The 72,089-nt window shown below is 37.5% G+C and overlaps 1 non-coding gene across 1 annotated transcript; it reads left to right on the top strand.

The window, feature by feature from the left end:
* The first annotated feature begins 34,511 nt into the window (after positions 1–34,511).
* LOC128287537 (small nucleolar RNA R71) lies at positions 34,512–34,618 on the top strand. The gene has a single exon (XR_008278237.1). It is a non-coding gene; the product is annotated as a small nucleolar RNA R71 (small nucleolar RNA).
* The last annotated feature ends 37,471 nt before the right edge of the window (positions 34,619–72,089 follow it).

The raw sequence follows: 72,089 nt of genomic DNA, 5'->3' as shown, positions 1-72,089 counted from the left end.
CGGGCCAATTGGTACAGTTTATTAGTTAAAGTCACCCATGTTACAGAGATCAACTGCTCTGACCTTTGCGCGTTACAACTTGAATATCTCTCTGTACAGGGCTTTAATACTGGTGCCGTTTGTTTCTAATGAAACTAGACTCAAAATGGAATCTGTAAATATAAGGCATGACTCCTGATTCTTTCTGGATAATTTATAGTAAATTTTAAAGTTGCGACAGGGGACCCAGAAACCGTTCTGGCCCTGTCTCACAATAGCATTAATATCTCTTAACATGTAACTCCTATGACCGTTTCGTTTCTTCCATATGAAAGTAGACTCATCAAGGTTCATTTACATAACTTATTCACTATTTAATACCATTCCTACAAATTTTGGTGATTTTTCAAAACCACTCCACTGCTGCTGCCAGCATCTGTTTTCAAGGTAGGTCTTATCTATTTGTAGTCTCCATGATCCAACTAGTCTTGCCATACATAGGTTCACCTATGACCATTTTAGCCATTCCAATGGCTGATCATGTGACCAACACTCCCATTTCCAATCCATAATTACATCATGAAACCATATATATATTTATACAAATCACAAATGGTCTAAGTTCAGACTTGACTTCTACGAGCCATTTTCGCATGGCCGTACACATATACATCACAACACAATTGAACCGACAAGGGTAGTCCTATACATGCCATTTCAAAGTTCAACCAAAAATTATACCAAAATGGAGGCTTTGATAGTGTAGATGACTTCGACTTTAATGATCCCGAATCCGATTGCTATCGAGCAAAATCTATAAAACAGAGCCCAAGCAACGGGGTAAGCATTTTTATGCTTAGTAAGTCTCAAGGAATAAAATCAGCTTTAATTAAAGCAATACATTCACATAGCCAAATGCATCATTTCATTAATACACATTCACATAATCATTCTTACTTCACACTTCATCATTATATACTTTCACAAGGTATCAACCACTTCAATAGTTGATATTCGTTAGTCGATTGAGCGAATGTTGCTCAAACATGTTGACTTTTCCAATGCACATATAAACATACCTTATTCTTTGGGCTTTTCGAGCGTACTAATTGAATTTATTACAGCAACCAACACTCACCTCCAGCCCAAGCTTCTTCGGAATACAACCGGATATAACCACGTGCACGAATGCCTTCGGGTCTTAGCCCGGATAGAACGACTTGCACGAATGCCTTGGTCTTAGCCGGATGTAGCCGCTAGCACAATTGCCTTGGTCTTAACCGGATATAATTTCAGCATAAATGTCTTGGGACTTAGCCGGATATCATTCAATTGCTCATGCACACATACATCAATAATCATTAGACATTCATGTTTCATTTTCGTTACTAAGGCTCAAACACAAAGGTAATCACTAGCATAATCGCCTTGGGACTTAGCCCGGGTATCATTCAAATACTCATACACACATAAATCGATAATCATTACACATCCATATTTCATTTCACATAATTCAAGTAGGGTCACTTCTTGAGGACTTACCTCGGATGTTGTCGAGCGGCTTTTACGGCTATTCGATCACTTTTTCCTTCCCCTTGTCCAATTGTGGCCCTCTAAGCTCTTGAGCTAATTCAAACAAATTTAATTTATTAAAACCTCATTATGCTAGCTTATGGCGAATATGACAAGGAGTTTAAATGGTCATATGGCCACCCTTTAGCTTGAATACACAATGGTCATGCACATTTTATACTACATCAAGCAATTCAATACAATTCATTCAAGCATCAAGGAAAAGCTAAGGCCATCAATAGGCTACCTAAGGCCGAATATACATATCCAATTTGAGGCCAATTATCCACTTAATACCACACAAAAAAAAAACAGCATGCATTTTACTAGTTAATGTTTTACGTATTGTGGCTCAATACTTATAATATAGCATCAAGCACTCATATGGCCGATTATACTTGCAATTTCACAAACATCCTTCAACATTTTCTTCTTTAAACAAACATATTCATCACTTACTTCATAACCAAAACATCATGTGCAAACATATATATACCTATATGTGCATGGCCGAATTTCAAGGTGTCCATAGCCATCCAAAACACAAATTTTAACTATCATGCAAGAAGCATGAACCATGCTCATGAATGCATCATGGCGAATACATCACAATCATGCCCTTTCAACTTCAATCATGGTTAAACAAAAAGAAAACTCAAAGTCTTACTCAAGATGGCTACAAAGAAATTTCAAGAGTAGACAATCCATCTTTGCATGCATCATCATCAAGCTTCACACTTAGCATGCAATGGCTTTATCACCATATTCACTTGGGCCGAATTTCATTCCCATGACATAACAAAGATTTGAACCATGGGCTAACAAGAACATCAATCTAGCAACCAAAAACATGCATGAATCTCATGGCACAACCTCAAACATACCTTACTCTTGATGCAAGTATAGCCAACCTCTTCCTAATCCTTTTCCAAACCAAGTATGAAGCAAAACTCCTTCCTTATCCTTAGTATTTTTGGCCAAAAGGAGAGTGAAAATAGATGAACAAAAAAAATTTTTTTCTTTGTTTTTGTTTCTCTCATGTACGGCACAAGGGGGAAAGCATCCACACTCATTTTTTTTTTCATTTCTTTACCCATGCTCTTATTTTATTATTTCTAACATCCACCACTAGCAAAACATGTTTAAGACATGTTTTCTTTTGCCCATCTTCATCACCATGGCCGGCCACTTCCTTCTCTTTGGGTAAATTGACATGCAAAACCATTCTTTTGCATGCATATACTATTAGACCATTGAAGATTGGCCTATCACCTTTCAACAATGTTTCATATAAGTCCATCTTAATAAATTCACATAGAAATGATCAAATTAATGCATGCAACTTTCACACATGCATTTGCTAACATCATAAACATAGAATATAACTTTTAATTACTTATAAGACTCGGTTTAATGGTCCCGACACCACTTCCCGACTAGGGTCAAATTAGGGATGTCACAAGGATACTGATTCAAGACATGCTCTTATTCAGAGGAGGAATAGATCCTGTCTAAGAGTACTTTTGTCATAATTAAGCGGAGTTGATTGCGCGCTTAGAAATAGGGTGAGAATATTTTGCTGGATTAGGGTGAAACCTAAGAAGGGGATCTATAGATCGAGTTAATGCAACCCTAGAGTGGTAATTAGAGAAAAGTCTCGGTTATTCAATCTAGGGATTAGATGTTATTAGTCTTGAATAGGGATAATAACATAACTTAGGGATCTCTACGGAACAAGTTGAATGAATAAATCATCCGATTCGGAGCCAGAATAACAAGTAAAGTCTAGGTGGATTTTTCCTTAGGTATTTTCTCAAGTCAATCGATTTTCCCAAAAGCAATTCCCCAGTTCTTTTCTCTGTGTGTTCTTAGTTTAGATAATTAGTTAATTAAAACAAATAAAATTGCTTTTATTCTTAGGCTGGATAACAAAAAGACAATCATTACTAGTACTTTTAGTTCCTTTGGGTTCGACAATCCGGTCTTGCTAAAACTATAGTACTGTTCGATAGGTACACTTGCCTACATCGCGATAATTGTTAGTTCAAGAACGAGTAATTATAAATATTTGAAACCTATCACGAAATCCCGCGATCAAGTTTTTGGCACCGTTGCCAGGGAACTAAAATATTAGGAACACTCAATTTTTATTACTTTGGCCATTTATTTTTTTTCTTGCAATTTAATTATTACTAATTAATTTACTTTTTCTTTCTCTTGGCAGGTTTTCCTAGTTTATGACTAGAAGAAACCGTCAGGACCATTACTTTTTGACAAAGAAATCGATCGCACAGTTCGTAAAAACCAAAGAGTAATAAGGCGAAGCTTAAGATACACAGAGAATGAACAAGAAGACGATACTCAACCTCTAACTGAAGAGATGGTTGAAAACCAAGGCAATCAGCTACCTCCTGCAATTGCGGCTAATCAAAATCCTGCTCCACGCACTATGTATGACTATGCTAAACCTTCTTTAACAGGGACTGAATCTAGTATAGTTAGACCTGCTATTGCTGCAAATAATTTCAAACTGAAACCTAACACAATTCAGATGATACAACAGTTTGTTCAGTTCGATGGTTTGCAGGATGAGGATCCCAACACTCACTTGGCGAATTTTCTGGAGTTTTACGACACTTTCAAAATTAATGGCATTTCTAATGATGCTATTCGCCTTCGGTTGTTCCCCCTCTCACTGAGAAACAAAGCTAAACAGTGGTTGAACTCATTACCACGAGGGTCTATCACTACTTGGGAACAAATGACTGAAAAATTTCTACTAAAATATTTTCCGCCGGCTAAAACGGCTAAGTTACGTAATGATATTTCTTCTTCTGTGCAGATGGACTTAGAAACACTTTACGATAAATGGGAGAGATACAAGGATCTACTGCAAAGGTGCCCTCACCATGGGTTACCTCTATGGCTGCAAGTTCAAATGTTTTACAATGGTGTGAATCCCTCAACAAGACAGATGATTGACGCAGTTGCTGGAGGAACCATCAACTACAAAACACCTGAAGAGGCTTTTGAATTCATTGAAGAAATGTCACTGAATAATTATCAGTGGCAAGTTATGAGGACTAAGCCAACAAAAACAGCTGTCATTTATAATGTCGACTTAGTTACTATGCTGTCAAATCAGGTAGAACTTCTCAATAAAAATATTGATGGTTTTCTTAGTTCTACGCAGGTACATCCAGTAATGAGGTGTGACTCAAGTGGAGGAGGTGTGCATACAAAATATCAATCCTTCAATCCTACAACCAAAGAGGAACAAGTCAACTACATGGGTAACAATAACTTTAGATCTCAAAATAACCCATACAATAATACTTACAATGTAGGTTGGAGGAACCATCCCAATTTCTCCTGGGGTGGTCAAGGGAATCAAAAGCCACAAAATCCTCAGCAGCTACCTTATCAACAAGAGAAGAAACCAAACCTTGAGGAGATGCTCTCAAAATTCATATCAGTGTCAAAAACTCGTTTCCAAAATACTGAGACAGCACTTAAAAATCAACCAGCATCGATCCAAGGATCGAAACTCAGACAGGCCAGCTATCCAAACTAATCTCTGAATGACCACAAGATAGCTTACCAAGTAATACCAAACCTAACGCAAAAGAACACCTCAACGCAATTAGTACTCAAGATAAGGAAGGATTCATTGTGCCTGAGCCAGAATTGATGCAAGAAACTGTGGTGAGCAAAGGAAAAACTGAGGTAAGTCATAACAAAACAGTGAATGAAGAATATAAACCTCGTGTCCCATATCCTAACGCGACAAGGAAAGACCGCTCAGACGAGCAATTCGGTAAATTCCTTAAACTTTTGAAAAAATTACATATTAACTTACCGTTTATTGAAGCTCTATCATAGATGCCGAATGCAATGAAATTTTTAAAAGAGCTTTTAGTAAATAAGCGGAAGTTGGATGAAGCATTGCATGTGGAGCTAAACGCAGTCTACTCAGCTATTCTACAGAATAAGATACCCCACAAATTGAAAGATCCAGGGAGTTTTACAATTCCTTGCTTAATTGGTAGTTTAGATATAAATCATGCATTAGCTGATTTAGGGGCTAGTATTAACGTCATTCCTTACAAAATGTTTAAGCAACTAGGTCTTGGGAAACCTAAACAAACTAGGATGAGCATTCAATTGGCAGATAAAACTATAAGATTTACTAGGGGTATTATTGAAGATGTACTAGTGAAAGTAGACAAGTTCATATTTCCTGTTGATTTCGTTGTTCTAGACATAGAGGAGGATAATAACACCCCTTCGATTTTAGGGAGGCCCTTTTTAGCAACTGCTAAAACAATTATTGATGTTGGCACAGGTGAGCTAACACTTCATGTGGTAGACAAAATGATCACCCTTCAAGCTCGTAATTCTGGCATCACATCGAACATTGAAGGTAATGGTCCACACCAATCTACTAAAACTAACAATATGACTTTGCAGAAATTGAGCTTCAAAGAAGTTCAGGAGTCATGTTCCAAAACTGATAGAGGATACATTCATGAAGATCAAAGACTACAAATCGAGGAACTCAATGAATGGCGGACGTACAAACCAAGAACAATCGACAAACTGAAACTACGCCAAAATGAGCCTGATACCTCTCCAAATCAACTTAAGGTTGGTGATAAGGTCTTATTAGATGCCGCAGATCCCCATATTTTCACTACCACATCGAATAAGGAAATCCATCTTACGGTACTCAGTATTTTTCCATTCGGTACGGTGGAGGTGAGTCATCCCAAGTTCGACACTTTTAAGGTAAACAACACCCGATTAAAACCTCATTTTGTCAAGACTGATAACAGGAACGAGGAGTACAAACTCCTTGAACCACCATGACCATACAATGAAAAGGTAAGTCGAGCTTAGACTATAAATAAGTGCTTCTCGGGAGGCAACCCGAGCACTAACATTATTAATTTCTTTAAGTTTTGGTATTTAACTCCTAACCTACTAATAGAAATCTTAAATACAGGTGTTTCCACAGAGACACGGCCAATCACACGAGCATGCTTGAGGTCGTGTGAAAATAGGGCAAAAGATTTCCCCAACATGGGCTACGATAAAATGCCACGGCCGTGCGACATGGCCGTGGTCGAGCCTGCCAAAACAACACGGGTGTGCGACACACTCGTATGAAGGAACCATGGATGAACCTGTTAAAACAGCACGGGCATACGACATGCCCGTGCTTAACACCAATGGTCGAACCTGTCAAATTAACACGGGCATGGGGCTTGAACACACAGGCGTGAGAGAAGCGAACGAAGCTAGACACGGTCGTGCGACATGGTCATGTGAACCAACACGCTCGACACACACGAGCGTGTGTTGAATTTCAGACGCGAAAAAATAGGAAAAAGGTGAAACACACGGGCTGAAATTGGGGCACACGGGCGTGTCCCATGGCCGTGTGTCCCAAAATCTATAAATGGGCTGCACTATTCATTGTCTTCCCCACTCAAAAATCCTAACCCTAGCCGCTGCAAGTCCACACGGTATCCTTGCCACGCCCGTGCACCGCTTCTCACTCCATTTTTGACACCCAATCTCTCTCTCTTAGCGTTTGTTCCCTCTTTTCACCTCTATTCTACTTATTTTTAATGTTTATTCTTAAAATAATTGTTATTTTTATCATACTATGTTCATTTTGTTCATTATTTCCTGCATTATTAGATTATTTATCATGCATTTTATGTTAATGTAGGTTGTTAGGAAAGCTTCATTCTTTTGTCATTCACATGCCATTATTATGGCCATCCTCATGCCCTTACAATGTCACGAAGTTATGCTGTCAAAAAGAATTTTGTTGGTTGAGTTTGGTTCATATTTTGGCTGAAATTAGTAGTTTAAATTCATGGCTTTCCAAATTCATGTATTTACTATTATTCTTATTTACAAATTATAGGTATACAATGTCGTCTTCACGAGGAAAGAAATTCACTGTCCCCGCTTCAAAGAAAAGGAAGGGAGATTCATCTTTCTCGGGTCCTACCGCAGAAATTCGTAACCCTTTCCTCCAATTCCCCAACGGGCCCCAAGAAGAACTATTTCAAATACTATGGGCCTGACCTTTAGCAATGGGCCGCTGCATCGACTAGGCTACCGTAGATCAAGTCTAGATGGCTGACGCGATTCGGGCTCTCCTAACGACCGACCCTTAAGAGTTGTTCTTTGGGATTATCAAGTTGACATACCTCGAGCTCACGATGGAACTATGCTTAACATTCCATATCTAGACCATAATGACAAGGTATGATGATCTCGGCACGGTCCAGTTTCACCTAGGCGAATTAATCCGCTAGCTAAGCATCCCAGAGTTCAGTGGTGCTCTAGGCCTATATACGGAGGAGTTTCGAGAGGAGAGTGAACTACATGCTCTCAGTCGCCACATACATTGCTCTCCCTCAAAGTGCTGGCACACTTTGGCCCCTGGTACGGCCTCGTACAATCCTAGCCGCTCCAAGGCATCAATTCTCCCACCATCCCTGAGGTACTTACATGCTATTTTAGCTCACACGATTACAGGGAGGTGAGAGAGCACTGGCGTCGTCAGCACCCACGACGTCTACTTCCTATGGTATATGTCGCAAGGGTACGTCATCGACCTTGCCTATTTCATCGCCCTTGCGATTCAGCACCAGACAGAGCAGCATCGGAAGGGGGTCATCTCCATTGGCCCCTACATGACTAGGCTGGCATGACACTTCGGGCTCCTTAATACTGCAGCCCAAGAATCATCCCTCACCCTCATCGGCCAGATGTCTCCACAAGGCATCTTGAGCATGCTTAGCATGAGGATGATCGAAAGGCGCCGAAGAACCTACCCTCCCCAGTATCATCTTGCCCAATCTACCGGGGAGAAGGCCTACAAGGACATTCCTAATGATGTCCCCCCACAGCATGAGGGCCCACCGACTCAGCCACCACCACTCTCTCTCCAGTTCATGCAGTGGCTTCATATGTTGACATCTCTGAGTGCCTCACCCAAATTGAGTAGCAGTGTTTTCAATGATTTGACAACATTGATGCTACTCTACAGCAGATTTGTCAGCACTTCCACATCTCATCGCCAGTCCCACCTCGCGAACCATCCAGCGATGAAGATGTTTAGAAATATTTATTTCTTATTTTATGTTTTTAATTATTATTGAAACTACTTTTTATTTTTATCAGATTTAAAAAATTTTATTTTTAATTATTAAATTCAGTTATTTCTTTTTGAGTAATTATTCTTCCTAATATCCCCGAAAAAGTTCCTAATTTTATCACAGTTATATAGAGCTCTTAAGCTCATCGTCACATAGGAACTAAAACTCCACCGGGAAAGGTTCTCCACGACTGCCATGTCCTGATCGACCACAACCATAGCTACCACTAGATATAATATTCTTTTGGCATAGGACTTATGGCCTAATGAACCTCTACGACCGCCGGAGTATCCTCCTCCACTCTCGAATCGATTCCTCTCCAGAACTCCAGTTCGAGGATTTCATCATAAAGGAAGTTTCACTTCTCTCCCTATCTTATTTTTATACTCTAATATCTATCTTTGTACATTGAGGGCAATGTACATCTTAAGTGTGGGGAGGTATTTATTTCATTATCAGAAAATCCCTGAATGATCACCTTGTTATCTTGAGAAGTTTTCATATCATATTTAGGATAAATTTTAATTGATTTTTGATTTTGATTGATATATCTTGAATTAAAGCATAGGCATTTATGTATTGATTATTTAAACTTTAAGGCATTAGAGAATCAAGCATGATAAGTTGATTTTTAAGAAATTAAAATTATAGGTTGTTTCCCCAAGTCTAGGTATTACTTTGAATTAGAATTCACGAGTCTAAACATCAAAAAGCCATAATTTTTGTGAGATTTTTTAGCCTTTTGAGCATCTATTAATTCTTTCATGCTCACTTTCATTATTGCTTTGAGTGCGTCAGTATTGAACTGTTATTCTAGAACTTGCTTGATTATGCATGTCGAGACCACACCATTTGATTTGATATGTCAAAATGATTAATGCACTTAGGATTAACCCACTCATGCCATGAAAAGCCTACCTCCATGATTAACCCCTAGTAAACCCCTTGAGCCTAATAATCCATTTCTTGTATTACCCTTAATATTAACCTTTAACCCATTATTGTCGAAATCCCCTAAATTAATCTCTATTTTTTGTCGAGATTTGAGTTGAATGGACAGCCTAGCTATGTTTTGTTCTTAATAGTTAGTCTATATTAATTTAACTTGTTCTTAAAAAAAAAAAGAACTTTGTATACATATCTGTACTTTCATATTCTGAGAGAAGCTCTGTTGTACACAAGTGAAGATTAACTCTTTCTCTACTTAGGCAAAATTTTCAATTCAATCTCGATTGTAACCCTTTCTTTCAGCTTGTGACCACACCCCCTAACCAAGCCTCATTACAACCTTCTAAAGACCTTTTGATTGATGTATCATCTTAAATTACAGTGGTGGAGATTTGATTTTCATGCAAGCCTATGGTAATGACTTTCCATTATTGACTATTGAGTGCTTCCTTTATTGTCCTTAAAATACCTCGAGTGATTTGAGTGAATATTTAGTGAGGATGTAAAACTCTGTGATATTCTGAATTAAAGGTAATTACTTAGATGAGGGAAGACACCTATGTTTTCGGAATAAAATGCTCAACTTGGAATGATTGAAACTTTTATGTTCTTTTAGTTGAATTCTCAATGTATGATCACTTATGGATTAATGTGAGATATTATCGATCGAAATTATAAGTTGATAAGGATTTATTTTGATTATGAGTTGAGAATTTTGCTTGAGGACAAGCAAATACTTAAGTGTGGGGGTATTTGATAAACCGTAAATTATACATATTTTTACCCCATGTTTAATGCATTTTATGGATGATTTCTCATTAGAATTGGTGAATTTGATGCTCCTAATGCTTTAATTTCATGTTTTATACTTAGGAGAGCATAGAAGAGCGAAAGGAACAAAAAACGGGCCAAAAATGGAGAAAATGGGCCAAAGTACGAAATCAACACGGCCTGGACCTCCTCACACGGGCAGACCACACGATCATGTCAATCTGGCAGAATTGGAGCACGACTCACACGGGCATAGCACACGCCCGTGCCATTCTAGCAGGCTCAAACACGGGCTGAGGTAATCGCACACATGAGTGCCACACGGGCATGTCCCTGCCAAGCCCAAGTTAAGTCTAATTTGGAAAAGGCCACTTTTGAGGGCTTCTAGGCATTCCAAAGCCTATAAATACACCCTAGAAGAGGACAAAAATGGGAGACGGAGAAGGGGGGTAAGGAATTACCCCGAGGAAGCCGATTGATCCATCTCAAAAGTCAGATTCATCATCAAGACTGAAGATCTCTCCTTAATTTCCCTTCAGGAGTTTTGGGTTTTCTTTATGTTTTGTATTCTTTATTCTTCGGAGATGTTTTCTTATTTAGTTATGAACTAAATCCCCTAAATACCTAAGGTGAATGAAACCTAAGACGAATCTTGTTATTATTTTCTGAATCGTATGATAAATATTTAACTTGCTCTTAATTATGTGTTCTTAATTCTTGTTTTGATATCCCAAGATACTGATTCTAGACATGCTCTTATTCAGAAGAGGAATAGACCCTGTCTAAGAGTACTTTTGTCATATCTAAGCGGAGTTGATGCGCGCCTAGAAATAGGGTGACAAGATTTTTTCGGATTAGGGTGAAACCTAATAAGGGGATCTATAGGTCGAGTTAATGCAACCCTAGAGTGGTAATTAGGGAAAAGTCTTGGTTATTTAATCTAGGGATTAGACGTTATTAGTCTTGAATAGGGATAATAACATAACTTAGGGATCTCTATGTAACAAGTTGAATGAATAAATCGTCTGATTCGGAGCCAGAATAACAAGTAAAGTCTAGGTGGATTTTTCCTTAGGTATTGTCTCAAGTCAATCGATTTTCCCAAAAGCAATTCCCCAATTCTTTTCTCTGTGCATTCTTAGTTTAGATAATTAGTTAATTAAAACAAATAAAACCCCTTTTATTCTTAGGCTAGATAATAAAAAGACAGTCATTACTAGTACTTTTAGTTCCTTTGGGTTCGACAATCCAATCTTGCTAAAACTATAGTACTGTTCGATAGGTACACTTACCTACATCGCGATAATAGTTAGTTCAAGAACGGGTAATTATAAATATTTGAAACCTATCACGAAACCCCGTGATTATGTCCCCTTTAATCCTCCTCTAGTGTGTTGAAATAGGCTTTAGAATGCCTAAAAGCCCTCAAGAGTGGCCTTTTCTGAATAGGACTAGATTTGGGCTCGATAGGGACACGCTTGTGTGACACGCCCGTGTTCGATTGCTTCAAACCGTGTTCGAGTCTATTCAATGGACACGGGCATGTGAACTACCAGTGTGATGATGTCCAGGCCGTGTTTATTTCCCACATTGATCCAGTTTCTCTATTTTTGGCCCATTTCTCGCTTTTTTTACTCTCCTATTCTCACCTAAGTATAAAACATGAAAATAAAGGATTAAAAGTATCGAATTTGTAACGCCCCAAAAATCCCGAAACCTAAAAATCCTAAAATCCCGAACTTTCTTTGTTTTCAATTTTGATAAAAATTGGGTTTTATGTTCCTAGTCATGTGATAATTATAGTAGGTCTTAATTAAGGTTGGAGTTCGATCCTAGAGGTAAATGAAATTAGTTTAATTATTAAAAGGACCTTGTTGGCAAGTAGTTGGGCTTTTAAATAAAGATAGGGAAAAATGGCATCAAAAAGCCTTGTGAAAGAGTGGCTAAGTGACGCCACTTAGAGTGTAGGGAGGTGGCGTTAGTGGCTAGCAAGGAGATCCAAGGTTTGAATCCTAGTTTAGTATTTTTATAAGTTTAATTTTGTCCTTCTAGAAGGATGGAAGTGGCGTGAAGATGGACTCCAAGTGGAGTGATCAGAAGAGAAATTTGAGGAAAAGATCAAGGGGTTATCAGGGAGAAGAACGAGGAGATGAAAAGTGAGGAGCAAGTGGAGCCGAAATGGGAACTTGGGCTTAAAGAATTCGGCCATAAAGGTTATAAATAGGTGCCGAATGCAAGGGAATCAGGCTAATGCCAAAATATTTTTCACCTTGCTACCGGAAACCCTTTTCGCTTCAAGATCCAAAAAGTCGAAAACCCTTTTGTTTTTCTTTATTTCTGCCAATTTCTTCTTCTACTCTTCTTCTTTAATCTGTGCCAAATATACCTTATTCACCATACTAAGTTTGAAAGTCGAATCTTTCAAGGGCTGAATACTCTTTAACCGAATCTAGTGTAAGTGTTGCTTTTCTAATCAGTTTTTGCTAAGGTATTGATTATTGCTCCTCACTTCTTCTAATCGGTTTTTGGGTAGGAATAGGTATCAAATTTCAATTTTTGGATCTCTTCTGATTTGCTCCTCAGGTGAGAGACTTTTGTAAGTGCTCTTGATGTTGGTTGGCCGAATGGTCATAGTTAAGGTAAGGGGACTTGTGTTGGATACAAGTCACCTATTATTCTGGTTTTAAAAAGTAAGATTAATGCAGATCTAAGGAGTACGTGATCAAGGAAAAAGCTATTAGGAATTGGTGTTCAAGGTAAGGTTAAGGTGAGGTTTCAGTTTTTGGGTAAAATATGTATTAAGCATACGATTAATTGAAGGGTGATATCGTTTGTAGGTTGGTGACTAAGGGAATCACAGCAGGCTTGCTTACCAGGTGTGTACATACACTTCACACACACTATGAATCGGCAAAAGCTGAAATGCTGAAAAGCTGAAAGTTTAGCTACGGTAGTCTTGCGAATGCACGAACACTCATGAGGGGGAGACCAATAGGTTGCTTGAGACCCACGGGTGATTCCGTGGACTTGGGTTGTGATTTGGCCATACAGGCCAGAATGGGCTGTTGGGCCCATAATAGAAAAAAACCTGAATATTGATGCTATGTGATAGGGATTTGTATGTGAGCATGAATATGAATGTGACTGGGCCTAACGGGCCATATAAATGTGATTTGGGCCTAATGGGCCATATACAGATGGTTTGGGCCTAAAGGGCTATATGAATATGATTGGGCTTAATGGGCCAAATACAGGTATGTGAATTTGTTTGGGTGTTGTAAGGGGTTTTGGGCCTAGTATATGATAACTACATAAGACTTAATTAATATATTGCGACCGTGGACAAGTCAAAGGGTTAAGGTGTGGCAACGGGTATATGCATGTCTAGGATTGGATCTAGGGAGAGCTTGGTACTTAAGCGGTCTTAATGACCCACCTCCTCTTCTCTGGAATCCAACCTGATGCATAGTATTTATTCATCTTAGCTCGCGGGACTTGTTAACGGGTCTAGGTAAGTGAAAACCATAATTAAGGGAAAATTATTGAAATGCCCCTAAGGGCAAAAATGACCAAAATACCCCTAGGTGTTGAATGCAAGTTTTATGGATGTGACATGCATACATATGATGTTCTGCTTAGGTTGCATATGGGGTGGGAACTATGGAACAGAGGAAGTATATAAGGATCGCATGGTTGTCTAACAACCATGGATCCACCGACGGCTTTTAAAGCCCAATATGTAAATGAAGGTAGTTTCACAACCGGGCTACCATTAGTGTGTGGGCTGGGTGGGTCAATATCTATATCCCCACATGGTGTGACGGGGGACGGAGCTGGTGTGTAGCAGATGGATAATTTGGATGGATTGCATTGCATGTTTGATGATTTCTCTTTGAATTCTTATTTTTCATCGAGGGATGTACACACTGAGTTTTTGAAAACTAACTCCCTCTTTTATTTTATTTTCAGGTAATGCTTAGTAGAAGGTTCGATGTTTAGAAGGACTCTGGGTGGCAAGCTAGCAAGACAACTTGGACTGGTTTCTCTTTTAAAAGCATATAAGTTCTTTATTTTATTAAGTACTTTTCGGGTCGGAATGTAATAAGGCTTCCTTTTTGTTATTATGTGGATTATTATTTTTATACGTTGTAATTACAAGAAGTTGAACATGGATTTTTTTAAACTATAGCTTTTTCTTATACTACGTTTTCACAACTAAATTTTAAAATTACAGGTTTTCATAAAATCATATGTTATAAACATGTTTTTGTTATTGAAAAGAGAGTTTAATAAGTTGTATTAAGGGTTCGTATTTTTTTTCAAGGAAGGGTTTTCAATGAAAACAAGGTTTTTGCTAAAACACTTCAATATGACATGCCAGATTCGGCCATAACGTCTTGGCCAGGTTTAGGGTGTTACAGAATCCACCAAATCTAAGGATAATTCATCCAAAAATATGCTAAGCATGCGATAAAAATATGTATAAATTACGATTTATCAAAACCCCCACACTTAAGCGTTTGCTTGTCCTCAAGCAAAATCCTCAACACACAATCAAAATAAATTCTTCTCAACTTATAATTCTCATCAATAGTATCTCAAAATAATCAATAAGTAACCATACATTGAAAATTCTACTATAAGAACATCAAAGTTTCAAACATTCCAAGTTGAGCATTTTATCACGAAAACATAGGTGTCTCCCCTCATCTAAGTAATCACCTTTCATTCAAAACATCACAGAGTTTCACATCCTTACTAAAGATTCACTCAAATCACTTAAGGTGTTTAAGGACAAGAAATTTAGCACTCAACAGTAAATATGAAAAGTTATTACCACCACTATATATTGAGATGATACATCAATCAAAAGGTCTTTAGAGGGTTGTAACGTGGCTTTGGTTAGGGGGTGTGGTTACAAGCTGAAAAAGAAGGTTAGAATTGAGATTGAATTGAAAAATTACCTAACTAGAAAAATACTACAACTTGATAAATTACATTTCTAATTAGAAAATCCTAGAATTGAGCTTTTCTTCATAGGATAAGGAATTTAAATACTTAAGCTCAAAAACAAAGAATTACTACTAATATGTATGTATGTTTTTTTTTAAAGAAAAAGTCAAATAACATAGAACTTTGCTAATTATTACAACAACAATAAAACATAGCTAACCAATTAATTCAAATTAAATCTCGACAAAAATAGGGATCAAATTAGGGGATTTCAACAATAATGGGTTATGGGTTAATATTGAGGGTAAATTAATGAATGGCTTGTTAGGCTCAAAGGGGTTCACTAAGGTTAATTATGAGGCACTACAGGAAAATAGGGCTTTAGCGGCGTTTTATCAAAAAACGCCGCAAAAATTTTAAAATACAGAGCAATAGCGGCGTTTTAAGAAAAACGCCGCTAAAAACAGAGCAACAGCGGCGTTTTTTACTAAAACGCCTCTAAAAACGGATCATTAGCGGTGCTTCTGGTAAAACGCCGCTAAAAACCAGAGTATTAGCGGCGCTTTTGGTAAAACGCTGCTAAAAACCAGAGCATTAGCTGCGCTTTCGGTAAAACGCCGCTAAAAACCAGAGCATTAGCGGTGCTTTAGGTAAAACGCCGCTAAAAACCAGAGCATTAGCGGCGCTTTCAGTAAAACGCCGCTGAAAACCATAACATTAGCGGCACTTTCGGTAAAACGCCGCTAAAAGTCATAGAACCCCTAAACCCGAACAAAAATCATAAACACTAAGCTTATAACCCCTAAAACAATAATTTTTAAAATTTATGGTTATACAATATATTAAACATTCTCTTATATAATCGTAAAAAAGATATATAGTATTGAATTTAAAATATTAATTAAATTAATTATCATTATAGTTTAAGATATATGGTTTAGGGTTTAAGCAGGTTTACGAGTTAACTATATATGGTTTAAGATTTACGGTTTAAGAGTTAACTAGTAATTGAAGGTTTATGATGAATTATGGGTTTAGGGATTATGATTTAGGGTTTAAAGGTTAGGGTTGAAGTTTATAATGGGACAATTATTAACTTCTGAAGAGATAATTTTCTTTCCAGATTCTTATAACATGCATGGGATGCTATTAAGAAAGGGTGATTTTGAATGTGGAATTAGCATTTGTTGAACTATTAGCTAGAAATTAACTGAAGAACATTTAAGATTCATGCTATTTTGTATATACTCATATTATTTAATATAAGAATATAAACATATATATATATATGTGTGTGTGTGTGTGTTTTAATTTGTACTACACTAACATTGCCCATACAAATTCCCAATAATATGTATACGATTATGGTTTAAGGTTAGCAGTTTTTAAAGTACTTAATTTATAGTTTGGGCTTTATGGTCTAGGAGTTATGCTTGGGTTAAGGTTACCGATTGATTTTGGGGTTTAAAGTTTGGGGTTAGGGGTTTTGTGTTTGTGGTTTAAGGTTTAGGGGTTTAGAGTATCAAGTTTAGGGTTTTAAATTTAGAGTATAATTGTGTACATGAATTCTGTAATTTGATATAGATCTTGTAAAATATTTACGCGTTATTGATATAATAAATAGCATCATGTATTTTTAAATTAATTTATATGCATACATAATATGTAATTTAAAATGTGTATTAAATAAAAATTAAGTTTCAACTATAGTTAGGGTTTAGAGTGTAAGTTTATTATTTGAGGTTTAAAGTTTAAGGTATAATATTATTATTATTGAATATTTAATATTTAGAATTTTATGAGATTCTTGGGAATTTGTACTAAACCTAATATAAATATGTGAAATATAGATATTGTACTACACTAACATTCATCACAAGAACATTATTTAGATATAATTTAAAAGAAATTCTAAATATATAGTTTTAAATTTTGATCAATTTTTATAAAATATTAAGGTATTAGCGGCGTTTATACATAAACGCCGCTAAAGATCAAAAATAGCGGTGTTTTTCAAGAAAACGCCATAAAATTTCATTATACATTACAGTAAAACGACGTCGTTTCCTCTGAATAGTAATGGCTTTAGCGGCGTTTCTGTAATAAACGCCACAACTCGTATTAGAACGGCGTCGTTTTGTATTGTAGATAAAAGAGGCATTAGTGGCGCTTTGCTGAAAACGCCACAAAATTTCCATATTTTAAACGGCGTCGTTTTTTTCTCTCCTGAGGTTTATGGCCTTTACCCGAAATCAATTTCATTTTTTGCTAATTAATTTTCCCCCATTTCGTATCTTGCTTCCCTAAATCCCTAAAACACGTCTTCTCTTTTTTCCCCAAATCATCCCCTAATTCCCCTATTCTGTTACCCCATCCCCAGAATCGCTAACATTTTCCCTTTCCTCTCGTCGATGGTCATACGCTTCATGGGTTTGAAATGGTTAGTTTTTGAGTCCCCTTCAGATTAATGTTTAGTTACTGTATTACTTGCCTTTTTTTTTGTTTGAAATGGTTTGAAATGGGTTTGATCTCGATGATTATACCCTTGTTTTAAGTAAACCCAATACCGAGTCTGGTGTTTCTGGTGCTATTTTTCGAGATGTTGATTAGGTTTGCGGTTTCTTGTAAAGCTATATCTTATGAGGAAGTTGTGCAAATTGCAATGGGGAGAACTGCTAGGTTTTTGTCTGAGATTTGCATAATTGTCAACAATGCAGGTGTCCTGATAGTTTATTTGATTATTATGGATGATGTTATGTCTGGTTCAGTTCATCATATTGGGGTTCTCGATCAGTGGTTAGGACTGGTTTTTGGGTTCATTCGGTTGCAATCTTTTATGTACAATTTTTGGTGGTTTATGATATATTTGGTTTTGTGAGGAGGGGGCTTTCTTTTTCTTCTTTTTTTCAATTTGTAATCAAACTCGCTTTCTCTCCTTTCTGATTTGGTTTAACTTTTGATTCTATTGAAGGAGAGAACTGTACCTACAAATGTTTGAAAATAGTGATTTTGAATTTATTGAATAGGTATTTAAACCGAGTTGAAATCATTATTATAAAATTTTAATTGAATATAATTTTTTTCCAAATAAAATTAGACTTAGAATATAAAACAGATAAAAACATTTCGATTATCTACATGCATAGCTAGTGTTATTGTTGAACTATGTTTAAAGTGAACTGAATTTGAATTTGAATTTTAATATTTGATTCAAATAGTTGGATAATATGATCCATTTTTATTTTTAATATATTTATTTGATATTATTTAAATATAAGCTAAGTTGTTTAGGGTAATTCGATATTTACGCTAATTTAAAAATAAATTGGGTCAGTCTCGAATTAAATTTTAAGTGAATCAAAACATTTTCATTGGTTGATGTTAGGTCAAGAACACCTTATTACAACGAAATAGAGTGTGAAAATAAAGGAACCTCTTTCCCATCCATATAATAATAATCAGGCTGAAGCTTGAATGGTTTAAAAACTTCTTTTAGACAGTGATGTTTACCTCATAGTTTATGTTCAATGAATCAATCCTATCTAACATGCAACAACAACTTATATATATTGGATCTACTATGAGGACTATGAGGTAAAAACTTCTTTTGGACAGAGATGTTTACCTCATAGTTTATGGTAAAAAACTGTCTTTGGCATTAACAGTAATATTGTTAGTGCTTATATATATTTGATCTACTATGTTCCCAAATATATGGACAGCTTTCAAATTTACTGGAGCAACAACAGCTTACTGTCTTTTAATATGTATACAATGTAACTTACTGTCTTTTAATGGTATTGAGCTTGGTCATATTTCTCCTGTTAATGTTATACCATATTGCTGGCTGTTTTTTTTAATCATTTTATTTGTTTATTCCCAACTGTTATTATGCAATATAATTAATATTATACCAATCATTAAATGTTGTTTATTTTAGAACTCATTTGATTGTTTTGTCGACTGTAAATGCACTTTTGTTCTTCAAATGCAATGAGTACTAAGTCTCTCGACATTATTAGAGATCAATCCCAAGCATCTCTAAATAAACCCTCAAGAAAACATTTCCATTTCAATCAAGGTAACATTTTTTCCTAACATTTATGTTTCTTTCAACATGTTTTTCCTTTTATGTTTTCAATGTTTAATTAACATTTAATTACATTCCTAAAGTTTTAATGTTTTTCCTAACATTTAATTAACATTTTAATTACATTCCTAAATTTTTAAGCTTATTTCATCCACTCTTTTTGTGTTTTGTCTCGATTTGGCTTCCTTCATTAAGTTTCTGTAGAAGCTTACTTATCTTTTATTTTCAAGAAATAGATTTAGGTAATGGAAGATGTATGCCGTGTGTTTGTGTCTCTATATATGTATGTATTTGGTACTAGATGAAAGCTTTATTCCAGCTTTTGAAATATAGACCAAGTTTTGCATACATTGATCAATTCTGCTCTTTTCCTTTGAATACATGGTTCTCTTGATACTAAATACTCGTGTACTTTCTGCATTTTCTGTGATTCTTATTAGATAAGTTATATATCAACAGTTATGTTAGTTTCCATCAAGGCCTCTGTAAATATAATGTTGGTATTCTGGTTAGGAGAAGTTAATGTTTATGAGTTTTGTGGAGTACGATTCTGCACATGCAAAGTTGGTTTGTTTCAATTTGTGCATTTTCATGTTTACATAATAATGGTGATTCCATTTTGGTTATTTAGACGTTATTTTGGTCTGTTTTCATGTTTCTATCCAACTTATGTGTTTAGTGTGGACTTAGATTGATTTAAGAGTTTATTGCTGTCTTGTTGCTCACGTTTTATATAATAAAATTGTTATATTTTGGTTATTTAGATGTTCTTTTGGTCTGTTTTTCATGTTTCTATCCAACTTATGTGTTTAGTGTGGACTTAGATTGATTTAAGAGTTTATTGCTATCTTGTTGCTCACGTTTAATATTGTTGAATTCCTCTATTCATTTTCTTTCAGTTATGTGAAGAAATTGGCTGTGCTTTGACTGCTTTCTTATCCATTTGTTTATTATTTTTTATTGCTTGAATTGGAATTGTCCTGGGGTAGTTCTGCATTTATTTGCCTGGTACTGAATGTTAAAAACTGCATTTACTGTTCTGCGTCTTGGAAAGGGACCTTTTCAGTTTTGAGCTTACTGGGCTGTTGTTTGGTTGTGAAATTTTATAAATAATGTTCCTGAAATGTTGGTAATGAACCAAAGAAGAAGAGAATTGCCTGCCATGCTGAAAATTCTTGATGAGAGTCAAGAGAACAAGAGGTGGCTGTTGTCCTTAAACGAAATTGTTAGTATTGGAGTTTTTTCTTATGCTTTCTGTCTTTAGAATATTGATATTATTTCCTATGATGCTCTGATTCATGTGTGAGTGGGAATGAGCATGCTAGTATTTGCTTGTACTTATTCTGAAACCTGTTTTCAGATGTAGGATAATGTGTTCGATTTGGGCACTTTAGGAAAGTCAAGGTTTGAAGAAACAAATTGTTGGATTTGCTAATTGTGTTATGTGCCTTGTATTTACAATTTTTTTGCAGAGGTGGAAGTCATTTGTATGCTCATAAAAGATTTTGTGTTTTTTGCGAAATGGTTTGAAAAGATGTGCGCTTTGCGATTTTCTTGAGGGTACAACTTCATTTATTGCTTCCTGCTCCTCCCGCAAGTATTGGTTCAACTGAAGTCGCCATTTAATCTTGAATTAAAATTTGTACTGATATAGATAAAGTTTTTATATTTTCTTAAACTGAAATATATTTGGTGCTACTCTTATAATCTTACATCATTCTACGTACTATCGAGCACCTGAAATAATATTTGGTGCAACTAAATACACCACAGCCATTGTCATTTGGTCTAGGTACGTACAGGCCGTTTAGTTGCTAAATTTTTTTTCCTTATTTCTATGCATTTTCACTTTAAATTACTTAACAAATATTACTTTTTAGACTCCAGCCTCTGTTTGCTGGTGATAGTGGAGTAGACCAGGTACGTTTTATTAAGGTACCTTTTAAATATTTGAAGTATGAATAAGTTTTTATATTTTGGTTCAACTTAAGTATCATTTGATTCAACTTAAGTATGAATTAGTGTGTTTGTGTCTCTATATATGTATGTATTTGGTACTAGATGAAAGCTTTACTCCAGCTTTTGAAATATAGACCGTGTTTTGCATACATTGATCATTTTCTGCTCTTTTCCTTCAATACATGGTTCTCTTGAAATTAAATGCTCGGTACTTTCGCATATTCGTGATTCTTATTAGATAATTTATAAATCAACAGCTTATGTTAGTTTTGATCAAGGCCCTGTAAACATAAAGTTGGTATTCGGTTAGGAGAAGTTAATGTTTATGAGTTTTGTGGAGTATGATTCTGCACATGCAAAGTTGGTTTGTTTAAAGCTGTGCATTTTCATGTTTACATACTAATGGTGATTCCATTTTTGTTTTTAGATGTTCTTTTGGTCTGTTTTCATGTTTCTATCCAACTTATGTGTTTACTGTGCAGTGTTGCCATATTTTGCTAAGGTGTATAGCTTCATTGGCAGTGTCTTTGATCCTGGTACAAGTGGGCACTTGCAAAATTGATATAGGTAAAGTTTCTATATTTGCTTAAACTGAAATATATTTGGTGCTACTCTTATAATCTTACATCTGTTCTAGGTACTATCGAGCACCTGAATTAATATTTGGTGCAACTAAATACACCACGACCATTGGCATTTGTTCTAGGTAATGCATAAAGTTTCGTTGCTAAAATTTTTCCTTATTTCTATGCATTTTCACTTTAAATTACTTAACAAATATTACTTTTTGACTCCACCTCTGCTTGTTTGGTGAGAGTGGAGTAGACCGTGCACGTTTTATTAAGGTAGGCTTTATTTCAAAATTCTAATCAATAATAGTTTTATCATGATGATTTTGGAAAAATTAATATTTTGGGGTTGCGATTTTGTAAAGATTTAATTGCTAGTTCTGTTTGGAGTAGAACTATTTTGTTTCCAAATTAATTTTAAATATTTGGTTCAACTTAATTATTATTTGATTCAACTTAAGTATGAATAGGTATGAATTAATTTTATTACCGTGTAGCTTGCTTGTCCATTAAAATTACAACAATAGCTGACTTTCTCTCCAACCTTATTTTAAATATTTTAAAGATTCAAAGTATATAGGCTGGAAACCTGACGGGTTGCCTTATATCGAGCTGCAAGATATAATGGATCCTCCCTAGGTGTAACAACGCCACGTATGATGAATCTTAAAAAATTCAAAAAGACTTGAAAAAAGTTCTATCGAGCTCATTTACTATTGAATATTTATATAACCTTAATTTATTTCCAATTTACTTATAAAAATTAAACTACGATTCTTTTTTGATATTATTATATTCAAATTACTATTTTTTTATATTAATAATGTTTTATTTTAATATTTAATATTTTTAAATTTCTTTAAAAGTTATAACTACTTTTTATCAAAATTACAACAATAGCTGACCTTCTCTCCAACCTTATTTTAAATATTTTAAAGATTCAAAGTATATAGGTTGGAAACTTTGACGGGTTGCCTTATATCGAGTACAAGATATAATGGATCCTCCTAGGTGTAACAACACCACGTGTGATGAATCTTAAAAATTCAAAAAGACTTGAAAAAGTTCTATCGAGCTCATTTACTATTGAATATTTATATAACCTTAATTTATTTCCAATTTACTTATAAAAATTAAACTACGATTCTTTTTGATATTATTATATTCAAATTACTATTTTTTATATTAATAATGTTTTATTTTAATATTTAATATTTTAAATTTCTTTAAAAGTTATAACTACTTTTTATCAAAATTACAACAATAGTGACCTTCTCTCCAACCTTATTTTAAATATTTTAAAGATTCAAAGTATATAGGTTGGAAACTGACGGGTTGCCTTATATCGAGTGCAAGATATAATGGATCCTCCTAGGTGTAACAACGCCACGTATGATGAATCTTAAAAATTCAAAAGACTTGAAAAAGTTCTATCGAGCTCATTTACTATTGAATATTTATATAACCTTAATTTATTTCCAATTTACTTATAAAAATTAAACTACGATTCTTTTTGATATTATTATATTCAAATTACTATTTTTTATATTAATAATGTTTTATTTTAATATTTAATATTTTTAAATTTCTTTAAAAGTTATAACTACTTTTTATCAAAATTACAACAATAGCTGACCTTCTCTTCAACCTTATTTTAAATATTTTAAAGATTCAAAGTATATAGGCTGGAAACCTGACGGGTTGCCTTATATCGAGCTGCAAGATATAATGGATCCTCCCTAGGTGTAACAACGCCACGTATGATGAATCTTAAAAAATTCAACTGTTTCAATTTAATATGTCCCATCTAATATACAAATATTTAATAAAATATTTTATATAGTTTTTAACTTAAATTTAAATTATTATTGAAATATTCTCGTCCATTTTATCACAAATATTATTCTCCGTTTTATTACAAATATTATCGTCCGTTTTACCATTTAAGTTAAACTTTTATTCAAACTAAATCATAGCTTTTAAGCTAAATACGGATGTCCACACAAAGGCTTTAATATGTACTTAAGAAAAGATGACTTGTAAAACATAAATTAAATTAAGTGTGGACTATTTTAATCGCACATGTGATTTGTCAAATAAAAGCGAACGACATGTATATTATTTAATTAAAATAATTTTTATAAATATTATTTAATTAAATATTATTTAATCCCGCTTCTTACCTGTAGATACTTGATATTTGATATGTATTATCCATGTGATTTTCCACATCGTGAAATAAAAACTTACATAATACATAAATATATTTGATATCATAATTTACATAACTTATATAACATATATAACTTACATAACTTATATAACCTACATAACTTATATAACTTAGATAACTTAGATAAATATATAACTTACATAACTTACATAATACTTAAATATATTTTATATCATAATTTACATAACTTACATAATACTTAAATATATATCATATCATACATAACTAGTTTACAAAATTTACTTAACTTACATAATACATAAATCTATAGTCGAAAATCCTGCAACTTGCCTAAATTAGTTTATACCCGTTAGAGACTTGATATTTAGTATAATGATATGATTTAAATCAATTGAGAACATTTAAGTAACTGTAATATGTTGTCAACTTTAGATTTCAAGAACTACAAAATGGATAGGAGTTGGATGAAATTGTCAAGGGTAAGCAATGCCTATCAAAATGGAGTACAAACTTTTCTAAATTTTGCATTTCAAAATGCAAGCCAAGAGAATATGATTCTTTGCCCGTGTAAGAAGTGTGGCAACATCTACTGGCATTTTCGTGAAGTTGTCTACGAACATCTAATTGTTGATGGCTTTATTCGGGGGTATAAAAAATGGATTTTCCATGGAGAGTGTACATCTAGTGGAACTTCTTCAACGATTAATCCGACTTATCCTGATGTTAGACAAGATGACATGGAAGATATGTTGCGGGATGCATTTAATATGCGTAGTCATGGTGAGCAATCGTTTCCACCTGACTTTATTATATCTGAGGATTGTAATATTGGTGGAAATGTTTTTTGCGAAACGGGAACAAGTGCACCTAATGAGGAGCCAAATGAAGAAGCGGCTAAGTTCTACAATTTACTTAATGAAATGAATGAAGAACTTTACGAGGGATCAAAATATTCGAAATTGTCCTTCTGCATTCGTCTATTTCATTTAAAATGTTTGGGAGGGTGGACCGGAAACTCTTTACAATGCTGCTAGAGTTTCTAAGAGAGATGTTTCCGCTTGCAAAATTCCCATCTTGTCAAGACATGAAGAGACTAATAACAGATTTGGGCCTTGGGTACGATAAAATTCATAGTTGCCCAAATGATCGCATGTTGTACTTGGGTGATCAAAAACCAACAATCTTGTCATGTTTGCAGAAGTCTCGTTGGATGAATAGTAATACGTAAGATGTGAATACGGATGAAGGTGGGGCACGCTTAAGAAAGAAGCCACCAAGATCTTGCGATATTTTCCCCGATACCAAGACTTCAAAGGCTTTTCATGTCCTCAAAGACAGTAGAATCTATGACGTGGCATAATGATCAACGGACCGATGATGGATTATTAAGACATCCTGCGGATTCTTTAGCTTGGAAATCATTTGACAAGAATTTCCAAGCTTTGCAAGCGATCCTCGGAATGTGAGGCTTAGGCTAGCAACCGATGGCTTTAATCCATTTAAAATCATGAGTACTTCAGACAAGATTTGGCCCAGTAGTGCTTGTTCCTTACAATTTGCCTCCATGGATTTGCATGAAGCAATCTTCATTTATTTTATCAATGATTATCCCTGGAGAGAAAGGTCCCGGAAATGATATTAACATCTATTTGCAGCCACTTATTGAAGAGTTAAAACAATTATGGTCGGGTGTTGAGACATATAATGCATTGAGAAAGGAGAACTTTAATTTACGTGCAGCTTTATTATGGACAATTAATGATTTCTCGGCTTATGCTAATTTATCGGGTTGGAGTACTAAAGGATGTTATGCCTGTCCTTGTTGTGCTGCGCAAACTTGTTCGAAGTGGTTGTATAATGGGAAGAAGTTCTCTTACATGGGCCATCGTCGGTGGTTAGATGAAAATCATAAATTTAGATTTCAGAGGACTCTATTTGACGGTACTGAAGAGTACAGAGGAGCTCCTGAGTAGACCGTTGGATCTGAAATCTTGTTTATGTTAAAAGATATCAACTTTAGTTACGGGAAGATGAATCAACCACCTATCACGCAGACGAGGAGAAGATCGAGGGATGAATCTGATGATGAATCTGACGAAGAGGATGATCCTAATGAGGCGGAGTTGTGGAAGAAAAGGAGTATATTTTTTGAGTTGCCTTATTGGGAGCACAACATTTTACGCCACAATCTTGATGTCATGCATATTGAGAAGAATGTCTACGAGAACATAATTGGGACAATTTTAAATGTCGATGGAAAATCAAAAGACAATCTTCAGAGCCGACTTGATTTAGTTGACATGAGAATCCGGCGTGATCTTCATCCTCAAGTACTTCCGAATGGGAAATATCGGTTGCCGCCTTCTATTTTTTCAATGTCAAAGAAAGAGAAAGAAGTTTTCTGCATGGTGTTGAAGGATATAAAGGTCCCAGATGCGTATGCGTCAAATATATCTCGATGTGTGAGTTTCAAAGATAGAAGATTATATTCATTAAAATCACATGATTACCACATCTTGATGCAAGATTTACTCCCAATTGCTTTACGGTGCTGTATGTCAAAAAATGTAACGTCCTGTATAATTGAACTATCCAATATAATGAAAGCTATCTGTGGCAAAGTTTTGAATGTCGAAGAACTTGAGAAAGTACAGGATCGAGCGGCTTTGACTTTATGCAATTTAGAGAAGATCTTTCCACCTTCCTTCTTCACTATTATGGTGCACTTGGTAATCCATCTCCCTCACGAAGCAATCCTTGGTGGACCGGTTTTTTATCGATGGATGTATCCTATAGAAAGGTGCTAATTTATTTCTCAAGTATTCATTCATTCACCTCTATACATTTAGTTACAACTTTTGATAAATATTGTATATCGTGTTTAGGTTCCTAAGTAAATTGAAGTCATATTGTCGCAATAAGCGTTATCCAGAAGGATCAATTGCTGAAGGCTACTTGGCAGAAGAGTGCATGACCTTCTGTTCTAGATATTTAGAAGATGCTGAAACACGATTGAATAGACCAAGTAGAAATGCTGGGCTCAATGATAATGACTTGGCGAAACTTATTTATTTCAAAGTTATGGAGAACCAATCGGCAAAGTTGAAATTGTAGAATTAGATGATATATCGTGGATACAGCACATCGATATGTACTTTTTAACCACGATTCAATTGAACCGCTATGCAAGTAAGTTATAAAATTGTCTTACATATTCGCTGCTTTGATTTGTTTATCTTCTAACCAATTAAACTTGTTTTTAATATAGTGAGTACAAACAAATTTTGAGATCTCGTGCACGCTCTTGAAGATTACAACATCGAGAGATTAATAAGTTATTCACAGAATCTTTTCATGAATGGTTAAGTCAAACGGTATGTAACTAAAGTTAATAAGTTACATATAATCGCAAAATTTAGTTAATCAAATAAGAATGTTTTTACATAATACATTTTTAATTATTTAATTTACTTTCGATTCAATAGGTTTAGAGTGGAAGGACGCCAATGACGGTTAAATGGCTTTCCCAAGGTCCGAACAGAGTAATAAAAAGATATAGTGCCTTCCTCATCAATGGATACAGATTTCATACAAAGTATCGTGAGAGAATGAGGAGAACTCAAAATTGTGGAGTTGTTGTTAATTCTTCAATTACAAGTTATGCTAGTGCTAGGGATAGTAATCCGGTTGAGGGTAATGTGGAGTATTACGGACTTCTTACCGACATTATTGAGTTGGATTACTATGGCAGATGGAAAGTTATCTTATTTCGGTGTGATTGGGCAGATGCTAATACTGCTCAAGGAATTAAAAAAGATCAATTTGGGTTTACAATGGTGAATTTCTCTCGCTTGATTCACACTGGACAACAATTGATGGACGAGCCATATGTATTTTCCTCTCAAGTGAAACAAGTTTTTTATTCGAAAGATCCAACTGATGAGGGTTGGTATGTTGTACTCCGGAACACCCCTAGAGACTTGTTTGACATGGGTAATGGAAGTAGAGATGACATCGTCGAAAGATTAGAAACATTACCTTTTCCAGAACAAAACTTAGATGAAAATATCCCTAGTACTAATACACAACATCAATGGGTTCGACATGATGTGGATGAAGATATTTACAAATAATGATGTAGTAAGATTTTACAATTTTTTAATTATATGTAATATTATAATTTTAATCTTTGTCATGTTATATAATTTAACTATTTTATATGTACTACTATTGTTGTAATTTGTTACTAAAACTTTAATTATTTTATGTGTATTGCAAGAAAAATACGAGAAGAAGAGTACGAGATTTAAGTATTGTCCGAATACTCCAAATTCGGAAGAAAGAAATAGTGAACAAGAGATGCTTGTTGGATCTTCGAATGTGCCGGAGACACTTGATGAGCCTGAAGAATTTCAAAGTAATATTAGGTTCATTTTACATGTGTTGACTTTTATTATTGAATTATTTGTCAATTTTACTATAATAATAGTATATCATTTTTCAGCTGAAAGTGGTGGGACGCGCAGAGTTCGAGGATGTACGCTACTTAGAGATTTATACGACTTAGATCCTGTTGAGCGTGTTAAAGTAAGTAGAAATACTCATGGTCAGCCTGTTGGATCTAAAGCTCGACTTTTAGCAGGCTATTTGGGCATTTTAGCACGAAATGCAAATATGTTGCCCATCAACTACGAATCACGGCATCACATGCCTGATAGCAACAAAAAATCAGGCTCTCGCTAATATTAAGGTAACAAAATGTGAATGCAATTTATAATACTTTGGTTTAAGTTTCATTTATATTTACATTCTAAACTTATGTTTTTTTAGGAGAGATTTGCTTTAGAAGTCTCCGATGATTATATCAAGAAGGCATTAGGTAAAAGATGGAGAGACAATAAAAGCACTTTAAAGAAACAATATTTTAAGAAAGACATAAGCCTCGAGGAAAAATCGAGAAATGTTCCGCCAGAATGCCGAGGTATCAATGGGAAGATGCGGTTAGATTTTGGAATTCAAAGAAAGGAGAGGTATTATGATTTCCAAACTCTTATATATAGTGTTTACTATATACGTAATAATAATTTTATTATGTAGGACCGTGAGCGAGTTGGAACAAGCAAGCAGCAAAAACAAAAATTCACGCATTACCAGTAGGTCGAGAAGTTTTGCTTCAGAATGAGGCCGAGGTATTATGAATTTATTAATTCTTTCAAATATTAATAACTTTCTATTATTAAATAATATTCTTACTACTATATTGTAGGAAGTCAAATCCAAAAAAGTTGGACGCCTTCACTTTTTGAGATTACGATAGGAAGAAAGATGGATCTCCTATGACATTCAAGTCGGAGAAATTATGGTATATTCACTTAATAATATTTGATTTATTCTAAATATTTAAAATCTTTAATTATAATTGTTTAATTCAATTCATCATTAGTAGTTTTAAAAATGTTAAGTTATGTTGCATTTCTTTTTATTATATATTTCGCTTTCTAACTCTTTAATTGATTTTTAGGAGAAACTAAAGGAGAAGAAGGCGAATATGAAGCGATTGCTTCGAGTGATAGTTCTGTTAATCTTGAGAACATTGATAATGTAATTATCACCAAGTTTTGGGTCCCGAAAGGTACGGTCGGGTTTGATTTCAAGGATCCGTGTTACCCCGACCCAATATTTTGATCCGCTCCCAAGAATACATGCCTTCCGAAAGTCAAGCTCAAGTCAAGTTCGAGGTTAAGAGACCGATAGCTCGGATGCAAGCGAACACAGTTGAGCAAATTGCCGAGGTTCAACGAAAATATGAAGAACTACAGAACAACTTAGAGCAGAGGCAGAGAGAGGGAGGCAAAGGCTGCAGCGAGAGAGGCAGAGGCACGAGCGATGGTAGCGAACGAGCAAAAAGTACGATGACCTCCAACTCTGACTTCAAAGCAGATGATGCATATGTTTCAACAATCGCAAAAGCCGCCTGCCTTAGACATTAGTTTTCTTTTGTAAGAATGTTTTTAAGTTTTGTCACGCTTAACATTATTGTAAAAATATTTTAAATTATACTTTATTATTAATTATATCATATATCTTTAGTTAAATTTGAAGTATCATTTAAAATTAATATTTTTGGTTGTATTTTTATGTTAAATTTGCTGTTTTTGGTGCATTTTATATTATATTTGTTGTATTTGGTTGGATTTTAATGCGGAAGGGCTGGATATTGGTGAAAAATATTACAAATCGCTAAATTTAATCGGCGTTTGTAAAAAGCGCCGCTAAAAGCCTTGACCTTTAGCGAGCTTTTCCACAAACGCCGCTAAAAGCCTTGACCTTTAACGGCGCTTTTCACAAACGCCGCTAAAAGCCTTGACCTTTAGCGGCACTTTTCCACAAACGCCGCTAAAAGCCTTGACCTTTAGCGGCGCTTTGACACAAACGCCGCTAAAAGCCTCGACCTTTAGCGGCGCTTTTCTAAACGCCGCTAAAAGCCTTGACCTTTAGCGCTTTTCACAAACGCCGCTAAAAGACTTGACCTTTAGCGGCGTTTTTTCAATAAACGCCACAAATTTTGTATGCTACATATAGCGCGTTTTTATGGCGTTTTAGGAAGCGCCGCTAAAGGCTAAAAAAAGCGCCGCTAAAAGTCTGTTTTCCTGTAGTGAGGGTAGGATTTTATGGAGTAAGTGGGTTAAACCTAAGTGCCTTTATTATCTCAACATATCAAATAAATGGTGTGGTCTTGACATGCATAATCAAGCAAGTTTTAGAATAACGATTCGATATTGATGCACTCAAAGCAACAATAAAAGTGAGCATAAAAGAAATAATATATGCTCTAAAGGCTCAAGATCTCACAAAAATTATGGCTTTTTGATGTTTAACCTGTGAATTTCAACTCAAGATAATACCTAAACTTGGGTAAACAACCTAAAAATTGTTAATTCTCAAGAATGAACTTTTCATGCTTGATTCCTTAATTCCTTTAAGGTTTAAACAGTCAATGCATAAATGCTTATGTTTTAATTCAAGACATATCAATAAAAATCATAAATTAATCAAAATTCATTCTAATAATGATATGAGAAGATTATTTGAGAACAAGACAAAATTCAGAGATTTTTCTGATAATGATATAAATATCCCCCCCACACTTAAGATTTACATTGTCCTCAATGTACAAAGTTAGCTTTACTGAAAAATATAGATGTAAGATCATAAGATAGGGAGAGAAGTGAAACTTCCTGAATGATGAATGAAATCCTTGACTTGGAGTCATGGAAAGTATTCAGCAAAGGCAATGATGAAATTGGAGGATGATACTCCGGTGGTGGTAGAGGTTGGGTTCCACAACCACAATGTCCAGCGAAGACGGTATCATGGTGGTCGACAGGACATGGCAGTCTTGGAGAACCTTTTCCAGTGGAGTTTCAAGTTCCTAAGTAATAGTGAGCTTTGGAGCTCTTTATAACTGCGATAGAATTAATAACTCTTTAGGAAATATAAAGAAGCATGATTACTCGTAAAGAAATGGTTGAAAGTATAAATTGTTCAATATAAACTATAAAAACTAAGGATGAAATAAAATTAAAATAAAAGAAAAATAAAATAAAAAGTAGTTTTAAAAAAAAAAGATAGAAGAGGTTGCGGTGGCTAGGGAAGGGTTTTTGGGGGAGGGGATAATGAATAGTGAGGGGTTTATATAGATATTGGGGCACACAGCCGTGGGGCACGCCCGTGTGCCCTAATTTTAGCCAGTGGGTTTCATGATTTTCAAACTTTGGCGCATCTAGAATTCAGACCATGCCCGTGTTTATTGGGCTTGTTGGTGCACACGGCCGTGTTGCACGTCCGTGTCCTGCTTTGTTCACTTCTCCCACACCCGTGTATGGATGCACACGCTCCTGTTAATTTCACAGTCTCGAGCATGGGTGGTGGGCACGGGCGTGTCACACGCCCATGTTAATTTCTCAGTTTCAACCACGGCTTCTAGATACGAGCGTGTCGCATGCCCGTGTTGTTTTGACAGTTTCGGTCACAGCCATGTCACACGGCCGTGGCAATGTATCAAATCCCATGTTGGGGAAAACTTTCACTCTATTTTAACATGGCCGTCTCGTACGGTCTTGTTGGCCCCCGTGGTATGGGCACGGCTTAAGGCACGCCTGTGTGCCTAGCCGTGTGGTTCTGGAAAACTTGTGTTTAGTGACTCAGTTAGTGAATTAAATGTTAAAAACTAAAATTTAAAGAAGTTAACACTGTTAGTGCTCGGGTTGCCTCCCGATAAGCTCTTATTTATAGTCTAGGCTCGACTTATCTCTCTGTTGCGTGGTCATGGTGGTGCAAGGAGTTTACACTCCTCATCCCTGCTATCAATTTTATCAAAATAAGGTTTTAGACGAGTACTATTTACCTTGAATGTACCGAATTTGGGATGAATTACCTCGACTGTGTCGTATGGGAGAATGCTAAGTACCGTAAGAGGGATTTCTCCATTAGGTTCAGAGGTGGCAATACGAGGGTCTGCTGCATCTAATAGTACTTTGTCTCCAACCTTAAGTTGATTTGGTGAAATATTGAGCTCGTCATGGCGTGGTTTTGGTTTATCGTGTGATCTCAATTTCTGTGTCTGCCACTCATCTAGTTCCTCGACCTGTAGCCTTCATTCTTCAAAGATGGGTCCTTTGTCGTTAGTCGAACGTGGCTCAGGTGTGCTCTTTGAACGTGTTTCCTGCAAAGAAGGTTTCACCACATGATCAATATTAGTAGTACGATTTATACAATCGCCCTCGATATTTGATGTGTTACTTGAATTATGAGCTTGAAGAGTTATTGTTTCCTCACCCACACGAAGTGTGAGTTCACCTATACCAACATCAATTATAGTTCTAGCAGTTGCTAAAAAGAGCCTTCCTAAAATTAAAGGCACGTCACTATGCTTTTCCATGTCTAGAATAACAAAATCAATTGGGAATATGAATTTGTCAATTTTAATGAGTACATCTTCAATAATACCCCTAGGAAATCTAATTGTTTTTTCTGCTAACTGAATGCTCATCCTAGTTTGTTTGGGTTTCCCAAGACCTCGTTGTTTAAACATTTTATAAGGCATGACATTGATACTAGCCCCTAAATCAGCCAAAGTATTATTAACATCTAAGCTACCAATTAAATAAGGAATCGTAAAACTCCCTGGATCTTTTAATTTGTTGGCCAACTTATTCTATAGTATGGCTGAACAAACTGCATTTAACTCCACACGCGACACCTCATTCAACTTCCGCTTATTTGCTAAAAGCTCATTCAAGAATTTGACTGTGTTTGGCATCTGCGAAAGAGCTTCAATAAATAGTAAGTTAATATGTAATTTTTCTAATAATTTAAGGAATTTACCGAATTTTTCGTCTGTACGGTCTTTCCTTGTCGCATTGGGGTATGGCACACGAGGTTTGTACTTTTTACTTACCGGTGTTTGTTCACTGTGGTCTACCTCACCTTTGCTTTTACTTACCACAATTCTTTGCCTCGATTCTGGTTTAGGTTTGACTAACCTTTCCTCATCTTGAATGGTAATTGCGTTGAGTTGTTCCCTTAGGTTAGATTCAGTGCTACTCGGTAGGCTACCTTGTGGTCATTTAGAAATCAATTTGGCGAGTTGGCCTATCTGAGTTTTGAGCCCTTGGATCGACACTTGTTGATTCTTAAGTGTTGTTTCAGTATTCTGAAAGTGAGTTTCCGACACTGAGATAAACTTTGTTAGCATCTCCTCAAGGTTTGGCTTCTTTTCCTGTTGGTAAGGTGGTTGTTGAGAACCCGGAGGGTGTTGTGGCCTTTGATCTCCTTGACCACCCCACGAGAAATTGGAATGGTTCCTCCAACTTGCATTATAAGTATTACTATATGGGTTATTTTGAGGTCTAGAGTTATAGCTACCCATATATTGGACTTGTTCCTCCTCGATGCTAGGGTTGAAGGGTTGATATTCTATGTATGCTCCTCCTCCATTTGAATCTCACATCACTGGATGTACCTGAGTAGTACCACACAAACCGTCAATCTTTTTATTTAAGAGTTCTACCTGGTTAGATAGCATAGTAACCGTATCGAGGTTGAAAACACCGAATGCTTTCATCGGCTTTATCCTCATAACTTGCCACTGATAGTTATTCAGTGACATCTCCTCAATAAATTCATAAGCCGCTTTAGGTGTTTTGTTATTCAAAGTTCCACCGATAGCGATGAGTTGCTTCATTGAGGGGTTCACACCGTTGTAAAAAGTCTGAACCTATAGCCAAAGTGGTAACCTATGGTGAGGGCACCTTCTTAAAAGATCCTTGTATCTCTCCCATGCATTATAAAGTGTTTCTAGATCCATTTGCACAAAAGAAGAGATGGCATTCCTCAACTTAGCCGTTTTAGCTGGTGGAAAATATTTAAGTAAACTTTTCGGTCATTTGTTCCCAAGTAGTGATCGACCCTCGTGGTAATGAGTTCAACTATTGTTTAGATTTTTCCTTAATTAAAAGGGAAACAACCAAAGGCAAATGGCATCATCAGAAATGCCATTGATTTTAAAAGTGTCGCAAAACTCCAGAAAATTTGCCAAGTGATTGTTTGGATCCTCATCCTGCAAACCATCAAACTAAACAAACTATTGTATCATTTGAATTGTGTTAGGTTTTAGTTCAAAATTATTTGAAGTAATAGCAGGTCTAACTATACTTGACTTAGCTCCTGTTAAATTAGGCTTAGCATAATCATACATAGTGCGTGGAGCAGGATTCTGATTTACTAGATTAGCAACAATCGTAAGAGGTAGTGGACTTTCCTGATTTTCAGCCATCTCCTCAGTTGTGGTGGAAATATCATCCTCTTGCTCTTCCTATGTGTATCTTAGGCTTCGCCTTATTTCTCTTCGATTTCTGCAAGCTGTGTAATAGATCTCACTATCAAAAAGCAATGGTCCCGATGGGTTTCTTCTAGTCATAAACTATAAAGACCTGCTAAAAGGAAAAAGAAAATTTAGTAACAAAAATCAAAATAAAATTTAAATTGCAATAAAATAAATGGCTAAAGTAATAAAAATTAAGTGTTCCTAATATCTTAGTTCCCTAGCAACGATGCCAAAAACTTGATGTAATGTGAATCGTTATAAGTTTTATAATTTATGAATGTCCGTTTTTGAAAACTAACATTATCACAACAAAGGCAAGTGCACCTTATCGAACAGTAGTATAGCTTATGGCAAGACCGGGATGTCGAACCCAAAGGAACTAAAAGTACTTGTATTAACTTTCTTTTTATTATCTAGCCTAAAAATAAAGGGGTTTGTTTTATCTAAACTAATTACTAAACTAAGAATGCAGAGAAAGTAAATTGGGGAAATAACTTTTGGGAAAACTGAATGATTTGGACAATACCTAAGGGAAAAATCCACCTAGACTTCACTTGTTATTGACTCTGAATCAGATGATTTATTCACTTGACTTGATCCGTAGAAATCCCTAAGTTATATTATTATCTCTCTTGAGACTAACAACATCTAACCCTAGGTTGATTAATGAAAGAAACATCTCAAAAAAATAATGATAACAAAACATAAAGAAAACCCAAGAACTCTTGAAGGGAATTGAAGGGAGATCTTCAGTCTTGAAGGTGAATCCGACTTCTAAGATGGATCAATCGGCTTTCTTCGAGTAATTCCTTGCCTCCTAATCCATGTGTCCCCTTTAATCCTCTAGTGTGTTTAAATAGGCTTTAGAATGCCTAAAAGCCCTTAAGAGTGGCATTTTCCGAATAGGACTAGATTTGGGCTCGATAGGGATACGCCCGTGTTCGATTGCTTCAAACCGTGTTCAAGTCTGTTGAATGGACACAGGCATGTGAACTACCCGTGTGAGGAAGTCCAGGCTGTGTTGATTTCCTACGTTGACCTATTTTCTCTATTTTTGGCCCATTTCTCGCTCTGTTTACTCTCCTATGCTCACCTAAGTATAAAACATGTAATTAAAGGATCAGGAGCATCGAATTCACCAAATCTAAGGATAATTCATCCGAAAATATGCTAAGCATGGGATAAAAATATGTATAAATTATGATTTATCATTCTCTCTTCTCTTTCAACATTTATCAAGCCTCCCCTCTATCACACTGTTGGAGCCGAATATTCTTCTCTTATTGCCGAATCTCACGTTCTCTCTCTTATTGTGGTGGTTCTTTTGTTTTCTAGAGTTTCTCAAAGAGTAAAGGAGTTTGCAAGTGATAACTGAAGCGTTCAAAACCTTTCCCTCATCATTCGGTTAGAGGTAACTCTGTTTGTAGTTACTGTGTTTAATTGGGTATGTCGTCTTACATTCTTGGGTGTTGGCCGAATTCTCCTTTCCCCTACTTTTGGGTTTTGTGTTTTCTTTAAGGTAGTACATGATGTTTCAAGCCATGTGTTTAAGCAACCATACTAATGGATTTCACTGGTAACGCAGGTATTCGACAGGGAGCGTGTGATCAATCTTAGTTAAGCGGTCTAAGAGGACTAAACCGTATTTGTTCAATCAAGGCAAGCATTATTTTTAGTTGGGATTATATTAAGGGAGGTTGTTAACCCTATTGTCAAATGACTAATAAAATACCTTGGTTGAATGTAGGTTTTGGGTGCTCGTGGGCTATTCACATGTTTCGCAATCAGGTGTGTAACCACATTGCTACAATTGTAAATTAGCAAAAGCTGAAAAATATGACTATTGATGCTACACAAGCATGGCTCGCTCGTGTGGTAATCCGAACGCATAAAAAGTAGGCGTTTGATCATAAAGGCCACCATGAGTGATTTTATGGGCTTAGGCCGTTTTGGGCCACATTGGGCTGAAATGGGCCATGTAGGACCAATGGGCTCATGGGACCCACACGGGTAAACCATACGGATGTGTGGAGATTATTGGGCTAGGCTATGTAATTCACATGGCCAAGGACATTTTTTTGGGCTTCGTGGGCCACAAGGGCATGTGGGCCAACATGGGCTGTATTTTGGGCCTTAGGCCCATTTTCACTGTTTGACTGTTAAGGTTGCACGGGTCACCCGAGACAACTGTGGACCTACTATTGGGTTGGTAAGCATACCTAGACCCTAATTTGATGAAATGATTGTTATGTCCCTATGAGGTAAAATGTCGGATATACCCCTATGATATGTATGATTATATTCAAGCATGCCAGTTGTATATTGCATACACATATGATATTATGCCATGACGCATGACATATTACATGTGGATGGGTTTATTATGATTGGAGGAAATATACTGTTCTGGCAGCTCAGCTACGATTACTGTTTAGTGCCGCAACAGGTGTTATATTTTGGAGTGTAGGGATGGGTGGGTTGATTTTATCCCCACATAGAGTGTAGGGCTAGACGGAGTGGAGTGTAGAGGCTGGCTGGGTAGGATTTTTGTTTGCATTTTGTACTGATACTATTTCTGAATTGGGCTAAGGCCCTCACTGATATTGTTACTAAACGGGCTAAGGCCCTAACTAAGACTAGACTGATACTGTAACAAGCATAGGCCCAAACTATATTTTCTTAATACTTGTTTGACTATTTTTTTGGGGGTTACACACTGAATTTCATAAACTCACCCTTCTGCTTCTCTGTGCAGGTAATCCTTAGGTGGATCGGTGCTGCGAGGGACTCAAAGATGGCCACACATTTGCTCATGCCTCTTTACTGGATTTTTAATTTATAAGTAATTTGGATTTTGGTATTTCTATGTAATAAGCCCTCTTTAAAGTTTTAACTTCTAATTTTGGATTTCGACTTGCATTGATATAAACTACTAGACGTAGGAAAAAGATGGGTTTCAAAAAGATAAATGTTTTTCAAAACACCACGTTTACGCAACATAGTTTAAAAGCTTCTGCAACAAACAATATTTTAAAAAGTAACATCAATTTAATATGATTATCATTTTGCTAAACAACTTGAGTTTTAACAATGAACGAGGCATTCTAAGAACACAAAGAGGTTTTAATATCGAACAAATTTTTTAACGAAATCATGTTTTTTAAAAAACACTTCAATAGGACATCGCTAGATTCGGCCATAACGTTTAGGCCTGGTTTGGAGTGTTACATTTAGTGGTATCAAAGCCGGGTTGCAAAACTCAACAGTGGATTTTGGTTTTCTCTAAAAACTTAAAATTCTCAAAAAAAACTGTTTCAAATGATTGAAAGGTATTTTGAAATGTTTTTACTGAAAGTGTAGTCTACCGAGCCTCCGACACCGATTTTGTAAGTCCTTTGAAACTACTGCTTGTTTAAATTGAAAGACGGAGATTATTGTAGGCAATAGACTGTATTGAAACACTCTATTTAAGGTAAGCTAAAACTGCAATAAGACTGCGATTTGTGAAAACAAAACTTTGAATTACTGATAATATTTTCCATAAAATATCCATTAAGAAACACTGGTACTATAAAATTGATGCATAAAATTGTTAAAACAGATAATATGCAAATCGATAATGAGCACCAGAGGTACTCGTGGAAGGGGTACAAGAGGCCGGGCGGAGGCCATGGAGGTGCTCAGGCTGGGTCTTCATCATCGGGCCATATGCCTAATGTTGAAGCTAGAGAGGCACCGGCTTCACCTGTGACTGAGACTGGGTCTCATGATCGTGTGGCTGGGAACAACGCATTGTCCCAAGCTATGTTGCCAATTTTGGAGAGGGTCGCTGGGCCTAATACTGGCGTTGTGGGTCGTGGGTCAGTTACGGAATGACTCTGGTCTAATGGGGTTAAGATTTTTAAGGGTATTGCTGGAGTTGCCCCTAATATAGTTGAATATTGGATTGAGGACACAGAGAGGATCATGGACGACCTCGACTGCATTCCTGAGTAGAAACTAAAACTTTGCAGTGTCGTTGTTGTGAGACGAAGCTTATCAGTGGTGGCTTACATTTAAAGAGGGCACTCAGCCTGATCAGTTGACCTGGGAATTTTTCAAGACTGTTTTCCAGGGACAGTATGTGGGCACTAGTTATGTAGATGCTCAGAGGAGAGAGTTTCTAAACTTGACTCAAGCGGATAAATCAGTGGCTAAATATGAGGCTGAATTTTTACGATTGAGCTGCTATGCGCATGGGATGGTGGCAACTGAATATGAGTGTTGCGTTTGTTTCGAGGATGGTCTCAGAGATAGTCTACGAGTTTTGATAGCTCCACAGAGAGAGCGATATTTTGTTTCTTTGGTCGATAAGGCAAAGATCGACGAGGATGTGAAGCGCGCTGAGCACCAGAACCATGAGAAGGAAAAGGGTAGGACCAAGAGGGATTTGGAGCCCTTAAGTTCATTTCAGAGGCCTAAGAAAAAGGCCAGAGTCGATGGGCCAGTTAGAGTTGGGCCCCCTGTTGTTGTTACTGGACCACAGCCCTATGTGGATTATGGGAGACGCCATCAAGGCGAGTGCTGGAAAAGGATCGGGGCATGTTTGATGTGTGGATCATTAGAGCATTGCTTCAGAGATTGCCTACAAAGGCCCGAGCAGATGCGTGCCACTAGTTTGGGTAATGTACAGCCTTCGAGGAGTGGTCAGCAACTGTAACACCCCAAACCCGGCCTAGAAGTTAGGCCCAAATCTGGCGTGTCACATTGAAGTGTTTTTCGAAAACCATGTTCTCATTCAAAACCCTTCTTACTACTCAAAACCTCTGGCCATTTTAAAACTTGTGAAACGTTAATTCCCTTAAAACCTTACTTGGTGTGGAAGCTTACTTTTAAACAGTTGCAAAAACGAGATATTTTCAAAACCAGTTGTTTTGGAAAACCGCGTCTTACTTCTAACAAATATTAAGCATACTAAATAAATTTCTCAAATAAAAAGTCAAGAAAATAAAGAGGCCTTAATACAACCCAAATCAACCAAAATGCTTAACTAAATAAACGAAATAGAAAAACATGTGCAGCTGTGTGGTCGTCTTCGAGTCCCCCTGTAACACTGATCCACCTAACGCTGGGGATTACTTATACAGTTAATAAATGGGGTGAGTTTACGAAAACTCAATGTATAATCCCCTTACTAGAGTAACAACAAGAAATGATAGAATTCAGAATCGCCTAGGCGGAGCTCATTACAAAGAATAAAGATCAGTCGATTCAGAGCATATGTGGGCCAAAGCCCTTTACAATATCATTTGGGTCACAGTACATAACAGAATCAATTGGGCCTAGCCCATCTTAGTCTCAATTGGGCCGAAACCCACATCGCACTAATATCACAATAATATCATACATGCAATGCTGTGCAACCCACCCCAACAATCCAATCGCTACACACCAACTCCGTCCCCCGATACACATCAGGTGAGGATATAAATATTGACCCACCCATCCGATACACATCAATGGTAGCCCGGTTACGATATTACATTCATTGCAGCAAGCTGCTAATAAAACATTAGGCTTAATAGCCATCGGTGGATCCATGGTCGTCAAGCAACCATACGATCCTCAGATACTTCGTCCGTTCCATAATTCCCAACCCATGCAATATGTCGTGTATGTCATGCTCGATCATCACACATGTATGCAGAATGACCATACTCAGTAACAGTCTTTTAAACATATATTAAGAGCATATCAGTCATACAACCACAGTTAAGTAAATTAAAACATAGCCATACATTCATAATCAAATCAGTCAAATTTGAATCCTAAGTCGGTCATTTACCCTCAAGGGCAAAACAATCATTTTACCCTACAGGGGTATGTCTGTCATTTTACACTACAAGGGTATTTTGGTAATTTTACACTACAAGAGTGTTTCGATAATTTTATAAATCGGGGGTGTTTCGATAATTTTACAAATCGAGGGTATTTCGATAATTTTACAAATCGAGGGTGTTTCGGTAATTTCATAAATTGAGGGTGTTTAAATAATTTTACAAATCGAGGGTATTTCGATAATTTTACAAATCAAAGGTATTTTGGTAATTTCACAATTGAGGGTATTTCAATAATTTTACAAATTTGGGTATTTCGGTAATTTTACAAATCGAGGGTGTTTCGGTAATTTCACAAGTCGGGGGTATTTCGGTAATTTTATAATTCGAGAGTATTTTGGTAATTTCATAATCGAGGGTATTTTGGTAATTTCTCTTTATTATAGGTTTATTACTTACCTTGGCCTGTTAACAAGTCCTCGTTGGCTAAAGTGAACAGATACTATGCACCAGGTAGGATTCCAGAAAAGAGGAGGTGAGTAATTAAGACTGCTTAAGTACCAAGCTCGCCCTAGATCCAATCCTAGACATGCATATACCCATTGCCACACCTTAACCTTATGACTCGTCCACGGTCACGATTAATTAATTATTTAAGTTTTATTTCTGCTTGAGTAATTACCAAAAACTAGGTCCGCAACCCCTTTACTAAACACTAACAAATCCACACTTATTCATTTGGCCCCTTTAGGCCCAATATCGTTCACATGGCCCATCAGGCCCAACCACATTCATATGGCCTATCAGGCCCAATCACATTCATATGGCCCATCAGGCCCAACTACTTTTGTGACAACCCGAATTAGGGCCTAATCGGAATAGTGGTTTCGTGACCACAAATCCGAGATAGAAATAATTGTTTTATAATTATTTTGGGGTTTATGATATGATTGCATGATTGTGTGAAAATTTCGTGATGAAATTCTATGCCTAAAGTGCTTAAATTGAAAGTAGGGACTAAATCGAATAAGTTGCAAAATTTGCATCCCAGAAGTTTTTAGTATGAAATTGTTTTGGAATATTAATTAGGAGGTCTTAAATAGCAATTTGACCAATTTTAAGTTCATGGACAAAATTAGGACATGGAAGGAATTTTGAAAGTTTAGTAAGGAGGGCATTTTGGTCATTTGGATATTAAATGAAATAAAATGGGAAAAATAACACAAAATTGGTCATCATCCTCCTTAGTTGCTGCCGAATTCTCCTCTCTCCATAGCTAGGGTTTCTTCAATTTTCAAGCTCCATAGTAAGTGATTCCAAGCCCGCTTTTAATGTTCTTTACGCTTTTGGAATCCTAAGCTCGATTAAGCTTATGCTAGTAATAATTTAACCTAGGGTTCATATTTGGAAAAATACCCATAGGTGAAATTTGTGTATTTTGATGTTTTATGATAGAATATGAGGTTTTAAATTATGTTAAATAACTTGTGCTACTCGGTTTTAAGTGAAAACGAGTAAAAGCAGATAATCCAGAAAATACCTATTGTTCATAACTATATGATAGAGTGAGAATTTGATGTGGTTGTAGAAGAGAAAATGTTCAGCATATCATAAAACATAAGAATAAGGGCTGAAATTAATTCCGAGCCTAGGGGCAAAATGTAATTTTGTAAAGTTAGGGGCAAAATGTAATTTTTCCATGATGTGATTTTTGGATTGAAATAAATAGTATGAGTATTAAATGAGCTAAATGTGTTATTATAGATCAAGAAAGACGCGAATTGATCTCGAACTGGGAAGGAAAAGTTTTGGATTAAATTGCAAAATTTTCACATTTTGCACCAAGGTAAGTTTGTATGTAAATATTACAATAATTTCATGTACATTCTTATATTTCAGCCTATTATATGTATATACTAGCTGATGTTGAAGTATAAATCGACTATTGGAAGAATGGAAATAAATAATAGAGAGAGATCCTGTTGAACATTCGAAAAATCGAATAAAATAGATGGAGCGTAGCTAGGTCACATGTATGATGCCGAGTGCACATCATGTGTACAAGAAAGCTACGAGACACCTCAGTAGTAGCTAGGTCACATGTGTGATACGAGATGTATCCCATGTAGACAAGAGAGCTACGTGAAAGATAAATGTAGCTAGGTCGCATGCGTGATTCCAAGTGAAGGACACCATGTAGACAAGAGAGCTACGTGAAAGATAAATGTAGCTGGGTCGCATGCGTGATTCCAAGTGACGGACACCATGTAGACAAGAGAGCTACGAGACAAATCGGCTAGGTCGCATGAGTGGTACTAAGTGTTCACCATGTGTACAAGAGAGCCGAACTAAACGAAGTATGATGGTGGGGTGTGTCAAACCATTAAATATCGAGGATTGATCCGAATTGTTCAACGGGATGGTTTTGTGGTGACATTGTGGTTTGGACCTATACTTATGGTGAATGAAATATGGTGAAAATGATTTGTGGTATATACAAATATAAGATAAAATGAGGTTAGCATAAATAATTTGTGAAAGAGTGAAATTAGCATTAAAACTGTTTTTAGATGGTAGCAGTGACATGATTTTGAAAAATCACCAAAAATAGGAGGAATATAATTAGAGGTTGAATGAGATGTGAAATTAAAGTTTAATGAGTCTACTTTCATATAAAAGAAACAGAGCAAGCAAAGGAATTCTATATTTTGAGATATTTACAATTGTATGTGACTTGCTCAGGATGAATACGTGATCCCCTGTTCCAACTTTGAAAAATCATTAAAAATTGTACAAAGCAAATTAAGAAATATAGTTTACATGCCTAAATTCCTTATTGAGACTATTTTTTAAATGAAACAGACTTCAGGGTTGTTTGAATTGTGTACTGAGAGAAATTCAATTTGTAGTGAACAGAGGTCAGATCAGTCGAGCTGTGTAACAGGGAAACTTTAACTAATAAACTGTACTAATCGGCTGAACCAAAATTATAGAAAAAATTAGCAAAAAGCTTTATGAGTCTAGATTCAGGAAATTTTACGGATTTGAATTTCGAGTTTGGTAACTCGAGTTATGATTTATTTAGTGAATATGACGCAGCAAAGACAGCTTAATCAAAGTGGAATGAATAGTGAAGTTAAAGTAGATGTACTTGAATTGTTGTGTAAACATGTTAGATTTTTTTAATTAGTATTTACATACTTACTTACTAAGCTATAAGCTTACTTTGTTTCTCTCTTTGTCTTATAGTGTTCTCCACTTGCTCAGGAGTTAAGGATCGTGAAGATCTATCCGCACTATCCTACTTTAGGGTATTTGAACTAAACGCTTTTGAATTATGGCATGTATAGTAGGCTTAATTATTTTGTTACGTGTCATATTTGTCTAGGTTTAAAATATTAGTTACAAGATTTCGACCAGCTAATTTGTACAAGCCTTTAAAGTTGGCTAATACTGATCAAGACATATTTATATTTCGATTATGTTTAATGGTAGGTATTATGTTCGTAATACCTTGTATCTGCTCCTACGACGATTTGAATCGGTAAGGGTGTTACATTTAGTGGTATCAGAGCTATGGTTTAGTCGGTTCTCGGACTAATGAAGTGTGTGTAAAAGTCTAGCTATACATGCCATAAAAATATTGTGATAGTGTGGTGACTCCTGATTATTCTAAACTGTGTTTTGTTTTAATATAGTAATGGATCCTGAAGGAACTGCTACCGATGATGTCGATAGTAATGCGCCGGCTCCCGCACAAGGGACCGCTACCGTGGAAAGTAGACTGAGACATTGAGACAAGGAGATGAGGCTCGGATGCCTTTCTCCAAATGATGAACAATTGGTATATCAATTTATTCGAGCAAATCCAAATGCTCAACCTCCTTCACCCCTCCTATACCTCGACGATTCTCAGAATGCCAAGGTATAGATTTGGTAAGAATGAACAAGCCTCCGGTTGACAAGATTCAAAACAAGGGGCTGAAGAGTTTAGAGCAAAGATCGATGATGATCCCGAGAAAGCGGAATTCGGCTTGAAAATTCTACCCGTATTTGATGAGCTCTCATGTACACCCGAGGAATGCTTAAAGTGTGTCAGATCACTTTTGAGAGATTCGCTTACCACCGGTGGAAGACTTTGGTTGCAGTGGTGCCAAAAGAAAAGTTACTTGGGATTTCTTCCAGAAGAATTTAGAAAGAAATACATAAGTCAGCGATTCATTGATCAAAAACGGAAGGAGTTCCTTGAATTGAAGCAGGGAAAATGTCTCAGAGCGAGTATGAACGCGAATTTGTAAGACTCAACAAGTATGCCTGTGAATGTGTGTCCACCGAGGCCATTATGTGTAGAAGATTTGAAGATGGGCTGAATGAGGACATTAAAGTGCTTGTAGGAATTTTGGAGTTGAAAGAATTTGTAGTATTGGTTGATCGAGCTCTTAAAGTCAAGAATTGAACAAAGAAAGAAGAAAAGTCGCTATTGAGGCCCGAGATGTCGAAAAAGACAGATAAGCAAGCCATTTCAATCTCAACCAAAGAGGTCCAAAGAGACAAACCCTCGAATGACAGCTTCAATTGGGGATTCACACAGATCGTGGTAGAGCATATTCGGGTCTAAAGCTCAAGCTACTTGGTGGCAAGTGTGGGTAATGTGCGACCTAGAAAGCCCGAGTGTCAAGAATGTGGCGAGCAACATTATGGTGAGTGTTGGGGACCGAGTGAGCTTGTTTCAAAGTGCGTTCTCGCGAGCATTTTATTAGAGATTGTCCGAGAAAGTTAAAGAAGAAAGATTTCAGAGTGCTAAATGTAATACCACCGCTAGTAGAGGTAGACCACCGAGAAATACTGGAGGTGGGACTAGTAGTAAACTGTGATGAAAGATTTAACGGCAAGATCGTAAGCTAGAGCACTGCTAGAGCTTATGCTATACGTGTTCGAGAAGATGCATCATCTCCGATGTTATTATCGGTACATTTTCTCTATGATACTATTGTTATTGCATTGATTGATCCCGGTCCACTCATTCCTATATTTGCATGAATTTAGTATCCAATAAAAAGTTGCCTATTGAATTTACTGAGTTTACGATTAAAGTGTCGAACCCCTTAGGCCAATATGTGCTAGTTGACAAGGTTTGCAAGAATTGCCCATTAATGATTCAAGGTCACTGCTTTTCCGCCAACTTGATGTTGTTACCATTTGGTGAGTTTGACGTTATCTTGGGAATGGACCGTTAACATTGTATGATGCTAAGGTAGATTGTAAACAAAAGACACTAGAATTGAAATGTGAAAATGGAGAAATTCGTGGGTTGAAACAGATGAATCAAATAAATTGCCTATGGTGATTTCGCATATGTCTGCATGTAAATACATGAGAAAAGGGTGTGAAGCTTATCCGCTTATGTAATGAATATTGAGTTGCCCCAACTGAAATTTGAATCAAGGCTTATAGTCCGTGAGTTTCGGATGTATTTCCGAGGAATTGCCCAGGTTGCCTCCGAATAGAGAGATAGATTTTGCTATTGATTTGTTGCCGCACCGCACCGATCTCGATTGCTCCATATAGAATGGCTCCGATCGAATTAAAAGAATTGAAGGCTCGGCTGGTAGGAGTTAATGCACAAGGATTTGTGAGACCGAGTTTCTCCCTGGGTGCTCCTGTATTATTCAGAAGAAGAAGGATGGTTCAATGAGACTTTGCATTGATTACCGCTACTTAATAAGGTGACTATAAAGAACAAGTACCCATTGCCGAGGATTGATGATTTATTCGATCGCTTAAAGGGGCCACAGTGTTTTTAAAGATTGATTTGAGGTCCGGTTACTACCAAATGAGAGTTAAGGAGTCGACAAAATTAAAACCGCCTTTAGGACAAGGTATGGACATTATGAGTTTCTTGTGATGCCTTTCGCTTAACAAATGCTCCAAATATATTTATGGACTTAATGAATCGGATCTTCCTACCATATTTGGATAAGTTTGTAGTAGTGTTTATAGATGACATTTTAATTTATTCTCGAGATGAGTCTCGAACATGCCGAACACTTGAGAACTATATTGCAAATCTTGAGAGAAAAGAAACTGCTTGCCAAGTTTAGTAAAAGTGAGTTCGCTTCGTGAAGTCGGATTTTGGGGCATATAGTCTCGGTGATGGTATTCGGTGGATCCAAGTAAGATTTCGCGATCGTCGATTGAAACCGCCAAGAATGTATCCGAGGTTAGAAGCTTTTAGGCTTAGCCGGGTATTATAGACGCTTTGTTGAAGGATTTTCGATGATTGCCTCTCCTATGACTAAGTTGTTGCAAAAGAATGTTAAATTTGAATGGACTGATAAATGTCAACAAAGTTTTGAAAAATTGAAAGCACGATTGACTCAAGCACCAATTTTAGTACAAATTTAGTCGGAAAGGAGTTCGAATTTATAGTGATGCATCATTGATGTGCCTTGGATGTGTGTTGATGCAAGAGGGTAAAGTGGTAGCTTATGCTTCGAGACGCTTAAAACCGCATGAGAAGAACTATCCTACACATGATTTGGAACCGTCATTGTTGTTTTTGCCTTGAAGATTTGGCGACATTATTTGTACGGTGAAAATGCCGAATTTTTACCGATCACAAAAGTTTGAAGTACTTGATGAATCAAAAGGATCTCAATCATGACAATGAAGATGGCTTGAATTATTAAAGGATTATGATCTAGTGATTGATTATCATCCAGAAAAGCAAATGAAGTTGCCGACGCCTTGAGCGTAAAATTTCTTTTTACTTTGAGAGCCATGAACACGGGTTAGCATTGTCTCGATGATGGGTCAATTTTAGCGTAAATGAGAGCTAAACCGTTATTTCTCCGCTTAATTTGTGATGCTCAAAAGAATGATAGTGAGTTGCGGATCAAGAGAACTCAATGCGAATCAAAGTTACGACTCGATTTTCGAGTTGGACCAGATGATTGTTTGATGTTTCGAGACAGATATGTGTGCCGAAAAACGATAAATTGATTCGTAAAATATTACATGAGGCGCACAATGGTCGCTTATCGCTCATCCCGGTAGCACAAAAATGTATAATGATTTAAAGAAGTCAGATTGGCTGTGTATGAAAAGGACATTTCAATTTGTAACCAAGTGTTTGATCTGTCAACAAGTAAAAGTTGAACATCAAGTGCCTTCGTGATTACTTCAACCAAGAATGGTGCCCGAGTGGAAATGGGACAAGATTACCATGGATTTTGTAACCGGTTTGCCTTTAACTCCTAAAAAGAAGGATGCTGTTTGGGTAGTGGTTGATAGATTAACAAAGTCAGCCCACTTTATACCAAGACGCACTGATTACTCACTTGATAAATTAGCCAATTATATGTTGCTGAAATTGTGAAGTTGCACGGAGTACCTATGTCTATAATATCGATAGAGATCCAAGATTTACCTCGAGATTTTGGAAAAAGTTACAAGAAGCTTTGGGTACAAAATTGAACTTTAGTACCGCATTTCATCCACAAACAGATGGTCAAACAGAAGAGTAATCCGTACTCAAGATATGCTTAGATGTCGTGTTTTAGAATTTGGAGGTAGTTGGGAGAAATATCTATCTTTGATTGAGTTTGCCTACAATAATGCTTATCAATCAAGTATACAAATGGCACGTGCATTTAAGCCTTGTATGGTCGTAAGTGTCGGACTCCTTTATATTGGACCGAGCTTAGTGAGAAACAGATTCATGGAGTTGATCTAGTTAAAGAAACCAAGAGAAAATAAAAGTAATTCGGGATTGCTTGAAAGTCGCTTCAGATCGACAAAAGTCATATGCGATTTAAAAAGAAAAGAGATTGAATTTCGTGGGTGATAAAGTGTTCTTGAAGGTGTCACCATGGAAAAAGATTCGAGATTTAGTCGAAAAGGCAAGTTGAGTCTGCGTTTTATTGGGCCGCACGAGATTACTAAGAGAATTGGACCAAGGGCATATCGGTTATTTACCAGAGAGTTAGAAAGAATTCATAACGTGTTTCATGTATCAATGTTGCGACGTTATCGCTCGATCCTTCACATGTGATTTCTCCAATGTAAATTGAGATTCGATCGGATATGACCTATGAGGAGGAACCAATAAAGATTTTGGCTCGAGAGGTTAAACAGCTTAAGAAATAAAAGTATAGCTTTAGTGAAAGTATTGTGGCACGACATGGGATAGAAGAGGCTACGTGGGAACCTCAAGAAGCTATGAGGAAACAAGACCCAAACCTCTTTATCGGTAAGATTTTCTGGGACGAAAATCTCAAAAGGGGGAGAATTGTGACAACCCGAATTAGGGCCTAATCGAATAGTGGTTTCGTGACCACAAATCCGAGATAGAAATAATTGTTTTATAATTATTTTGGGGTTTATGATATGATTGCATGATTGTGTGAAAATTTCGTGATGAAATTCTATGCCTAAAGTGCTTAAATTGAAAGTAGGGACTAAATCGAATAAGTTGCAAAATTTGCATCCCGTAAGTTTTAGTATGAAATTGTTTTGGAATATTAATTAGGAGGTCTTAAATAGCAATTTGACCAATTTTAAGTTCATGGACAAAATTAGGACATGGAAGGAATTTTTGAAAGTTTAGTAAGGAGGGCATTTTGGTCATTTGGATATTAAATGAAATAAAATGGGAAAAATAACACAAAATTGGTCATCATCCTCCTTAGTTGCTGCCGAATTCTCCTCTCTCCATAGCTAGGGTTTCTTCAATTTTCAAGCTCCATAGTAAGTGATTCCAAGCCCGCTTTTAATGTTCTTTACGCTTTTGGAATCCTTAAGCTCGATTAAGCTTATGCTAGTAATAATTTAACCTAGGGTTCATATTTGGAAAAATACCCATAGGTGAAATTTGTGTATTTTGATGTTTTATGATAGAATATGAGGTTTTAAATTATGTTAAATAACTTGTGCTACTCGGTTTTAAGTGAAAACGAGTAAAAGCAAGATAATCCAGAAAATACCTATTGTTCATAACTATATGATAGAGTGAGAATTTGATGTGGTTGTAGAAGAGAAAATGTTCAGCATATCATAAAACATAAGAATAAGGGCTGAAATTAATTCCTGAGCCTAGGGGCAAAAATGTAATTTTGTAAAGTTAGGGGCAAAATGTAATTTTTCCATGATGTGATTTTTGGATTGAAATAAATAGTATGAGTATTAAATGAGCTAAATGTGTTATTATAGATCAAGAAAGACGCGAATTGATCTCGAACTGGGAAGGAAAAAGTTTTGATTAAATTGCAAAATTTTCACATTTTGCACCAAGGTAAGTTTGTATGTAAATATTACAATAATTTCATGTACATTCTTATATTTCAGCCTATTATATGTATATACTAGCTGATGTTGAAGTATAAATCGACTATTGGAAGAATGGAAATAAATAATAGAGAGAGATCCCTGTTGAACATTCTAAAAATCGAATAAAATAGATGGAGCGTAGCTAGGTCACATGTATGATGCCGAGTGCACATCATGTGTACAAGAAAGCTACGAGACACCTCAGTAGTAGCTAGGTCACATGTGTGATACGAGATGTATCCCATGTAGACAAGAGAGCTACGTGAAAGATAAATGTAGCTAGGTCGCATGCGTGATTCCAAGTGAAGGACACCATGTAGACAAGAGAGCTACGTGAAAGATAAATGTAGCTGGGTCGCATGTGTGATTCCAAGTGACGGACACCATGTAGACAAGAGAGCTACGAGACAAATCGGCTAGGTCGCATGAGTGGTACTAAGTGTTCACCATGTGTACAAGAGAGCCGAACTAAACGAAGTATGATGGTGGGGTCGTGTCAAAACCATTAAATATCGAGGATTGATCCGAATTGTTCAACGGGATGGTTTTGTGGTGACATTGTGGTTTGGACCTATACTTATGGTGAATGAAATATGGTGAAAATGATTTGTGGTATATACAAATATAAGATAAAATGAGGTTAGCATAAAGAATTTGTGAAAGAGTGAAATTAGCATTAAAACTGTTTTTAGATGGTAGCAGTGATGTGATTTTGAAAAATCACCAAAATAGGAGGAATATAATTAGAGGTTGAATGAGATGTGAAATTAAAGTTTAATGAGTCTACTTTCATATAAAAGAAACAGAGCAAGCAAAGGAATTCTATATTTTGAGATATTTACAATTGTATGTGACTTGCTCAGGATGAATACGTGATCCCCTGTTCCAACTTTGAAAAATCATTAAAATTGTAAAAAGCAAATTAAGAAATATAGTTTACATGCCTAAATTCCTTATTGAGACTATTTTTAAATGAAACAGACTTCAGGGTTGTTTGAATTGTGTACTGAGAGAAATTCAATTTGTAGTGAACAGAGGTCAGATCAGTCGAGCTGTGTAACAGGGAAACTTTAACTAATAAACTGTACTAATCGGCTGAACCAAAATTATAGAAAAAATTAGCAAAAAGCTTTATGAGTCTAGATTCAGGAAATTTTACGGATTTGAATTTCGAGTTTGGTAACTCGAGTTATGATTTATTTAGTGAATATGACGCAGCAAAGACAAATTAATCAAAGTGGAATGAATAGTGAAGTTAAAGTAGATGTACTTGAATTGTTGTGTAAACATGTTAGATTTTTTTAATTAGTATTTACATACTTACTTACTAAGCTATAAGCTTACTTTGTTTCTCTCTTTTGTCTTATAGTGTTCTCCACTTGCTCAGAGTTAAGGATCGTGAAGATCTATCCGCACTATCCTACTTTAGGGTATTTGAACTAAACGCTTTGAATTATGGCATGTATAGTAGGCTTAATTATTTTGTTACGTGTCATATTTGTCTAGGTTTAAAATATTAGTTACAAGATTTCGACCAGCTAATTTGTACAAGCCTTTAAAGTTGGCTAATATTGATCAAGACATATTTATATTTCGATTATGTTTAATGGTAGGTATTATGTTCTGGTAATACCTTGTATCCTGTTCCGGCGACGGTAACGGGTAAGGGGTGTTACAACTTTCCACCTAACAATTAGATTTACACAAGAGGACCTACGGGCCCATCGAGGCCCAAAACAGCCCCAGCACACGAGAACGCTCGTGGCGGCTTTTAGCTTTTGCTGATTTAACAAAAAAGGGTGTGAATACACACCTGTTTATAAGAACACACCGAAGTCCATGATCACCAACCTTGGCACATCCTGCATTGGTTCTTAATCACCTTTTTTTTCTTATTCACCAACTCATCTGGTTCGCTCTATTTAAAGGCAGCTTCTCACCAATTCCCATGTTAGCTTCCCGATGTGGGATTACTTTCAACCATTAGGAAAATTCCTTATTTTCTTATGACCACCTCAACCATAGAGTTCCAAATCCAACTCCACCTCCTACACAAATCAAACAAAGAAAATAAATACTCCATTGCACATCCCAAGACTTGAACCGTAGACCTCACAGTTACACAACACGCCACCTTGCCACTCCACCATAGGCTCTTTCTTGTCATATTTTATCCTCAATTAAATATAAGGTTTATAGGCCAAAGTCTAGGTTCCCTTAAAAGAAAAATCGAAATAAATTACAAGAGCCAAGACTTGAACCCAGGCTCCCTTGCAACCTTAATGACGCCACAACCACTAGACCATAAGCTTCCTTGTTTTATTTATTCACCACAATAATTTAAAAGGCCTTCATCCAAGCACCCAGGGTTTTATTCACTTAAAACCAAAATTTTTACTAAAGCCTAGGTTTGAACCTAAGATTTCTCCAATACTTCTCAGGGCCATTAACCACTAAAGCAGACATTTAATTGTGTCATTTCCTTGTACAATTAAATGCTTATATACAACCTCCTTACGGACCCATACTAAAGGACCAATACTTCTAGGCCCAAATTCAGGGCGTTACAGCAGTCGCAAAGAGGTCGTGGTCAGGGCAGAGGTGCTGGTCATACTGAGGCGAGGTAGCCAGCTTTGGTTTATGTTACACGTCACCGAGAGGATGGAGACCCCTTAGATGTTATTACGGGTACGCTTTTTTATCCATAATGTACCTCATACTGCACTGATTGATGTTGAGTCTATGCATTCTTATATAGCATGCACTGTGTTTAAAACTTTGGGCATAATGGTTGAAAACACTGCGATTGAGGTTACTGTGTTGAGTCCATTAGGGTAGTCAGTGAGAGTAAAAAAACTGTTTAAGGATGTACCTTTCGAGGTTCAAGAAATAATCTTTTTAGCAGATTTAATAGAACTCCCTTTTGGAGAATTTGATTTAATACTAGGTACGAACTAGTTGGTTAAAACATCAAGTGAATTTGGATTGCATTGCTAAATGGGTGGTACTGAAAATTGCGGAGGGTGATGAGGTAGTTGTAATTGGGGAGCATCGAAATTATTTATCAAATGTGATTTTTGCACTAAGGGCTGAGAATTTGGTTCGTAAGAGTTGTGAGGCGTATCTAGCCTGCATCGATGTTTCAGATTCTGAGGGTTCTTCAATTAGAGATATCAAAACAGTTAAGGACTTTTTGGATGTTTTTCCCGATGAGCTACCTGGGTTACCTCTTGAGCTCTTGCCTGGTATAGCTCTGGTGTCCATCGCCCCTTGTAGAATGGAACCGAAGGAGCTTGTCGAGCTAAAAGCTTAGATTCAAGAATTACTGGATCGAGGGTTCATCTGCCCTAGTGTGTCTCTGTGGGGAACATCAGTTTTATTTGTGACAAAGAAGGATGGATTAATGCGTATGTGCATCGACTATCGGTAATTGAATAAATTGACTATTAAGAATAAGTATCCCCTATCGAGGATTGATGATCTATTCGACCAATTTTGAGGAGCTTTGGTCTTCTCTAGGATTAATCTCCAATCAGGGTACCATCAACTGAGAGTTAAAAAGGCTAATGTTTATAAGATAGCGTTTCAGACTCGTTATAGTCATTACGAGTTCCTAGTGATGCTGTTTGGACTGACGAATACACCAGTGGCTTTTATGGATCTGATGAACCGAGTATTCTAGCCCTATCAGGATCAGTTCGTAGTGGTTTTTATAGATGACATCCTGATGTACTAAAAAACTGATGATAAACATGATGCACATCTCTGAGTTGTTTTGTAGATTCTGAGGGAAAAACAACTGTACGCCAAGTTTAGTAAATACAAGTTCTGGTTACGAGAGGTAACATTTCTGGGACATGTGGTATCTACTGAAGGGATTAGGGTTGATCCCCAAAAAATTTCAAGCTATTTTGGATTGGAAGCCAGCTAGGACAGTATCTGAGATTTGAAGTTTTTTGGGTCTGGCAGGGTATTATAGACGTTTTGTAGAGGGGTTTACGTTGATTGCGCACCTCTGACTAAGTTGTTGCGTAAAAAGGTGCCGTTTGACTGGACTGCTAGGCAGTAAGAGAATTTTGAGAAACTTAAGAAAGTTTTGACTGAGGCCCCTATCTTGATACAGCCAAAGTCCAGGAAAGAGTTTACTGTCTACAGTGATGCATCACACATTGATTTGGATTGTGTGTTGATGTAAGAGGGTAAGGTGGTGGTATATGCGTCTCGCTAGCTTGAGACTCATGAGGCAAATTATCTAATGCATGACTTGGAGTTGGCTGCGATGGTATTCACACTGAAAATTTGAAGGCATTACCTGTATGGTGAGAAGTGTATTATTTTCACGGATCACAAAAGCTCAAGTACCTCCCCACTGAAAAGGAGCTAAATCTTAGGTAGCGTAGATGGATTGAGGTGCTGAAGGATCATGACTACTCGATTGAATACCATCCTAGTAAGGCCACTAAGTTGTAGGGCTATGACGGATCTGAGGGCAATGTTTGCTCGTCTCAGCTTATTTGATGATGGTAGTCTGTTGGCTGAACTTTAGGTTAAACTGACGTGGATTGAGTAGATTAATGGTAAACAGTTGGAGGATGAGTCATTGGGTTCTCGATTTCGGCAGATTGAGAGTGGGGAAACTTCATATTTTAGACTGAATAGCGAAGGGGTACTGTATTTTCATGGGAGAGTTTGTGTACCGAGGGATACTGATTTAAGACAGTCTATTCTACGAGAGGCACAGAGTAGTCCTTATGCTATGCATCCCTATAGGAACAAGATGTACCGAGGCCTTCATGAGTTATATTGGTGGCTAGGTCTTAGGCATGAAGTCACCGACTTTGTCTGTAAATGTCTGACTTGCTAGCAGGTCAAGGCTAAACATTAGTTACCTTCAGGGTTGCTTCAGCTAGTTAAGATTCCACTTTAGAAGTGGGAGAGAGTGACTATGGACTTCGTTAGTAGGCTGCCCTTAACGCCTGCTAAGAAGGATTTAGTATGAGTCATCGTGGATCGATTGACCAAGTCTGCCCATTTCATACTAATCCGTACAGATTACTCATTACAAAAGCTGGCTGAGTTGTATGTGTCTGAGATAGTGAGACTGCATGGGGTATCAGTTTCCATAATATCTGATAGAGATCCTCACTTTACGTCTCAGTTCTGGAAGAAGCTGCATAAAGCATTGGGTACAAGGTTAGACTTCAGTACTACGTTCCATCCACAGACAGATTGTCAGTCAGAGAGGGTGATTCAGATACTGGAGGACATGTTGAGGCGTTGTGTGATTGACTTCCGAGGCAGTTGGGAGGATTACTTGCCACTAGCAGAATTTGTATACAATAATAGCTACAAGTCTAGCATATAGATGGCACCTTACGAGTCATTATATGGTCGTAGGTATCGTACTCTTTTGTGTTGGACTGAGTTGGGTGAGCGGTGTGTTCTGGGCCCTAAATTGGTTTCTGATACCAAGGATAAAGTTTATAACACCCTGAACCTAGCCCAGACATTATGGCCGACTCCGGCGTGTCACATAAAAGTATTTTAGCGAAAACCTCATTTTCATTTAAAACCTTTCCTTAAAAGATTCATCTCCATTACTTTGTAAAATCTCTTTTCAGTTGCAACAACTTTGTTTAAAACATTTGATTTAAGAAAACTTATCATCTAAAACTTTAGTTGCAGAAATGTAGAAAAACATATTATGATTTAGGAAATCGTGTTCAACTTCTCGCTACTACAACACACAAAAATAATAACCCAAATAATAAAAAGGGAAGGCCTTATTACAATCCAAACTGAAAATCACTTAAGAAACTTAGATGCTTAAAAGAAAAACAAGTCCAAGTTGTCTTGCTAGCCGGCCACCTCAGAGTCCCTCCAAACATCAAACCTCCCACTGAGCTTCACCTGAGAAAAATAAAATAGGGGGTGAGTTTTCAAAAACTCAGTGTGTACACCCTCGTCCAGTAACAAGCATTCATCAATCATCATAAAATCACACATGCAATGCAGTGCAATGCAACCCACCCTAATAATCCATCCGCCACACATCAACTCCATCCCCTGGTACACATCATGTGGAGATATAAATATCGACCCACCCAACCGATACACTTCAATCGAGTCTTGGTTATGAACTACCTTCATTGCAAAGAAGTCAAGACGATATTGGGCTTAAAAGCCGTCAATGGATCCACAATTGTCAACCAACCATGCGACCCTCATATACTTCCTTCGTTCCAAAATTCCCAACCCATATGCAAACTAAACAGAATATCGTATGTATGCAGCAGGTATGCATATAGCACTCATAGATCTTACATTCAATGGTACTTTGGTCATTTTCACCCTTAGGGGTATTTCGATAATTTTCTTTTATTTCGAGTTTTTACTTACCTTGGCCCGTTAACAAATCTTAAGAGCTAAGATGAACAAATACTATACGCTAGGTAGGATTCCAGAGAAGAGGAGTTGAGTCATTAAGACCGCTTAAGTACCAAGCTCTTCCTAGATCCAGTCCTAGACAAGCATATACCCGTTGCCTCACCTTAATCCTATGACTTGTCCACGGTCTTTAATTAATTAATTAAGTTTTATGATTGTTCATGCAGTTATCAGTTACTAGGCCCAACCCTTTACAAAGCCCAGTCAAATCCACATACCTGTATAAAGCCCACTTGGCCCAATCTCTTTCATATGGCCCATTAAGCCCAATCACATTTATGTGGCCCATTAGGCCCAAATTACATTTACAGTCATTCTCACATACAATTTTTCATCACATAGCATAATTATCAATTTTCGCCTATTGTGGGCCCAATAGCCCGTCGGCCCCATTTAGCCCATTCTGGCCCGGTTGGCCAATTCACAGCCAAGTCCATGGAATCACCCATAAGGCCTCAGACAACCTATCGGTTTCCCCCTTACGAGTGTTCGAGCACTCAGAAGATTGCCGTAGCTAAACTTTCGGCTTTTCGACATTTTGACTTTTGCCGATCTACTTGTGTGTGCAGTATAAGTACACACCTAGTAATAAAGCATGCTGTGATTTCCTTAACCCTAAACCTACAATCGATATCACCCTTCAATTAATCGTATACTTAATACGTATCTTTACCAAAACCAAAATCCCACCTTTCACCTTACCTTGCGCGACAAGTTATAACAACCCCTTCTTTAATTACTAACCACGATCAACTCCTAGACTTGCACCAATCTTAACTATTAAAACCAGAATAACAGGTGACTTGTACCCAACACAAGTCCCCCTTCCCTTAACTATGACCATTCGGCCAACTAAGATCAAGAACACTTACCAAAGTCTCTTACCTGAGGAGCCAATCGGCAAGGATTCAAAATATAGAGATTCGATGCCTAATCCTACCAAAACTGATTAGAAGAAGCGAGGAACTGAATACTCGATACTTAGCAAAAACTGATTGGGAGAGCAAACACTTACACTAGAATTGACTGAGTGGAAAGGGTAGTGGCGGCACCAAGGGTATTCGGCCAAAGAGATGTTCGGCCCTTGAGAGTTGTCTGGCAAGAGAAGGGTTATTCGGCACCAAGGGAAAAGAGAAGAAGAAGTCGGCTGGACCATAGAGAATTAAGTAGAGGAGGAAAATTGGCACAAGGAGGAAAAAGAAAGAAGAACAAGGGTTTTTGGCTTTTAGAAAATGGGTTTCCGGCAACAAGGTGAAGAAGAATTCGAAATTAGCCTGACAACCTCACATTTGGCACCTATATATTGCCTCTATAGCCGAATTTCTCATGCTCAAATTTCTAATTCGTCTCCACCTCTTTTTCACTCCTCATCTCCTCGTTTTTCTCCCTGATAACTCCTTAATCCCCTCCTCAAATTTCTCCTCTTATCACTCCCTGCAGAGTTCATATCCAATGCCACCTTTGTCCATCTCTTAAGCAAAAATAAATCCCCCTTTTGAGCAAGGAGGGATTCAAACCCCTTCCCCCATTGCCTTGCATGTGACGCCACTTGCCACTCCACCACAAGGCTTCCTTGTGTCCAATTCCTCCTCCATTTATTCAAAAGCCCACCTACTTACCATTAGGGTTCTTTTAATAATTAACCCATAATTTCCTTTACCCTTAGGTTTGAACTCAAACCTTAACTAAGACCTACTATAATTAACACTTGGCTAGGAATGATAAACATAATTTTTATCAAAACTAAAAACAAAGAAAGTTCGAGATTTCGGGATTTTTGAGGTGTTACAACTCTACCCCTAAAAGAAATTTCGTCCTTGAAATTTTACCTGGTTCAAACAGTTGAGGATATTGACATCGCATTACCTTCTCAGGTTCCCAAGTAGCCTCCTTAGCCTTGTGATTGAGGGCATTGACATCGCATTGCCTTCTCAGGTTCCCAAGTAGCCACCTCAGTCTTGTGATTACGCCATAGCACTTTGACTAATGGAACGAACTTCCTTCTCAGTACCTTAACTTCATGACCAATTATTTGTATGGGCTCCTCCTCGAAAGTTAGGTCTTCCCTGACCTTGATTTCCTCAACCGCCACGACATGTGAAGGATCTAAGCGACTGGCCCTATCCGCCTTACAACCCTATATGGCCCAATGAACCTTGAGCTTAGCTTCCCCTTCCGTCCAAACTTTAATACCTTCTTCACAGAGAGACCTTAAGGAAAACTAAGTCCCCCACTACATACTCTATCTTTCATCATTTAAGGTTAGCATACGACTTTTGCCTATCCAAGGCCTCCTTCAACTGATCCCGAATCAATTTCACCTTATCCTCAGTATCTGCTACCAACTCAGGGCCTAAAACTCTTTGTTCGCCCAACTCCGTCCAACATGTTGGAGTTCGACACCTTCGTCCATACAGTGCTTCATACGGAGCCGTCCTAGTGCTTGCTTGATAGCTATTATTGTACATAAATTCAACCAATGGCAAATAGTCCTCCCAACTACCTCGGAACTCAATCACACATCCTCTCAACATATCCTCCAATACTTGGATCACCCTTTCCGACTGTCCATCAGTTTGAGGGTGGAATGCTGTACTGAAGTTCAACCTAGTACCCAAGGCCTCATGCAGCTTCTTCCAAAATCGCAAAGTGAAACGTTGGTCCCTATAAGATATTATGGACACTGGCAGTCCATACAATCTTACAATTTCCGCCACATAAAACCTAGCCAGCTTTTGTAACGAGTAATCGGTGTGAATCGGTGCAAAATGGGCAGACTTGGTTAACCGATCCACTATAACCCATATCGAGTCTTTCTTAGTAGGAGTTAAGGGTAGCCCACTAACAAAGTCCATAGTGATCCTTTCCCACTTCCAAAGTGGAATCTTTACTGGCTGAAGCAATCCTGAAGGCAACTGATGCTCCGCCTTCACCTTCTGACAAACCAAGCATTTACCTACGAACTCTATAACCTTGCACTTCAGTCCAGGCCACCAGTAAAGCTCCCACAAGTTCCGATACATCTTGTTTTCGCTAGGATGCATAGCATAAAGGCTACTATGTGCTTCTTGCAGAATAGACTACCTTAGATCATTGTCCTTAGGTATACACATTCTTCCACAAAAACACAACACTCCTTCACTATTTATCCCAAAGTTTGATGTCTCCCCATTCTCTACTTGTCTAAGACGAGCACTCAAGGTCTCATCCATTAATTGTTTACTCCTTATCTGCTCAATTCACATCGGTTTTACTTGAAGCTCAGCTAACAGGCTACCATCATCCAACAAACTTAAACAGGCAAGCATAGCCCTCAAGTCTGACTTAACCCTACAACTCAATGTGTTGGCTACCACATTTGCTTTGCCAGGGTGGTATTCAATCGTACAATCATAATCCTTTAATAATTCCACCCACCTACGCTGCCTAAGGTTGAGCTCCTTATGGGTAAAGAGGTACTTCAAACTCTTATGGTCCGAATAAATTATGCACCTCTCTCCATATAAATAATGCCTCCATATCTTTAGCGCGAAAACCACCGTAGCTAGCTCCAAGTCATGGGTTGGGCAATTCACCTCGTGAGTCTTAAGTTGCCATGACGCATACGCAACCACCTATCCTTCTTGCATCAATACACATCCCAAGCCCACATGCGACGTGTCACTATAAACCGTAAACTCCTTCCCAGACAATGGCTGAATCAACATAGGGGCCTCAGTTAAAACCTTTTTAGGTTTCCAAAACTCCCTTGCTACTTGTCCATCAAAACAAACGGTACCCCCTTCCTCAACAACGTAGTTAACGGTTCAACAATTACAGAAAAGCCCTCAACAAAACGCCTATAATATCATGCTAAGCCCAGAAAACTTCGAATTTTCGATACTATCTTGGGTGTTTTCCATTCTAACACTACTTCAGTTTTCTGGGAATCCACCTTAATCCCCTCAGCTGACACCACATGTCCTAGAAAAGTAACCTCCCTTAGCCAAAATTCACATTTACCAAATTTGGCATACAACTGCTTCTCCCTTAAAATCTGCAACACAATCCTTAAGTGTGCTTCATGCTCATCCTCATCTCTTGAGTACACCAAAATGTCATCCATGAAAACTACCACCAGCCGATCCAAGTAGAGTTGGAAGGCTCAATTCATAAGATCCATAAAAGCGGCAGGTGTGTTCGTCAGCTCGAATGGCATCACCAAGAACTCTTAGTGCCCATAACAAGTCCTGAAAGCTGTCTTATGAGCATCCGCCTCCTTAACCCTCAATTAGTGATACCCCAAACGCAAGTCAATCTTTGAGAAAATGGGAGCTCCCCTAAACTGATAAAAAATATCATCGATTCTCGCCAAAGGGTACTTCTTTTTAATAGTTAATTTGTTTAAGTGACAGTAGTCGATGCACATTCGCAACATCCTATCCTTCTTCTTTACGAATAACACCGTAGCTCCCCATGGAGACACACTTGGTTAGATGAATCCTCGATCCAACAATTCTTGAATTTGTGCCTTAAGTTCTACCAACTCTTTTGGTGCCATTCGATAAGGGGATTTGGACACTGGAGCCGTACCAGGTAACAACTCAATTCCAAATTCCACTTCTCTACTGGGCGATAACCCTGGCAGCTCCTTGGGAAAAATATTAGAAAATTCCTTAACTGTCCTCAACTCCCCAACAATAGGGCTCTTAACCTCCATGTCGCTAATATAAGCCAAATAGGCTTCGCATCCCTTTCGCACTAATTTCTCAACCCTTAATGCCGAAATCATGTTCGACAGATAATTTCGGTGCTCACCAATCACTACCACCTCCTCATCCTCCACCGTTCTTAATACCATTCACTTTGCAACGCAATCCAAGGTGGCTCGATATTTCACTAGCCAATCCATACCTAAGATTAAATCGAACTCACTAAATGGTAGTTCCATCAAATCCACAAAAAAGGTAACCCCTTGTACTACTAAGGGTACCTCCCTAAACAACTTATTCACTCCTAATTACTGACCTAATGGACTTATCACAGTCATCTCATTCGCAATAATTTCAAACATATCACCCAAAGGTTCAGTCATATTGCATGCAACATATGAATGCGTCGATCCAATATCAATCAATGCGGTGTAAGGTAACTCATGAATAAAGAACATACCCGTTATCACATTTGTGACATCCCTATTTTCTCGGCAACGAGCAGCATAAACCAAAGCTGGCTGTCTCGCCTCAGCATGGCCTGCATTTTTGCCTGGTGCTCCACGTCCACATCTATTGTTGTTATCACCCTTGGCCTGCCCATGACCCCTTGGCAGCAGTTGACCACCCCTTCGTGGCGGAGCACCACCTCGACCCGCAACTAGCACCTGTGCTGGCATTCTAGGGCAATTCTTGATCCTATGCTCCATGGATCCACAAGCTAGACAAGCTCCCGTCCTCTTCTAACACTCGCCTACATGACCTCTCCTACAATCAGCACAAGGTGGCACCCCTAGATTAACAGCAGAGGGCCTTGCTCTAACTGGCCCAATAATTCTGGCCCTAGCCCTAGGCCTCTGTCCAACACCAATAGTCTCAGCCTCCCTTTTATTCTTACCTCTTTCTTTCTCTCGATTTAGGCGCTCAGTGTGCTTTACCTCCTCTACTATCTTTGCTTTCTCTACCAACTCCGAGAAAATTCGCTCCCTTTGTGGAGCTATCAATACTCTGAGGCTATCTCTAAGTCCGTCCTTAAGCCTAACGCAACGCTTATAGTCCGTTGCCACCATAACTCTTGTATACCTTCTAAGGCATAGAAATTTCGCCTCATACTCCACCACAGATTTGTTTCCCTGAGTCAAGTTTAGGAACTCCTTCCTTGGAACGCAGCTTTGAAGAACACCCAAGTGACCTGCTCCGGCTGGGTGCCCTTTTTCACCGTTAGCCACCACTGGTAAGCTTCTTCCCTTAGCAGTGACACTGCCCCTTTCAGCTTTTGCTTAGGTGAAAAGTCCAAGTCCTCCATTATCCTTTCAGTGGCCTCCAACCAATATTCAGCTATGTTAGGAGCCACACCAGCCACGCCCTTGAAGATCTCAGCCCCGTTCGATCGAAGTCACTCCGGAATGGATCCCCGACTTTTTGTGCCATTATTGGGCCCTGCGACCCTTTCCAAAATCCTCAGTATTGCCTGCAACAATGCATCTTCCCCTGCGGCCTGATCATACGGTCCATTCCCAACCACGGGTGAGGCCTGAGCCTCTTCTATTCCAACATTGGGCATATAGCCCGATGTCGATGATTCAGCCATAACACCTCCCCAGCCTCGGCCATGGCATCTTGCACCTCTACTAGCACTCATCATTGATTCACGTATTTTTTGGATTAAAATTTTATGAAGTCTTAGTTTTAATAATTAAACCGATTTTTTATAAAAGTATTTAAAGAGAAGGTTGTTTTTGCAAATCCTCTACAATTTCAAGACCCTAAAGGCTTTAGTTCCACTCTAACATAATCATCTAAAGTAGCCCTCTAACTATCTACTGTATAATAATTTAAACAGGCTTAAGAACGAAAGAACTTACTTGGTTCGACGTCGGAGACTCGGTGTGCCGCACAATAAGAATTTTTCCAAAACATTATGATCCAAAATTTTTTAAAACTAAAGCCCAAATAACAAGGCCCACTTCACAGCCAGAGTTTTGCAACCTAGGCTCTGATACCATAAAATGTGACACCCCGAACCAAGCCTGGACATTATGGCTGACTTCGGCGTGTCACATAAAAGTCTTTTAGCGAAAACCTCATTTCATTGAAAACCCTTCCTGTGACAGCCCTAAAGTGACCCTAGTCGGAAAGCGGTTTCGGGACCGCTAAACCGAGTCACCAAATTATTTGAATATGATATTTATTGTCTAAAATATGTGATTATGAATGTGTGAAAGTTTTAGGCTTCGATTTAGTAAATTGCATGCGAATTTAGTCAAAAGGACTTATGTGAGACATTTTTGAAATGTGATAGGCTAATCTAAAAGGATCTAATAGTGCATGTAATCAAAAGGGAAGACTTGCATGTCATTTTTCCCCCCTAATATGTAGTGGCCGGCCATGAGCATGGGTGGACAAAATGTTATGGCTAAAAAAAAAAACATGTCATAGACATGTTGGCTTAATGCATTATGTAAGGAAAAATAAAATAATGAGCATGGTAATTAAATAATGAAAGGGAGGAGTGATGAAAAAAAAAATGGTCTCATCCATGCTCCCCATTGCAGTGAGTTAAAGGAAAGAAAACAAAAAAAAAAAAGGTGTTCATCCTTTGGTTCATCCTTGGCCGAAAATTTTAAGGAGGAAGGAAGGAGAAAGGTTGAAGAGGTTCGACCATGCATGTAACTAGGCTAAGGTATGTTTGATGATGTTCCATGAGATGCATGCATGTTTTAGGGGTTAGCTTGAGTTCTACCTAGCCCATGGTCTAAATCTTGCTATGTGATGGAAATGACACTCGGCCATGGATGCATTATTCTTGCTTGGTGTTGATGTTGTGTTGGTGAGATATCAAATTATTTTTGTGACCCAAGTTGAGATTTGAATTTTGGAATGAGTAAGGTTTTCGGCTATGGTAAATATAAGGGTGATGGATGTTGTGTCATGCTAAATCTAGATGAACAATGTTAGTGCTTATATCTCAATATTCATGAGTTTCTTTCTTGGTTTTACCTCAAACCCATGAAGTATTTTGAAATGGTGTCTTGATGCATTCGGCCATGGTAGAAAGTAGATGTGAAATGGTAGTAAGATGAAATGCAAAATGTTAGTATTTGATTAATAATGTATATATGTGTATTAGCCAAGTTTTGAACTTGAAACAAAATGGTGTTTAGTCAATACAAGTGACCATACTTGTAGAACGTATTAAGTGTTGCAATCGGCCTTAGCATAGATCTGTATGTTCGGCCACATGAATGAGTACATGAGTTAATGTGTATGTTCGGCCATAGGTAAGCATATTGGTGGCTTTATCTTGACTTAGAAAATTCGGCTAGGGGGAATATTAGCTAATATGTTAAATTCGATTTGTGATTTCGTACATATGGGACTTTAATGTCTAATGTATATATGGGCTAAGTACCTTGAGCTTCTCTTTTGATGTTTGAATGAATTGTATTAAATTGCTTAAGGAGATTAAAAATGCGTATGACCATTATGTATTTGAGCTAGAAGGTGGCTATATGACCTATTAAATTTCTTGTCATATTCGACCATAAGCTAGCATAATGAGACTTTAATAAGTTAAACTTGTGTGAACTAGCTCAAGAGCCTAGAGGAACAAAGTTGGATAAAGGGAAGGAAAAAGTGATTGAATAGCCATTGAAGCCGCTCGACAACATTCGAGGTAAGTTTTCGAGTAATGGAACTTAGATTATGATTTGATTAGATCATGTTTTAAGCAAATCAAAATCATGCTCTTTGTGTGTGGCTATTGAGCGAAAATTGCAAGTGTGATAAGTGTCTTGTGTTTGAGTTTTGCTAATGAAAATGAAATACTGAATGTGTCATGATTTATTGATAAATGTGCATGGTTATTGAATGATGTCCTGCTAAGTCCCAAGGCTTTGTGCTAAGTGACTATATCCGGATTAAGATCCAAGGCATTTGTGCAAGTTACTAAATCCGCACTAAGATCCGTAGGTATTTGTGCGAGTTACTAATTCGGGCTAAGCCCAAGGCATTGGTGCGAAGTTACTAAATCCGGTTATGTCCCAAGGCATTTGTGCGAGTTACTATAACCGGGCTATGTCCCAAGGCATTTGAACAAGTAGCTATATCCGTTAAATTCAAGGTACGTGATTCGGGAATGAATGATCTTGCGGTAAAATTTCAGTTAATACGCTTGTAAAATCCCAACAATGAGGTATGTTTCAGATGTGCTTTGAATTAGTTGAGCCCTTACAAATAAGTATTCGCCGGTTGATAAATGAGCTACCGGCCTTTGGCTAAGTTGATCTTTGTGTATGAATATAAGGGTTGGTAATGTGAAGTAAGTATGATATTAAGAATTTGTGCATATGAAATTATCTGTTTAGCTACATGAATGCTATACTTTGGTTGTGTCTAAATTCATGACTCAAACTTACTAAGCATTAAATGCTTACTCCGTTTCTTTGATTCTCTGTTTTATAGATTTTGGTTTGTCAGCTATCGGGCTCGGGATTGTTGAAGTCGAAGTCGCCCACACCATCAAAGCCCCTTTTGGTACACTTTTGGTTGAAATTTGAAATGGCATGTATAGGACTACCCTTTTGTTGTGGGTCATGGACCCCTTTGGATTTGTAAAACTTTGGATAGCCATGCGAAAATGGCTTATATATGTTTTGAGCATAATGTTATAGTCATCTTGAATGAATATGTTCATTAAGAGGCATGGAAATGTTTGGCAACGATTAGCCATTAGAATGGTTCATCATGATCATATTTTGTGCTATATATGCTAAAGGGCTAGTTGAATCATGGAAACTATGTAATCGGTAAAGTCTACCTTAAAAATAGATGCTGATAGCAGCAGTGACGTGAATGTGAAAAATCACTAAAAATAGTAGGAATGGAATTAAATAGTTAATAAATTATGTAATCTAACCTTGATGAATCTATTTTCATAGGAAAGTAACGAAATGATCATATGAACAGTATATGATGAGATATTTAAGTCTTTGCGAAACAGGGCCAGAACGGTTTCTGGATTCCCTGTTCCGACTTTGGAAATTCATTATAAATTAACCAGAGATAATTAGAAGTCATTCCTTATATTTATAGATACCTCGTTGTGTCTAGTTTCATTAGAAACAAACGACATCAGTATTGAAGCCCTGTACAGGGAGATATCCAAGTCGTAATGCGCAAAGGTCAGTGTAGTTGAACCCTGAAACAGGGGAGACTTTAACTAATAAACTGTACTAATTGGCTAAACCAAAAATTCTAGAAACAAATTTGTAGATGAACATATGAGTCTAGTTTCAGGAAAAATTTACGAAACTGGTTTTCGAGTTTTGAAACTCAAGATATGATTTTTAAGGCGACAGTGATGCAGTAACCAGCTTGTCTGGAAAATTTTCAAATGGACTGTGAAGATAAATGTATTATGTCTGTTAGCACCTCGTGTTCGACTCCGGCAACAGTCTCGGGTACGGGGTGTTACAATTAAATTGGTATCAGAGCTACGATTTAGTCTATTCTAGGACTACCGTAATACGTTTGGGTCTAGCTATACATGCCATTATGTGATTATTTGATAGTGTGGTGATTTCTGACAATTGAAATGTGTTTATTAGAGTAATGGATCCCGATCCCGACCGAAGCGATAGTGATGATCTTGAGAGTGTAGCGCTGCTCCCAAGACAAGGGACAAAGCCATGGACTCTCAACCTAATGCTAGTAATCCGAACGATGAAGCTAGACAAGCTTTCTATAGCGTGATGAATGATTGGTTCAACCAATACATTCGAACTAATACTGGTGTTCCACAACCTCCATTCCCGACAAATACCACCTCAAGACTACAATACCTCCTAGAATCGACCAAATAAGGTCACATAAGCCCCAGCTTGATAGAATCCGAAAACACGGGCTCTCAATTTAAAGCTACGGACAAATGATGATCTTGAGCAAGCTGAATTTTGGTTGGAGAACACTATCCGTACTCGATGAGCTATCTTGCACACCCGATGAGTGCCTAAAGTGTACCATCTCCTTGCTACGTGATTCGCCTACTATTGGTGGAATCGTTGACTTCACAGTGCCTAGAGAGCAAGTAACTTGGGAGTTTTTCCAAACCGAGTTTGGAAAAAGTATATCAGTCATAGTTTTATGGATCAAAAACGGAAGGAATTTCTTAAACTTAAACAAGGTTCCATGTCGGTTACCGACTATGAACGAAAATTTGTAAGGCTTAGCCGGTACACATGAGAATGCATTTCCTCAGAAGCCGTAATGTGTAAACGTTTCGAGGATGGATTGAATGATGATATAAAGCTGTATGTTGGCATATTGGAAATCCGAGAATTTGTGGTACTTGTCGAGAGAGCTTGCAAAGCCGAGGAGCTCAGTATGGAGAAAAGAAAAGGCGATATGGGAGCAAAGGAGTTTCAGAAGAGGTCTTGGGAGGCCCTTTCAACAATCATCGAAGAAATTTAGAGATGATTTGGGCGATCTAGAGACACATTGGGTTTTTCTAGACGAGACCGAGATCGACCCCACAGAGTGCACGAGTTACTTGATGCCGATGTTGGAAATGATCGTCGAGACGAACGGAGTGTCGGTATTACGGTAAATGGCACTTTCGGGAGTCAGAGATTCCATGACCGCTCTGTTACAAGTGCGGGTCACCACCACTTTATCAAAGATTGCCCGAGGTTGTCTCGAATGAATGCAAATCGAGTGGGAAACTGGGTGCTACCACCGCTCGGGTAGACCATCTAGAAATACGGGCAATGCTAGTGGTGGTCAGAGAGGATCTAGAGATGCTGCGACCAGATCTGAGGCTCGTGCTCCTGATAGGGCTTATGCTATTCACGCACGCGAGGATGCTTCCTTGCCAAATGTTATTACCGGTACTTTTACTCTCTTTGATACTAATGTGATTGCTTTGATTGACCCTGGTTCTACTCATTCTTATATATGTGAAACCTTAGCATCCAGTAAGACTTTACCTATTGAGTCTACTGAGGTCGTAATTCGGGTGTCAAATCCCTTGGGTCGTTACGTGCTTGTCGACAAAGTGTGTAAGAAATGCCCCCTAGTAATTCGAGGTTCCTGTTTTTCGGCGGACTTGATGCTTTTGCCATTTGATGAATTTGATGTTATTCTTGGTTTGGATTGGTTGACCGTGCATGATGCGGTTGTGAATTGCAAAAGCAAGACTATTGATTTGAGGTGCGCAAATAACGAGATAATCCGAGTTGAATCTACGGACTTAAAGGGGTTGCCAGCTGTAATATCAGCAATGTTGGCCCAGAAATATGTAAGAAAGGGGTGCGAAGCATACCTTGCGTATGTACTTGATGACAAAGAGTTAGAAAAGAAACTCGAATCTATGCCGGTGGTTTGTGAATACCCGGATGTTTTTCCTGAAGAATTACCGGGTTTACCACCTGTTCGGGAGGTAGAGTTTGGTATTGAGCTTGTACCTGGGACTATGCCAATTTCGATAGCTCCGTGTCGTATGGCACCAACCGAAAGTTAAAAGAATTGAAAGCTCGATTGCAAGAGTTGACGGATAGAGGTTTCGCTCGACCAAGTTTCTCACCTTGGGGTGCACCAAGATTGTTTGTGAAAAGAAGGACGGAACCATGAGGTTGTGCATTGACTATCGTCACCGAATAAAGTGACGATAAAGAATAAATATCCGTTATCACGTATTGATGATTTGTTTGATCAACTAAAGGGAGCCTCGGTGTTTTCAAAGATAGATTTGAGATCGGTATTATTACCGATTCTAATTCGAGATTCGGATATACCCAAAACCGCTTTCGAATCGAGATACGGCCACTACGAGTTCTTAGTGATGCCGTTTGGGCTCACTAATGCCCTGCGGTATTTATGGATTTGATGAATCGGATCTTCATACGAGATTTGGACCGGTTCAGTAGTTGTGTTCATTGACGACATCTTGGTCTATTCAAGAGATGAGACCGAACATGCCGAGCACCGAGATTAGTGTTGCAAATTTTACGTGATAAGCGGTTATATGCTAAGTTCGATAAGTGTGAGTTCGGTTAAGAGAGGTTAGCTTCTTGGGTCATGTGGTATCCGCATCGGGTATTCGAGTTGACCCGAGCAAAATTTTAGCCATACTTAACTAGAAGCCTTCGAGAAATATTACTGAGGTTCGGAGCTTTTGGGACTTGCGGTTACTCTTACCGACGGTTTGTAAAGGTTTCTCGATGATAGCCACACCCATGACGGCTACTTCAAAAAGATGTTAAGTTCGAATGGACGGAAAAATGTCGAAAAGTTTTGATCAATGAAAACTTATTTGATGAAGCTCAATTTTAGTGCAAATTTAATCGTGCAAAGAGTTTGTCATCTATAGTGACGCCTCACTACTTGGGTTAGGTTGCGTGTTGATGCAAGAAGGTCGAGTTGTGGCCTATCGTCGAGACAATTAAAGCCACATGAGAAAAATTATCCGACCCATGATCTCGAATTAGCTGCCATCGTATTCGCCTTGAAAATATGGCGACATTACTTATTTGGTGAGAAGTGCCATGTATTTTCGGATCACAAAAGTCTCAAATATTTGATGACTCAAAGAGACTTGAATCTGCGACAAAGGCGTTGGCTTGAGTTGTTGAAAGATTATGAGCTGGTCATTGATTATCACCCGGGAAAGGCTAATGTGGTTGCGGACGCCTTAAGCCGAAAATCACTTTGCTTGCTTTTGACGATGAATGTACACTTGTGCATTCTACCCGACAATGTGTTAGTAGTGAATTAAAGGCCAAGCCATTATTGATTCATCAAATTCGTGAAGCTCAGAAAGTCGACGGTGAATTGGTTGCAAAACGGGCTGAATGTGTTTCGAATATGGAATCTGAATTTTAAATAGATGATGACGATTGTTCGAGGTTCAGAAGTCGGTTGTGTGTTCCAAGAAATTCAGAACTCATTTCAATGATTCTGAACGAAGCTCATTGTAGCCGAATGTCAATTCACCCGGGGAGTACGAAAATGTACAACGATCCGAGGCGCCAGATTTTGGTGGCATGGTATGAAACGAGACATTTCGATTTTGTTTGAAGTGTTTAATATGTCGCAAGTAAAGGCGGAACATCAAGTGCCTACTGGTTTACTTGACCGATCATGATACCTGAATGGAAATGGGATCGAGTCACGATGGATTTTGTATCTGGGTTGCCAATGTCGGCAAGTAAGAAAGATGCGATTTGGGTTGTTGTGGATAGACTGACTAAGTCGGCTCACTTTATCCCTGTATGTACGGATTTTTCATTGGATAAACTAGCTGAATTGTATATTTCTCAGTTGTGAGATTACACGGGTACCTATTTCTATCGTGTCGGATAGAGATCCGAGATTCACCTCGCGATTTTGGAAGAAATTGCAAGAAGCTTTGGGTACCAAGCTGTATTTTAGCACCGCTTTTCATCCACAAACCGATGGTCAATCCGAGCGGATAATTCAGATACTTGAGGATATGTTGAGATGTTGCATCCTCGAGTTTAGTGGTTCATGGGAACGATATTTACCTTTGATTGAATTCGCTTACAACAATAGTTTTCAATCAAGTATTAAGATGGCACCTTACGAGGCCTTGTACGGGCGTAAATGCCGTACACCATTGTTTTGGACCGAGCTCGGTGAAAGTAAAATTTTCGGAGTGGATTTGATTAAAGATGCTGAACAGAAAGTAAGAATAATTTGTGAAAGTCTGAAGGCAGCATCAGATCGTCAGAAGTCGTATGCGGATTTAAAAGGAAGAGATATTGAGTATCAGGTGGGAGACAAAGTGTTTCTTGAGGTCTCACCTTGGAAAAAGATACTCAGATTTGGCCGTAAGGGCAAGTTGAGTCCGAGATTCATTGGGCGTCATGAAATCTCGAACGAGTTGGTCCATTCGTATAGATTGATTTTGCCCCGAACTTGAAAAGATTCACGACGTCTTTCATGTTTCGATGCTTCGAAGTTATAGATCTGATCCGTCACACGTGATTAATCCATCAGAAGTTGAAATTCAATCTGACTTAAGTTATGAAGAAGAACCGATTCGTATCCTAGCTCGTGAAGTGAAAGAGTTGCGAAACAAAAGGGTTCTGTTAGTAAAAGTGTTATGGCTCAAACACGGAATCGAAGAAGCTACTTGGGAAACCGAGAACTCTATGAAAGAACGATACCCAAACCTATTTACCGGTAAGATTTTCGGGGACGAAAATTTCTTAAGTGGGGGAGAGTTGTGACAGCCCTAAAGTGACCCTAGTCGGAAAGCGGTTTCGGGACCGCTAAACCGAGTCACCAAATTATTTGAATATGATATTTATTGTCTAAAATATGTGATTATGAATGTGTGAAAGTTTTAGGCTTCGATTTAGTAAATTGCATGCGAATTTAGTCAAAAGGACTTATGTGTGACATTTTTGAAATGTGATAGGCTAATCTACAAGGATCTAATAGTGCATGTAATCAAAAGGGAGGACTTGCAGGTCATTTTTCCCCCCTAATATGTAGTGGTCGGCCATGAGCATGGGTGGACAAAATGTTATGGCTAAAAAAAAAACATGTCATAGACATGTTGGCTTAATGCATTATGCAAGGAAAAATAAAATAATGAGCATGGTAATTAAATAATGAAAGGGAGGAGTGATGAAAAAAAAAAATGGTCTCATCCATGCCCCCCATTGCCGTGAGTTGAAG

The sequence above is a fragment of the Gossypium arboreum genome, chromosome 13 (assembly GCF_025698485.1).
Source record: "Gossypium arboreum isolate Shixiya-1 chromosome 13, ASM2569848v2, whole genome shotgun sequence".
Taxonomy (NCBI): domain Eukaryota; kingdom Viridiplantae; phylum Streptophyta; class Magnoliopsida; order Malvales; family Malvaceae; genus Gossypium; species Gossypium arboreum.
Note: the sequence above shows the minus strand (reverse complement) of the source record. Positions and strands in the feature narration are given on the sequence as shown.